Raw genomic sequence first — 72,089 nt, forward strand, 5'->3', positions numbered from 1 at the left:
TATACAAAACACTTTTTAGCCCAGCACAAGGGACGATGAGAACGTGTCCAATGTTTTAAAGAGGTCGGCACTCTCAGTCTCTCTGTTAAAAACAATTGGGCCAGTTGAAATCCCTCTTGAGTAGAAATATCCACTTTTTTTTGCCGCAGGTCCCAGGACAGTGTGTTTACCCTCGTTCAGCTGGAGTCCTCAGACCTACCTCACTCTAAACCTGCGCTGCAGGACAAATAAACAGGAAGACCACAGGCACTTGGAGACGAGCCACACATACAGCACTCCAAACCAGAATTCACAATGCCCAGTCTGTGTGGTTTTGGGGAAGGTTCGAAAAAAGGCATAAACTACTAATCCATATAAAGACATATTGGTTATATGATACACAACTTTGGTTACCATTTGAAAAGGCCTTAACATTTTATAATCTCTCCTTTTTGGTCGATCTGGCCTTTAGTTTAATAGAAGTTTAAGGACAGAGTATTTAACAGTAGGTTTCACATGATAAAAGACCAAAGAGATATTGCATAAGAGACATCCGTCTTTCATCCTACTGTAGTTTCTAAAGACATATGAACATTTAGGTGGTTTCTATGTCATTCTCAAATACACAAAATCTGTTAGTAAATAGTAGGTACAAAATGACCAAACAGACACCAAGCTCTCCTAGAAAAATGAAAAACAAAAGGCTAAAAGATGAGGCTCAGTATGCAGAATACTCTGTTGTGCGTGTAATAACAACGAGCAATACTTGACTGAGAAACCTTTGTAAAACTATGCAAAAATAATTTCATAAATAAAAACAATTCTTCCCTTGCGTCCTAATCTTGTATGAAGTTTTTCACACACACACACACAAATGAATTGCAATCCAATAGCTGATGGTATTTCTTTGGAATAAAAGATGTGTCAAACGATTGTACTTTGTTATGAAATCATCTTCTTTAATGTGAAACAATTGTAGGAAATGCCATTTGAAATGGTCATTTGAAACTTTCTCTGTTTCCTGTGGCTAGAGAACATCTCTTTGAAGAAAGAGCCAAATAACAGGCACTGGAAAATAAAATAGAATAAAATAACTTTTAAATGCCCCATGATTGGTCTTCTGTGTTCTCCTACAACTGTTAGAAATTCATAATATAACGAGCATGAAAGAATCAGACAGTATCCCAAATCGCACCCTATTCACTTTATGGTGCACTACTTTTGACCAAGGCCCCGGTCAAAAGTAGTATGCTATTTAGGGGAAAGGTTGCCATTTTGAATGCAGCTCCAATCTTCAAAGGTCCTCTGTCTTTATCCCTATGCGTTTTGGAGCTACTGAAGTTACAGAATGCATGTGGAAGTCATAAAGATACGTCTAGCTCTGAGGAGATTAGGGAGATTACCGTCTATGGAGATTACAGAGGAGTCCATACATTCCATAACCATGTGCATCCTCCATCCTGCTACTTTTACCAACCACAGCTGACAGATGGACTAGTGACAGATACAGGGATAATAATTGAGAATGTAGAGTTTTCAAAGGAGGCCCGTTAAGAGTTAAGACAAGAGGTACATGAGAAACCTGTCTCAGCGTGGTCACATGGTCGGAATTACACGGTTCCGCGTTTAGAATGATTCCACAACCCACCAATCAATATCAACACCAATGGACATTAATCTATGTGAAATTCCAGAAGAGCTACACAAAGTAAGCCATAAATACAGATTTGATACAATGCTTAATAAATCCACACGATGTTGCATGCTGTTGAAATGGCTGTGACCCGGCATTAGGTGATTTATACGACTGCTGTGGACAGACCAGCTTTGCTGCGAGGCAAAGGGGAAGAGAAATATTTTACATTTAAAATAAACACAGGGAAAAAGCTTGTAAAATACACTTCTTTTGCAATATAAACAGGTTTTTCATATAAACTCTGTATACATACACAACGGTCTCAGCCAGAACAGTTCAGGTCTTAGCTCTCTAATATTACAAACATAGCACTGATGTCGTTATCACTCACTCTGACCCCAGCGTAAATACTATTTGTGATTTCATAAAGGTAACAATTGAGGTTGTATATTATATGATTGAACAGCTTAATTTACACAAAAAACTCCATTAAACTTTTGCTCAAAATATTTATATTCCGTTCGGCGTAAATATAACACATGGTCTCACAGCTTTGGCATTGTTTGGAGGAGAGAGAGAACTTGGTAACTTTATAAATGAGAGTTTGTGACAGGTGGCATTGCAAAAATTGGTAGAGTCCATGTACACAATGAATAGGGAAAGGTAAATATTAAGCTAAAACAGCGTGGATATATGGATGCTTGGAAGCAGATCTCCAAAGATTGTGCAAAGTATCAACTGATTTTAGAACCCAGAAATGACTGGAGCTTTCATTTTTCAGTTAAACAACAGAGACATGTTGTATACCTCAACATTACTGCACGGACAGCAACCATGGAGGTCAGTCAGTGTAAAAAATTAGGGATTTCGCAAAGGCTGAGAAATCATGGGTATGTTCTCATGCTCTTGTCTTGCAAACACACACACGCACGTGCACATGCACACGCACACACACACACTTCTCCACTACTGCCATATGTGGGGTAACTGTACTTGAGCGTGGGCCGAGGAATAGGACTTGAGCCTGACACTGGCTTCATGGTGCCTGGTCCCTGTAATGAACAGGGCTGAAAGTGACTTAAAACGTGTGTGTGTAAGGCTGGTGGCTGTTGAACCTCTCACTAAGGGGAGATCAATACGGGGAGGCTTTGATAATTGCCCTGAGGTTCATTAAAAGTGCAGAGACGATCTCATCATTGACGAGGTGTGTGTGTGGGCGTGCGAACATGCGTTTATGTGCGTGTGTGTGTGTGTGTGTGTGTGTGTGTGTGTGTGTGTGTGTGTGTGTGTGTGTGTGTGTGTGTGTGTGTGTGTGTGTGTGTGTGTGTGTGTGTGTGTGTGTGTGTGTGTGTGTGTGTGTGTGTGTCGCTGTCACGAAAGGACCACATCAGAGGGCTGGCTCCACTGTGGATTAAAGTTATACTCTTAAACTTCTCTACCCGACGACCACACTGGTAGACATTCTTATTGGCTTTTGAAGGGATGAGCTTCTCGGAAACTCGAAATCAAAGCATGTTAATTTACTAGTTTGGAATCTGACAGCAGTAGAAAGGAGAGGAACCTGACAGAGGACACTATGGCGGTGTCAACTTAAACACTATGTGATGTGACACTATGTTGGATTTGGATGTGGTTAATTATATCACACATTCAGGAAAATATTGTTTCTACCACTGTCTACGTCCCAAATAAGTGTATTGCTAGTTAACGCGCTTGGAATTAATCACTTAGATCAATCAGAAGCAGTTTTGTAATATTCTATTTCAAATCTTGCATTTAAATGGCATATTAATAACAAATCTAATATACAGTGGGCCAAAAAAGTATTTAGTCAGCCACCAATTGTGCAAGTTCTCCCACTTAAAAAGATGAGAGTGGCCTGTAATTTTCATCATAGGTATACTTCAACTATGACAGACAAAATGAGAGAAAGAAAATCCAGAAAATCACATTGTAGGATTTTTAATGAATTTATTTGCAAATTATGGTGGAAAATAAGTATTTGGTCAATAACAAAAGTTTATCTCAATACTTTGTTATATACCCTTTGTTGGCAATGACAGAGGTCAAGCGTTTTCTGTAAGTCTTCACAAGGTTTTCACACACTGTTGCTGGTGTTTTGGCCCATTCCTCCATGCATATCTCCTCTAGAGCAGTGATGTTTTGGGGCTGTTGCTGGGAAACACAGACTTTCAACTCCCTCCAAAGATTTTCTATGGGGTTGAGATCTGGAGACTGGCGAGGCCACTCCAGGACTTTGAAATGCTTCTTACGAAGCCACTCCTTCGTTGCCCGGGCGGTGTGCTTGGGATCATTGTCATGCTGAAAGACCCAGCCACGTTTCATCTTCAATGACCTTGCTGATGGAAGGAGGTTTTCACTCAAAATCTCATGATACATGGCCCCATTCATTCTTTCCTTTACACGGATCAGTTGTCCTGGTCCCTTTGCAGAAAAACAGCCCCAAAGCATGATGTTTCCATCCCCATGCTTCACAGTAGGTATGGTGTTCTTTGGATGCAACTCAGCATTCTTTGTCCTCCAAACACGACGAGTTGAGTTTTTACCAAAAAGTTCTATTTTGGTTTCATCTGACCATATGACATTCTCCCAATCTTCTTCTGGATCATCAAAATGCTCTCTAGCAGACGGGCCTGTACATGTACTGGCTTAAGCAGGGGGACACGTCTGGCACTGCAGGATTTGAGTCCCTGGCGGCGTAGTGTGTTACTAATGGTAGGCTTTGTTACTTTGGTCCCAGCTCTCTGCAGGTCATTCACTTGGTCCCCCCGTGTGGTTCTGGGATTTTTGCTCACCATTCTTGTGATCATTTTGACCCCACGGGGTGAGATCTTGCGTGGAGCCCCAGATCGAGGGAGATTATCAGTGGTCTTGTATATCTTCCATTTCCTAATAATTGCTCCCACAGTTGATTTCTTCAAACCAGCTGCTTACCTATTGCAGATTCAGTCTTCCCAGCCTGGTGCAGGTCTACAATTTTGTTTCTGATGTCCTTTGACAGATCTTTGGTCTTGGCCATAGTGGAGTTTGGAGTGTGACTGTTTGAGGTTGTGGACAGGTGTCTTTTATACTGATAACAAGTTCAAACAGGTGCCATTAATACAGGTAACGAGTGGAGGACAGAGGAGCCTCTTAAAGAAGAAGTTACAGGTCTGTGAAAGCCAGAAATCTTGCTTGTTTGTAGGTGACCAAATACTTATTTTCCACCATATTTTGCAAATAAATTCATTAAAAATCCTACAATGTGATTTTCTGTTTTTTTTTTCTCATTTTGTCTGTCATAGTTGAAGTGATGAAAATTACAGGCCTCTCTCGTCTTTTTAAGTGGGAGAACTTGCACAATTGGTGGCTGACTAAATACTTTTTTGCCCCACTGTATATTCCATGACTGAGATGAAAAAATAAAAGAAATGCAAGTCTGAACCGTTTTTGAATGACTAATGCTTGGGTGTTGCTAGTGTTACTCCTGAGAACTTCATTAGCATTTTACTTCAGTAAATATGTAGGGTACCAATGTCATCATAAGAATTTGTTCTTTACTGACTTGCCTTGTTAAAGGAAGGTGAATTAAAAAGAAAACCAGGGAGGTGTCAACTATACTGTAAAGTAAGATGTTCTATAATAGACTGAAGCAGACCGTTTTCAGAGAGCGCAGTGTAATGTCATGTATCGATCAGAGGTCTGGAGTTTTCTGTGTCAGCCATCATTTACATTCTCTCATTTTACAGAGGTTACTTCTTCTATCTATTTACTGTGGCAGTGTGTGTGTGTGTGTGTGTGTGTGTGTGTGTGTGTGTGTGTGTGTGTGTGTGTGTGTGTGTGTGTGTGTGTGTGTGTGTGTGTGTGTGTGTGTGTGTGTGGCCGGATGTGCCAAGAATACAAGTCTCACAGGCACCCAGGTGGATTTCCTATCTTTCTGGAAATGAATGTAACATATGTAGATGTTAGATAGCGTGGTGGACTGATTGGCTGTTGACTGTAAGCACTCATATAATGCATCCTTCATTCTTCCCCTCGATCGCCCTCCCGACCCCCTCTCCCACTCTCCCTCTCTCAAACTGACCTAACAAAACCGGTGTGTACTTCTGTCTGTCTGTTTGACATAGACCGAGTGAGCAAACGGGCAAATAAGATACAGTTTAGCATATGCCTTCCCACCTCTCCCTCTCACCGGCACCTATTTGTCAGTATACGGCCTCATCTCGTAGTGTGTACTCCTGCATGTTAGTCTAAACCACTATTTATTCATACACTATTTTTCCAATGAATTCCTGAATCTCAGTATTAGCAAACATGACACACACACACACACACACACACACACACACACACACACACACACACACACACACACACACACACACACACACACACACACACACACACACACACACACACACACACACACATTCAAACAGAGAGTGCATGGTGACTCTATGTTATGCACCAGGGGTATGTTCCTGCGCCCATCGTCCACGGCAGGGGTTATTGATAGTGACGTGCGCTTGCAGTGCACCTTCCTAGTCGCCTGTCAGCCAGATGCGTGCTGGCAGGTCCAGCCCAGCTCTCCCCCCACACACACACGCACACCCCCTGACAGCTCCCACACAGCAAGGAGGTTGAGGGGGACGCATTGTCAGACACCCAGGCCCCCCACTTCCTTCCCCCAGCCCTGCAACGCTGCAATGTCACGGCAGACAGCTCGCGGCTCCCCTCACCCCAGCCTGACTAGCAGAGGTGAGCCAGTGTGTTTTTTGTGTTTTTTTTCCTGACTGCTGTTGCTACAAGGTGAGTTGGCATGCCTCCCCGGGTTAGCTTCTATTTGAGGATACCCAGTTCTGTCACAGTGGGTCTTTTTTTCTCCTCCTCCTCCTCTCTTCTCTCTTTCCTCTAGCCCCCAGGACCAGGATGAACCATTTCACTGGGAGCTTTACATCACTGTCTGTTTCCACTGTGGCGTTTAGGAGACATATCTCCCCCTAAATAGCTTGTTTAACGCTAGCGTTTCCAGGAGGTGTTTCGGCGTTTCATCCCCCACCACCACTCGTGTCCCCGGTCCTCTCAACGGCTGTCCCAGACAGGTAATGAATTAACTCATGGCTGGGGGGCTGGGGTGGGGGGCTGCAGGGGAACATGACTGCACACCATGGGTTTGTGGCTGTGAAATTACTTGACACAGCTGCATGGCTTTTACAGAGATAGGTGCTTCCCTGTCTGTCTGTGGCAGCTCAACTATGGGGTTTTGTAGGGAGTTTTGTCATAGAAAGGGTCTGCTTTCACAGTGGCTACAGACCATCACACAGTTTGTAGCTTATGCCTGATGTACCTACAACAGAGTTGACAGAACCACTGGGTTACAAAATATATATTATATATTGTATGAGTAACTCAGTGTTTGTGTGTGTCTGTGAGGCCAAAATGCTTCATCAGAAAAGTGCGCCGGCATGGGAGTGGTCAGAGAGAGCAATTGCTAACATGTATCAGAAAGGCCCTGATGGTAAATGGATCATAAGTAATAATCAGAGAGGTCTTCAAAGGGTTACATACAATAAGGTCTGTATCTAGACCCATTCATCACACAGAGGAAATTACAGTGGGATAACATCTAGTCCTGTCCGTATCTTACTGCTGTGGGATCATTTCCACTGATAAAGGTCTGTAGTTTCCTGCTCTGTTCCATCCCTCGTCGGGAGGCTGGCTGGAGGTTCCACTGGTCTGGTCTGGTCTAGTCTGTTTTGGTCTGGTCTGGTCACACTGTCTGTCAGGTAGTCCAGGAACTGACTGCAGCAGCCCAGTCCACAATACCACACGTGGGTTCAAGTAGTATTTTTTTTTGTGTTTGTTTTCCAAACACGTTCGCAGCGCTTGATTGGGCTTCCCTGGCACAATGGAACCAATTAAACAGTCCCAAAAATGCAAACCTCTAATATGTAGCTCTTCAGGCAGACCCAATCAAACGCTAAAAGTATTTCAATGATAACAAATACTATTTGAACCCAGGGTTGCACCATTATCCATGCTCTGTGGCCTGATGGTTGAGCATTATCGTATCCTTGTTGGTAAATCAGTGCTCCAGTCAACCAGTCATCCAGTTACTGTATATCAAACACATTTAAAAACACATAATAGACTTTTATTATTAGGCTTGAATGTGCATTGCAAATAAGGAAAGATTAAATTACTATTAAGCTCTTATTAAAATGTTAAGATTTTCTCTACAACTAACTGGCTGATGGTAAAGTGTCCTGGGGGCTATCAGGATGTTTTCTGTTTCTTGGGGGTATTATTATGACCCCAGAGTAACCTACTGTTAAAATGGGGACCAACATAGTTAGCTGTTCCTAATGCGAGAAGAGCTAAGGGAACTCGGTTCTATACTGGGATAGAACCAAGGACTGCAGGCGTGATGACGTTGCAATATACCATAATAATATACGCCATTTAGCAGATCATTTTATCCAAAGCGACTTACAATCATGTATGCATACATTTTACGCATGGGTGGTCCCGGGAATCGAATCCACTATCCTGGCGTTGCAAGTGCGATGCTCTACCAACTGAACTACAGAGGACCACAATATTTGTAATATAAGCAGTTCAAGAGAGTATTGATAACATAATGCTAGAGATAGTATAGAATTACTACAATGGGCATCCCCATTCATTGTAACATGTATCCTCTGCAACGTTCTAGCCATCGTACGTCAGTGAACCAACTCAAGAGGCCTCAAGAGGTCTCTCTCTCTCTCTCTCTCTCTCTCTCTCTCTCTCTCTCTCTCTCTCTCTCTCTCTCTCTCTCTCTCTCTCTCTCTCTCTCTCTCTCTCTCTCAGTAAACGTGAATAATGCGTGCGTCTCAATTCGATGCACATCCCTGGCCCAGCATTTCAAAAGACACTTAATTTCATACTTGTTTACGCCACTCTCCAGAGATCTAAAGTTCAAAACTGCATGCATTTTTTACTCTGAATTAAGCCAGGAAAAATGTCATGTTCACTTCAGCTGGGTTTGACAAATGTGACCACATGACCTACTTGCCGGGTGCTGGGTTCTGGGATTATGCTGAACAACAGTTAACGTACTGGAGATATGGAGCTTAAATCTATTGGGGACCAGATTATAACATTTTACTCCTCTAAAGGATAAAAGACACTCACACACACAATCAGGAAGGGGCATAAGCATCATAACTATTTAACGATATATTTCCTCACTGAAGAAACAAAAAATATGTTGAAATGGAGTAGAAACATGAATTCAAATCAACTTTATAACTTATCATTTGTGTGGGAGTCTGAGGTTAAATGGTCAATTATATGACACTTCACATGGCTATTTAAATGTTCACACTAAATAAAGCATTCATCTCTAACATAAATAAATAATTTATTGCATAACACATAAATGGTATATCAATATATATATATATATATATGGGTATCTCAACTTGCTTAAAAATCTGTAAATCCAAAGCATTACTTTTACAAGTCTATATTCTCAGAAAAATAGACAATCTAATCATGATCAAATATAAAATCTCAGAAGTTGTTAAATAATTACACAAACTGTCAGATATGTCCTGATATGACGCTTGTAGTAAATAGCACCCCAGCTAGCACATTCGGTTCCTTAGATGTTGTGGGAACATACGTTTTTGGATTCCCATTGGTTCTGTTGACGACATTTCCTGACCGGTAAAACAGAACGTTTTTTAAATGTTCTGAGAACAGAAGAGAACATATCACCTGTTCTGGGAACGTACAGTTTAAGGTTCCAGGTAGGTTCTGAGAAGGTTTTACTATGGTTCCCTGAAACTTTTCCTGGGATGTTTGTTAACGTTCTGAGAACAGAAATTATAAGTTATTTGGAGGTTGATGCATAACTTGAAACTTGCACTCAATGTTTCAACAAGACTTTTAATAACACTGCTAGCTTAGGTTAACTGTTTTTGAACTCCAAGCACATACAGAACACATGGAAATGAATTTACTTAGCCATTAATTTTACAAACACATATATTTTTTCTTGTGGCATGGCATCAGTGATATTCAAAACTATGATCTTCTGTTCTCTATCCAGGGAATTAGTCCACTGCGGATGGAGCTACTGTAGCATGCCATGTTTTTTTCTTACTCATACAAAGCTGTTCATTTTAGTCTATTCAAACAAGCACTCATTAAGATCACTGTGCACAGCCAACACACCTGATCACATAGAGGAGAGAGAGAGTTCTGTTGATGCTGGGAGCGGAATGCATATGTTTTTAAATAACTTTCTTAGAATGATATTTGATCGTTACTAAGGTATTCTTGTGGTTTTATGGAAAGTTTTCTGAACATGACTTTAAATAGAACCAAGAGGAAACTTGTAGGAAACATTACGCTGAAGCACTGAAATTCACACAGAAAAACGTTGTTTCTTAACATTCTCAGAACAATTTGAGAACATTAGTTTAGATAGAACCATGAGGAAATCTGTAGGAAATTCCCAATGTCAAGCCAGTTGGAGAACATTCCTAGAACATTACCAAAAATGTAATTAAATGTAACCAGGTTTGGACTTTGACGAAACATTCTGTTAAAGCAATAATATACCATGAAAATAAAGTCATTTTGTCAAGTTCCTTAATTGTGCTGAGAATGTTCCAAAGCCAAGCAACTACGCTGTACCATTCCCAGAACATTGTGGGAAAGTTGTGTGAAAAATAACCATATGACAACCACGCTCTCACCAAGCTCTGAGAAACATATGGTTCTCAGAACATTATGTGCTAGCTGGGACATTACCAAACACAAGTAGAAATGACCAATCGGTGTATCTAACCTCATCCAGTCTCAATTAGGCCACATGACACTGGGTTAATAGAACATTTGATTGGGGGAAGTTCCTGGATCCTGGAGCCATTACATTACTTTGCCCTTACAGATAGCCCAACAGGCCTTACAGATGGAATAACAGAGGTCAACCCCTTACATCTTAAAGAGAAGAGTAGCAACTGAATAGACCATTTGCTCTCTATTTCCTTTTCTGAACCTGGCCTGCTGTTCTTTGGCTGGGATACCTCTGAGTCTGTTCTCCAGCTGTACTACTTCATAATTCAGTGTAAACATCAACATACTGTATTCTAATGTCATGTGGGTTGAAATGTTTTCTATAGTGGTACTGTGTGATTAACTAGTACAGTATACAGTATATCTTGAAATGTTATTTTTGTGAATTATTTATTAACACATTTTTTTTACCCCCAGTTTTGTGGTATCCAATTGGTGGTTACAGTCTTGTCCCATCACTGCAACTCCCGTACGGACTCGGGAAAGGCGGAGGTCGAGAGCCACGTGTCCTCCTAAACACGACCACGCCAAGCCACACTACCCGCTAAACCCAGAAGCACCAATATGTCGAAGGAAACACACCTGGCGACCGCGTCAGCATGCATATGCCCAGCCCACCACAGGAGTCGCTAGAGCACGAAGGACATCCTGGCCGGCCAAACCCTCCCCTAACTCGGACAACGCTGGGCAAATTGTGCACCTGGACACGGCCGGCTGTGACACAGCCTGGAATCGAACCAGGATCTGTAGTGGCACAGCTAGCACTGCAATGCAGTGCATTAGACAGCTGCGCCACTCAGGAGGCCACGGTAATTAATTTACCTGACTATGTATTACAATGTTAATACTAGTGTAGCCCTTATCAAATCTACCAAACCACAAAAGAACTTTGAGAAATCTTGGCATTTAACATTACATTTGACATTTGTTTTACTTTATGAATGCTGGAAAGCTTTGGCAAGAAAATAATATTTTGTTGTATTTGTTTATTCCTGAGAGGAGGATAGGATAAGGGCCAGAGTGGACATCTGATTCTGCTTCCAGCACACACAGGCAGCTTCACAACATGGTCACTGCCCAGTAGCTGCTAAACATCCCCTGGCCTCGTCTGTGAGTCTCTGAGCATGGCACCAAATAGCCCCAGGACATAGTCTCCTCGTAAGGAAATTCTTCACTTCAGTGGTCTTCGGTTTATAGTGTTTCCAGGGACGTTTGAGGCAAGGTGACAGACTAATATACAAGAAACATTTCGTAATTTCCAACAGAGCTTTAGGTGGAATTATTTTGGCAACTATTCCTGACTCTCTTACCTAACTCACTGAGGGGAGAAGCCCTCCATGACTCTCCTGAGGAATAGCTTCCGAGAATCGAAAAATGCACTCTGACAATTTCACATTCCCTCGAGGGGTGCATGCCAAAAACTCACAATATTTCTTCTGAAAGCTCTTTTTCCGAAGATGCTAAGGATTAAGCAAGAAAAACACTGCAGGACACTGCTGTGTCACCTACCATTAAACAGCCTTAATCTTTCTGTTAAGAGATACATCCACAAAATAGGTCAGGGTATAGAAAGGGAGCTGGGAGCTGCTGGGGCGGAAATGGGGTTTTATTTCCCCATAGCCGTCAAACACACACAAGCACACACTCTACTATAGAGCCGTCTCCTGTTTGCTGTGTACGACAACAGTTAAGGTGGTGGATTGTGGGGTCATTTATCCACTGCCAGGCTTGGCTGAGTTCCCCACAGTGTATCAGATTCAGGGGTGCTGGGTGAGGACACAGAGGAGAAGAGGGGAGAGGGATGAGGGGAGACAGAGGGGAGACAGAGGGGAGAGAGACAGAGGGGAGACAGAGGGGAGAGGGATGAGGGGAGATAGACAGAGGGGAGACATAGGGGCGAGGGATGAGGGGAGAGAGGGTGGCGAGAGAGGGTAGGGGGGAGCCTCTGAACCAGAGGACTGGCCACCTGTCCAAGGGCGGAGAGATCAGACTGTCAGGGTGTATTTACCCGGGCCGAGGAGCCACTGAGAGATAGGTTGCACCTGGAGCTGCCGGCAGGCTCTATTCACCCCCATGCTATAACCCTAACTCTCTGACTCACCCTCTCCCCCAAGAGATCCACGGAACACAATATCACACTTTTACATAGACATTCATGATTATTTCAGGGGGCAAATCATTTCTCCAAATAATCATATCAAATCAGTAAAACTACTTTCATGAAGATTTAGGTTGGTGGGGTAAAAGTAAATATTGTCAATATTATTTATTTATGTTAGAGCGAAAATATTTTGTAGTAGGGTGACTGCAGTTGATACAAATAGGATATGCCATAATGCTCATGTTAAATTATTCAGTACATAGCATTGTTTAATTCAACAAGCTTTCACGGTGAAACAGTATAAATGTGACCACACTGTATCAAAACAGATTAGGAAAATGTGGGTATCTCTGGTACATAAAATGATAGCTGGAGACAGCTTGTAGCCCTTAGTGGGCAGTGGCTTGCAGTTTGCCCACTAATGATTGTCTGTCCTGTCAGGGAGGGACTGTTAGAATTTTAGATCATGTTCTCTGTTGTACAAAGTGACTGTCTAACATTCTAAGATTATATCTGTAGTTCTGTGGAACAGCCCCGCAAACAATAGCCGGATTTTAGCTGCTGCAAATTGCACATGAATTTCCAGACGCTCTTTCAGTAAATTATTTAGTTCCTAACCAAAATCGGCAGCGAGCTTAAGCAACGGGAAATATTAGAGACAGATTATTGTGCAGGAGAGAAAAGAAAAATAGACAACTACAAACCATAGAGCTAAATTAAATGAGACACAGTCAACTCTGAGTGTTCAAAGCTGTGGAAATAAAGAATATACTCATCTTGTGAAAAAACATTCCCCAAAATATTTAGAAAATGTTCAGAAAAATATTCTGAAAATATTGGGAATACCCTCCCTTACCAAAATGTGTTACAGTGAAACATATATATCACCCTATGCAGTAGGCCAATGTATGAACCATGCCCCGATTAAAACACCATTATAGTAGGTCAATGATATAGATGTGTGTGTGTGTAACTGCCAAACAGTGGCATAAAGATAGTCTCTCACTCAGTCTCACTCCACCACAGTGCAAGCAAAGGCCTGGCAATGGGCCTCATTCACAGGAGGCATCCTCTACAGGGAACTATAATGAACCGAATATCTCAGAGAGAGAGAGAGAGAGAGAGAGAGAGAGAGAGAGAGAGAGAGAGAGAGAGAGAGAGAGAGAGAGAGAGAGAGAGAGAGAGAGAGAGAGAGAGAGAGAAAATCGTCTCTCACAGCTGGGTCTCTCCCATCCTCGCTCTCATCCCCCTCCTGTTCTCTCTCTCTCTCTATCTCTCTCAGGTTCTGGTGTAGTCGGGATTCCAACGTTACATTTTCTGTAAGGCTCTTGTCTTATTAGGAGCAGATTTGACGGTCTGTTTTTACAGTTTGCTTTAAATCATATACACTGAGATTACAGAACATTAAGAGCACTCCTAATATTGAGTTGCACTGCCCCCTTTTACCCACAGAACAGTCTCAATTCATAGGGGCATGGACTATACAAGGTGTCGAAAGCGTTCCACAGGGATGCTGGCCCATGTTGTCTCCAATGCTTCCCGCAGTTGTGTAAAGTTGGCTGGATGTACATTGGGTGGTGGACCATTCTTGATACACAAGGGAAACTGTTGAGCATGAAAACCCCAGCAGCGTTGCACTTCTTGTCACAAACCGGTGCGCCTGACACCTACTAGCCAGTGGAGGCTCCTCAGAGGAGGAAGGGGAGGACCATCCTCCTCAGTGAATACTTTAAAAAAATATATATATATTTTTATAAAACTATACTAAATATATTCACATCACCAAATAATTGATTAAAACACACGGTTTTGCCATGAAGATCTACAGTAGCCTCAACAAAACTCTGTAGGGTAGCACCATGGTGTAGCTGGAGGACAGCGAGCTTCTCTGGTTACATTGAATTCAATACAAAACCTAAGAGACTCATGGTTCTCACCCCCTTCCATAGAGTTACACTAATTATGACAACTTCCGGAGGACGTCCTCCAACCTATCAGAACTCTTGCAGCATGAAATTAACTGATATGTTATCCACCCAATCAAAGGTTCAGAGAATTAATATAGTACTGAAAGCATAAGCTACATCTAGCTAGCACTGCAGTGCATAAAATGTGGTTTTTAGCTGACTCAAAGAGAAAGACAATATTAAGGAGAAATTAAGGAGAAGCTAGAGAGAGAGAGAGAGTGAGAGAGAGAGTGTGTGTGTGAGAGAGAGAAATAGCTATATTTCATAGTATATATTTGGTTTTACTTTCACTGACTTAGCTAGCAAATGCATCTAGCTAGTTTATACTACTCAAACACCCGGTTCAAACAGAGAGGGATGCTATGTTAGCTAGCTGGCTATGGCTAACCAACACTGGATCTCCTCCTAATCAATGTAAGCTTCGGGTTTCATTCATTTATTGCCACTGGGGACTGCTAGTGTAACTGCTAAACTGCTTGCTGTATAGTGTACTGCATGATTATGGCATGTTTACTAGCACATTAGTTCTAGTAGTTATGTTGACAATGACATTAATATGGTGAAAACAATGTAGGCTGTGTGTAGCGGCTATGGTATGAAAGTTTGGCTTGGAAAGGTTCTCGCCTGGTCACAGGCAGCTGTTGTATTGTGCACTGAAGTCTAAAAGTAAAGGGCAAAGGTGAGTGGAGGAGGGAGCGTAGATGAGAGAAGGAATTATAAATGCAATGAGCAAAGTATTCATGCCGTTTATATGAGACTGCTAGTTCTGTGTTTGGGTGTATTCATTCTGCCGAATCGGATGAAAAACGTATTTTAACACGGAAACAAATGGAACAAAAGCGGGAAAACATACCTGAATTTGTCCAATAGAAACTTTAGTTTGCAACTGTTGGACTAACAACCGCGATCAGCTAGATACAGGCAAGAGGGTGCAAGGCGGTATTGAATGTGTCCATGTATGTCACCTTGACTACTCAAATGTCTCGTGACCTGTGCACAAACGTTGTAAACTTTAATTCGTAGGCTAAGTTGTAGCAACCTCATGATGGGTATAGGGAAAATGCTAGTATCATGTAGTAGCCTAAACCTGTCAGTGTTACATTGTGCTGGGTGAATGGAGCATGAATGGCAGTCATCCATGCTGTAATAGAAATGAAAATGGCATGCTCATAAGAAAATGAGTGAGTATCTGTGGTCCTTCTGTAGCTCAGTTGGTAGAGCATGGCGCTTGTAAAGCCAGGGTAGTGGGTTCGATTCCCGGGACCACCCATACGTAGAATGTATGCACACATGACTGTAAGTCGCTTTGGATAAAAGCGTCTGCTAAATGGCATATTATTATTATTATTATTATAAAATAAAATGGTCCTCCCTCATCTTAAACAGCACCGACCACCACAACTACTAACATACCTCATTCAAAGGAATTACAATATTTTGTCTTGCCCATTCACCCTCTGACTGGCACACACACAATCCATGTCTCAATTATCTTAAGGCTTAAAAATCCTTCTTTAACCTGTCTCCTCTCCTTCATCTACACTGGTTGAAGTGGATTTTAACTAGTGACGTCAATAAGGAATCATAGCTTTCACCTGGATTCGCCTGGTCAGTAGTTGATATCATTGAAAGAGCAGGTATTCATAATGTTTTGTTGTCATAATGTTTAGTACACCCAGTGTACTTCACTATATGTATCAATCATGATATAATTTCTACATTTAACAATTATATCTGTATACAGCCAGGTCAGTTGAGACTTGTTAATGTTAAGAATGTTAAACCCAACACTATGTTTCAGAGAAACCCAATGTGTTTGTGGTCAGCCAAAAACCAGCACTTTTTTCCTATTTTTAACAGTGTTGGTCTGCCCTCTACTGTCCCAATGGCAAAATAATCCGTAATCCTATTTTGCTCTGTGTGTGTGGTGTGTGTCATGTGTGCTGTGTCTGTGTGTCACTCCTCACTTTCTCTGACGCTCCTCCTTTCTGGTCTGAGTTCAAGGTCACAGTCCGGCTATTTCCAGCTCGTTCTTTCTTTGATCTGTTTCGCAGAATGACAAGGTAACGCAATGTGGGGGTCAGCTGTATTACAGGAACACTTGTTTAAATTGGGAATGTGGAAATCAATTCTGCCTGACAGTGTCTTCAGGATACATACTCAGACCTGACTGGGCACTGACTGTCATCTGTTTCAAACACATGTATTATATGCAGAGACACTCACATAATGGATGTGCGCACACACACACACACACCCACCCACCCACCAATCCACACACACACACACACACACACACACACACACACACACACACACACACACACACACACACACACACACACACACACCCACCAATCCACACACACCACCACACACACACACACACACACACACACACACACACACACACACACACACACACACACACACACACACACACACACACACACACACACACACATGCATCCACTTATAGAACACACACAAGCTCTCTCTCTCCCTCGGTCTCCTTTGTACATGATCTCTGTCATTCCATATCAGCAGAAGTATCCGCAATCATTCCATGTTATATTAACTGTAATTATACACCTCTCTGTGTGTGCTGTCCACATAAACAATCACATAATACTATGAAATGAAGATTAAATGCAGTAAATGGCTTGACAGACAGTCATCAATAACTCATCAATATCAATAACTGACAATAACTGACTAACATCAATAACGGTGTGTGTGTGTGTGTGTGTGTGTGTGTGTGTGTGTGTGTGTGTGTGTGTGTGTGTGTGTGTGTGTGTGTGTGTGTGTGTGTGTGTGTGTGTGTGTGTGTGTGTGTCATCAATAACTCAGTCCTCTCCTATGCTGACCGAGCTATTACAAAATCAGAACTATAAATAAGACCCCTTTTTAACTATGAGCTCATTCAAGATTTTAATTATCCCAATACATCTGTGGCTAAACAATGGCTGAATTGGCAGACGTTTGACTCTGGTGCAGGTCATTGAGCATTCCCCTACTAGTTAATTACTAGCTCAGATCTGTGTATGTGTGTGTGTGTGTGTGTGTGTGTGTGTGTGAGTATGCACTGTGTGCTCTCCAGTCTGAAAACGCTGAACCAAATGCTGACAGATCGGAGGGACAGGGAGGGACAGGAAGGGACAGGGGGTCTAGCTAGCCGACAAATGTATCATCTGCATAATTAGCTAGGAGGAAGCAGCCAGCCACGTATAAAACATTAAACATGCTATGCTCCGACCGGCGACAATCAAAACATTTCATTTGTTGTCAATTATTCAAGACTTTGAGGGTTCTGAAGAGGTTGTTAATATGGAAATCAGCTCAGATGCTAACAAGGTTATAGGATGTGATTTGGGAAGGAAATCATTTGAACATGAAAAAAAGAAAAGCCAGCCAGCTTTCTTTTCTTAGGCACTCCTTTCTATTTAGCCTCGTATTTTTTATTTCTCCTTTTTGTCTTATTCATGAAGCTGTTTTTTTCTCCCCCCCAACAAGCTGCTTTTTGTGGCTGAAAACCTTTTTATCCACTTCTTGATAAGTGCAAAGCCCTTTGATGGATCTCTTCGAAAACTTGAAGCTGAAACTTATTGTCCATTTCTCACAGAGTTAGTAAGGCTGCCGCCGGACTGAAAGGGGCCCTAAATGAGTGGGATAAAAGTGCAATGCTTCAAACTGAATCGGGAACATGTAAAACCAGGTTAAATCGGCTTGATTTGACATATTCTATATAGTAAAAACCCTGGTTTGATTTCAAAACCACTGTGATGCTCAGAATACGGTCACTAGCTTGAGACAGAATACCTAAGCTAGAGTTGAATACCGGTATCTCACCATTACTGTATGTCATTCAGAAATACGTCTAAGGAATCAGTCCTTAGTGAAGCTAGCGACTGTACAATAGTGTGAGCAGACCTGTCTGGAGAAATGGTCACTAAAGTTCCCTATCACGGTTTAGTTCCCGTACAATTAATTAATAGGTTGAACAGTCCCATACCTCGCTCTCTGGCTACCTTTTAAAGCTGTCAAATCAGAGACACACAGAGTGCAGAAAGAAGCCGGAGGGGCTGCTATTTAAGGTAATTAGGGTTGACGCATACAGCTCTCAATCCCTATTACTATACCTGCAGTTTGCTGGCAGGACCGCAGCTATGCTACTCACTGCCCTGAGCACTGAATTGGGAGCAAAGTTTAACATGTCCTTGTAAGAGAAAGGGAGGAAATGAGAGAGGGAGAGAGAGGGAGCGAGAGAGAGAGAGAGAGAGAGGGGGAGAGAGAGCAAGAGATAATGTGACAAAATGGAATGATTTCAAATCCACCACATCTATGCACACTGAAGCAGCAGTGGTCCAAATGTCACAAGATGTACTTGCTCGAGTGCGTTGTATAGTACAGGAACGCAAACAGTCGGAGACGAAGTCTGCCATTTCTTCGTGCCAAGTGTCAGAGTGAATTAGTCAAGCTTTACATCTGTCACTTGACGTGAATTTCAAGCTCAGATCACAGGCCGTCTATGTAATGAGCCCTGCAACGATACCCCAGGCCTAATCTAAAGAGACGGAAGGGTCATAACCTGGAAGATGTTAGGTGCAAAAGGAAGGAGGTGTTTCTGAATTTTCTGACATAAACAATCTGAGCTAAACAGTCAAGGCTGATTTGATCAAAAATGTACAGTATTAGTATATCATGTTTATTCCATATGGTTAATAACCATTGTCTTATTATATGGCTTCGTATTTTGTCTAAAATATTTCACCCACTTCAGCAAGTGATAAATTATACCATGATTTCAACAAGGCAATCATGCTGTTTCCAATGCTGCAACACTGCAATGATACAGTATCTCTTCTTCTGATAGTTCCAGAATGAATCATGCAAGTATAGTGAGTAGAAGCTGCGAGTAGATGCTGCTACTTGAGCAGGTTCTCAGATGTGTTCCAGAGTTTGGCACGGGAGACGGATCGCTCTGCTAAAGCTGCCGGTATCTGAGTCTCCCTGGTGTCAGAGGCCAGATGTTTAACAAGACTCGCTGCTGATAGTGATTCAGCTGACACACACACACACACACACACGCACACGCACACGCACACACACACACACACACACACACACACACACACACACACACACACACACACACACACACACACACACACACACACACACACACACACACACACACACACACACACACACACACACACACACACACACCTCCCCTCAATACGGGAATCTGGCAGAGAATGTGAATCAATGCGTCCTCCTGGATTTTCAGGGTATGTACAGGAACACCCACAAATCATCGTCCCTGCCAGCAACCAAACCCTGCACCACCAAGGCTGCTGTCGGTGATTAGATTACAAAGAGTTCTGGAAATAAATGCACGGAAATCAGGGTTAGAAGGTACTGAACACAGTCAAGTCGGTGGGTCAATATTCTCTGTAACTAGCTAACTCAGCTAGCTGGAGCTTCTCACTGGAGCGGTGCCCAAACGAGCAACGAGACTAGAAGGAATCAGGGAATCAGATATATTCCAATTGCATAAGCATGTACAGTATACTGGTAGTATAGCGTTGTTAGTAGTATTGTTAGTAGTATTGTAGTGTTGTTGTGCAAACCTTTTCATGTTGCCTGTTTTAACATGTTACTGCATTAACCAAATATTATCAACAATCACTGTTACTTAGTAGAGTATCTTTACATTTAACACATATTGTACATGCATACAATCTTGGGGTTAAGTTACCAAAGACAAAGAAAATACCTCCTAACCCCTTGTTAAATTATTTCTTTCTATATCATCATCAAACCCCCCAAAAATGACAAATGCTAATTCTGGTCCATTCCCCAGCTGGTCATGGGAGTGCTCATTAGTTTTAGAGAAGGTTAATCCATTTAGCTTCTGCATATTGATATGCCAATTATGTCTAATTGTGGGATAGACATCCATCAAGGTAATAGTGCATAAACACAGGAGCTACATTAGGAACAACCCAACATGTAATGAAGTAAGCGTTAATTGCTAGGAAGTGGACTGCAGGCTACTGAGGTGTGTAATGCAGGAAGGAGAAGGATGGATCATCAGAGTTTCTTAAATCAGGAAATCATACCATTTGCACACCCCATGCTGGGGCGGGCTGGGATGCATATCTGCAAGGCAGGCCTCAACAAAATATGGGGCGGTGGTGCATGGGAGGGGGTTGGCAGGACTTACCAAAATATGGGTTGGGGGTGCATGGGAGGGCAGACGCAAGCCTAAAAAGAAAATGGGGAGGGTACATGGGAGGGTGGAGGCAGGCCTCATCATAACATAGGGGGGAGGGGCATGGGAGGGCAGGGGAGCCTAACCAAAATATGGGGGGAGTGCTATTTCATCTCTCTGGCAGACAAACACGCTCCCATTAAATGCCTTAGAGTAAAAAATACAAGAAATCCTTGGTTCTCTACAGAACTTTCAGATCTTGTAATGATGATAAATCAGGCTTGGGCCAAGGCTAGAAAAAACTGTTTTTCAGGAAATTGAGAAATAGATGCAGTTCCTCAATCAAGAAAGCTAAATCTAAATACTTTCTAAGTTCTATCTCAGACTCCGCTGGTGATCCGTCTAAATGTTGGAAAACAGTTAATGCAATGAAGCGTGGAAATTACTCTCCTTCCTCACCGAAGCAAGTTGTGTCAGACTGGCATCACTACTGAGAAAAAATGTATAAGTGATGTTTTTATCAGCATTTTATCTGGGCAAGGTCTGGAAGGCGGGTCTTGAAGGTGGCCCATATATTCCCCCTTCACAGAGGTGGTGACCAGTGTGACCTAAATAATTCTACCCATTTTCAAAAGCCTACACTAGCAACAGTGGAGGCTCCTCAGAGGAGGAAGGGGGCGACCATTCTCATTTACATTTACATTTAAGTCATTTAGCAGACGCTCTTATCCAGAGCGACTTACAAATTGGTGCATTCACCTTATGACATCCAGTGGAACAGCCACTTTACAATAGTGCATCTAAATCTTTTAAGGGGGGTGAGAAGGATTACTTTATCCTATCCTAGGTATTCCTTAAAGAGGTGGGGTTTCAGGTGTCTCCGGAAGGTGGTGATTGACTCCGCTGTCCTGGCGTCGTGAGGGAGTTTGTTCCACCATTGGGGAGCCAGAGCAGCGAACAGTTTTGACTGGGCTGAGCGGGAACTGTACTTCCTCAGTGGTAGGGAGGCGAGCAGGCCAGAGGTGGATGAACGCAGTGCCCTTGTTTGGGTGTAGGGCCTGATCAGAGCCTGGAGGTACTGAGGTGCCGTTCCCCTCACAGCTCCGTAGGCAAGCACCATGGTCTTGTAGCGGATGCGAGCTTCAACTGGAAGCCAGTGGAGAGAGCGGAGGAGCGGGGTGACGTGAGAGAACTTGGGAAGGTTTCTTCTCCTCAGTAAATTTCATTTTAAAAAAAGTTAAATATAAAAACAGTTGCCAATTTTAGATAAAACTACACTAAATATATTCGCAAGACACACTGTTTTGTAATGAAGGTCTAACGTAGCCTTAAACTCACTCTGTGGGGTAGCATCATGGTGTAGCCAAAGCGGAGGAAGTTTCCGTCCTCCTCTAGGTACATTTACTTCCATATAAAACCTAGGAGGCTCGTAGTTCTCACCCCCTTCCATAGACTTACACAGTAATTATAACAACTTCCGGAGGACGTCCTCCAACATATCAGAGCTCTTGCAGCATGAAATGAACTGACATGTTATCCACCCAATCAAAGGATCAGAGAATGAATCTAGTACTGAAAGCATAGGCTACAGCTAGCTAGCACTGCAGTGCATAAAATGTGGTAGTATTTTACTCAAAGAGAAAGACAATGGTTAAACCATTTAAACAAATACTGTACATTTCTTCAAAAACGAAGGAGAAGCGAGAAAGAGAGAGAGAGAGAGAGAGAGAGAGAGAGAGAGAGAGAGAGAGAGAGAGAGAGAGAGAGAGAGATTGTTTTCACTTTTGTATTTTCATTTTTATTTTCATTTTTCTTTTCGGCTTCAGCAGGACTCAGTATGGCAGACTATGCGGTGGATTTCCGCACGATTGCAGCGGAGGATGCCTGGAACCCGGAAGCACTGTTCGACACGTTCCTGCACGGAATATCGGAGGAAGTAAAGGAACTATCGACAGGATCTTGACTCACTCATCTCTTTAACTATCCGAATTGATGGTCGGCTACGGGAACGTAGGAGGGAGAAGAGGTCTGATTGCGGTCCCAATTGCTCACTCAAGGATCCCACCTTGCATCTGATGAACTCCGGAAGTCCCCGGTGTCTACGTCCCCGAGAGGATCCGAGTTTACCCGAGTTCCTCCAAGAGCCTTAGACTGCCGATTCACCTCTTCCCGAGCCGATGCAGCTCGGCAGGTCTAGGTTGTCTCCAGCCGAACGCGTACGCTGACTTAACACCCAGAGTTGTCTGTACTGTGGTACTGCTGGTCATTATGTGTCTACCCGTCCCTTCAAGAGACCTAGCTCATTCGTTGGAGTGAGTACTCCAGTGGGTCTTAACTTCTTGGTTTACGGAGGTGCTATCCTCAGATAATAGCATCGTTTGCTTTTGCCAAAAAGCCTTTTTGAAATCTGACATGTTGGCTGGATTCACACACTGGATTCTTACATGTGTGATTTCATGAAAGTTTAATTTTTATAGTAATTTATTTGAATTTGGCGCTCTGCATTTTCACTGGCTTTTTTTTTTTTTTTTTTTTTTTTTTTTTTATCCCAGAGAGGTTGAAGATAATTTTTCTTCACCCCTTACTTGCCCCCCTCTCCATGCCATCCATCGAATTTGGAGCCGATGTGAGTCTTATGGACTGGGAATCCTGGGAATCCCCACTCAACCCCTTTCCATTTCCATGGATGTTAGAGCGCTGTACGGGCGCTCTATAGGCTGGGTCACCCACCATACCTCCCACATCAACCTACGAGTGTCAGGGAACCACAGTGAGACGATCTAATTCCTGCTAGTTGAGTCTCCACAGGTTCCCGTGGTATTGGGATTCTCTTGGCTCCAGCAACACAATCCCTCTTTTGACTGGGCTACTGGTGTCATTGTCACACCCTGAACTGTTTCACCTGTCTTTGTGTTTATCTACCCTCCCTGCAGGTGTTCCCCATTATCCCTTGTGTATTTATTCCTTTGTTCTCTGTTACTCTGTTGCCACTTCGGTTTGTTCATAGAACCTACCAGCGTTTTGTTTCCCTGCTCCCGCCTGTTCCTTGCTCCTTTGTTTCTAGTTTCCCAGTTCTGACCGTTCTGCCTGCCCTGACCCTGAGCATGCCTGTCGTCCTGTACCTTTGCCTCACTACTCTGGATTACCGACCTCTGCCTGACCTGACCCCGAGCCCGCCTGCTGTCCTGTACCTTACACCCTCTCTGGATTATTTACACCTGCCTGCCTTGACCTGTCATTTGTCTGCCTGTTTGAGGAATAACATTTTGTTTCTTCAACAATGTCTGCACCTGGCTCATACCTTAAAGTGTGATACATGTAGTAAGTAGCATAAATCTATCCATGTTACATTGAGCTGGGTGAATGAATTACAGTCATCCAATATGCTGTAATAGAAATAAGACCATACTCAAAAACTATAAATAGATGCCACCGACTACCATTGACTAGCAAAAATTCTAGAAGCCTTGGTAAATACTCAACTTGGATCATTTTTAACTATAAAATGTATTCTAAATGTACACCAGTCAGGTTTCAGACCAGGTAAAAATAAACATTTTGTGTTACTTTTTTTCCAGCATGTCTAAAGCCTTCGACACGGTGGCTCATTCATTACTTATTCAGTGGCTGGTTTGAAATGTAAGGACAGAAAACAGTGTGTTTTTACTAACGGTGTTAAACCCGGGTTTCTTGACAGAATAAAGGGTGTCCCACAGGGATCGATTCTTGGTCCGGTTATTTTCACTATTTAAATTAACAATATTGATTTATCTGTAGATTTTTTTTTACTTTCAACTGTATGCAGATGAATGCTATTGCCTTCCAGCTGACCAGGCTCTTTCAGAACTTCAATCTGTCTTTATTGCCTTGCAGAAAGCCTTTGTTGAACTGAAATTGGTACATTATGCAAGTAAAACCAAGTATATACAGTGTATATATATTTTTTAATTTTACCCCTTTTTCTCCCCAATTTCATGGTATCCAATTGATTAGTAGCTACTATCTTGTCTTATCGCTACTCCTCCCGTACGGGCTCGGGAGAGACGAAAATTGAAAGTCATGCGTCCTCCGATACACAACCCACTGCTTCTTAACACAGCGCCATCCAACCCGGAAGCCAGCCGCACCAATGTGTTGGAGGAAACACCATGCACCTGGCAACTGGTTAGCGTGCACCACAGGAGTCGCTGGTGCTCAATGAGACAAGGATTTCCCTACCGGCCAAACCCTCCCTAACCCGGACTACGCTAGGCCAATTGTGCGTCGCCCCACGGACCTCCCGGTCAATGCCGGTCAATGCCGGTTACGACAGAGCCTGGGCGCGAAGCCAGAGTCTCTAGTGGTGCAGCTGGCGCTGCAGTACAGTGTCCTTAACCACTGCGCCACCCGGGAGGCTCAAGTATATTTTATTTGGACGAAAAGCTATATTGACGAAAAGCTATTTTTCAAAAAGCATGTTGATGAGTTTGTAATTTAAAAAAAATTAAATTAGCCTTCTTCTAGGAAACTCCTTCCTCCACTTTTCATTCACTCAGCCTATTGAGCCACTGGACCCACTCAAATAGAACTAACCTACGCCTTGATTTCTTTCATCCCTCTCTCTCCAGATTAAATGCTGCAACTAGTGAAGTCAGGCCGCCCACCAACCTGCCCGCTCGACCCCATCCCCTCCTCCCTGGTAGGGAGACTATCTCTGGAGACCTTCTCCCATTCCTCGCTCCACTCATTAACTCATCCCTGACCACTGGCTGCGGCCCCTCAGACTTCAAAATGTCCCGAGTCGCTCCCCTCCTCAAGAAACCAACAGTCAATCAACTAATCACTGATCATCATCTTTATGTGATTGGCCTGACTGAAACATGGCTCAAGCCTGATGAATTTACTGTGTAAAACCTCTTAAATGAGGCCTCTCATTTATTTACACGCATCCCGCAAAGGCAGAGGTGTTGCTAACATTTATTACAGCAAATTTCAATTGAAAATAAAAAATGACTGCGTTTTCGTCTTTTTAGCTTCTAGTCATGAAATCTATGCAGCCTACTCAATCACTTTTTATATATACTGTTTACAGACCTCCTGGTCCGTACACAGCATTCCTCACTGAAATCCCTGAATTTCTGTCAGATCTTGTAGACATGACAGATAATGGAAAAGTCTACAGACCCACTCCAAAAGGCTTTCGGAGCCATCATCGACTCAGTGGGTTTTGTCCAACATGTCTCCAGACATACTCATTGCCACAGAAATACCCTGGATCTAGTTTTGTCCTGTGGAATAAATATTGTGGATCTAAATGTTTTTCCTCATAATCCTAGACTATAGGACTACCATTTTATTACGGTTGCAATCTCATCAAATAATCTGCTCAGACCCCAACAATGGATCATCAAGAGACGTGCTATAATTTCCCGGACAACCCAAAGATTTCTAGAAGACTCCCTCCACCTACCCAAGGACGTTGGAGTACAAAAATCGGTTAACCACCTAACTAAGGATCTAAATGTAACCTTGCGTAATACCCTAGATGCAGTTGCACCCCTAAAAACAAACATTTGTCACAAGAAGTTTGCTCGCTGGTATACAGAAAATACCCGAGCACTGAAGCAAGCTTCCAGAAAATTGGAACGGAAATGGCGCTCCACCAAACTGGATGTCTTCCGTCTAGTTTGGAAAGACAGTACTGTGCAATATCGAAGAGCCCTCACTGCTGTTCGATCGTCCTATTTTTCCAACCTAATTGAGGAGAATAAGAACATTCCAACATTTATTTTTGATACTGTCACAAAGCTAACTGAATAGCAGCATTCATCAAGAGAGGATAGCTTTCACTTCAGCAGTGATACATTTATGAACTTCTTCGATGAAAAGATCATGATCATTAAAAAGCAAACTACGGACTCCTCTTTGAATCTGCATATTTCTCCGAAGCTCAGTTATCCTGAGTCTGCACAGAACTGCCAAGACCTAGGATCAACGGAGACACTCAAGTTTTTAAATCTTGTATCTAGACACATAGTCATGGTCCCTAAACCGTCATGCTGCATACTGGACCCTATTCATACTGGACTAAACTACTGAAAGAGATACTTCCTGTGCTTGGCTTTCCTATGTTGAACAGAACATAATAAATGGCTTCCTATTCACCGGATGTGTACCAAACTCACTTAAAGTGGCAGTACCAAAGCCTCTCTTGAAAAAGCCAAACCTTGACCTGGAAATGTCAAAACTATCGGCCGATATCAAATCTCCCATTCCTCTCAAATGCTTTTGAAAAAGCTATTTCGCAGCTACTCACTGCCTTCCTGAAGACAAATAATGTATATGAAATGCTTCAGTCTGGTTTTAGACCCCATCTTAGCACTGAGACTGCACTGGTGAAGGTGGTAATTTACATTTTATTGGCGTCAGATCAAGGCTCTGCATCTGTCCTCGTGTTGCTAGACCTTAGTGCTGCTTTTGACACCATCGATCACCACATTCTTTTGGACAGATAAGAAACCCTAATTGGTCTATAGCAGGGTTGGGCAATTCCAGTCCTCGAGGGCCTGATTGGTGTCACAGTTTTGCCCCAGCCCCAGCTGACTCCAATAATCACCTAATCATGATCTTCAGTTTAGAATACAATTTAATCAGCTGTGTTTTCTAGGGATGGAGGAAAACTGTGACACCAATCAAGAGGACTGGAGTTGCCCACCCCGGTCTACACAGACAAGTTCTTTCCTGGTTTAGATCTTATCTGTTGGAAATATATCAGTTCGTCTCTGTGGATGGTTTGTCCTCTGACAAATCAATTGTAAGTTTTGGCGTTCCTCAAGGTTCCATTTTAGGACCACTATTGTTTTCACTATATATTCTATCTCTTGGTGATGTAATTCGAAAACACAATGTCAACTTTCACTGCTATGTGGATGAAACACAGCTGTACAGTTTGATGAAACATGGTGAAGGTCCCAAATTGCCTACCTTGGAATTATGGGTTTCAGGCATAAGAAAGTGGATGGCGGAAATTGTTTTACTTTTAAACTCATACAAAACAGAGATGCTAGTTCTAAGTCCCAAGAAACAAAGATACCTACTGTTGGATCTGACAATCTTGATGGTTGCACAGTAGTCTCAAATAAAACTGTGAAGGACCTCTGCGTTACTTTGTACCATGATCTCTCTTTTGACGAACATATCAAGAATATTTCAAGGACAACTTTCTTCCATCTTCGTAACATTGCAAAAATCTGAAACTTCTTGTCCAAACATTATGCAGAAAGGCTAATCCATGCTTTTGTGACTTCTAGATTAGGCTACTGCAATGCTGTACTCTCCGGCTACCAGGATAAAACAGTAAATAAACTTCAGTTAGTGCTAAACAGGGCTGCTAGAATCCTGACTAGAACCAATCATATTACTCCAGTGCTAGCTTCTCCACATCAGCTTCCTGTTAAGGCAAGTGCTGATTTCAAGGTTTTACTTCTAACCTACAAAGCATTACATGAGCTTGCTCCTACCTATCTCTCTGTTTTGGTCCTGCTGTACATCCCTACACGTACACTACGGTCACAAGACGCAGGCCTCCTCTAAGCAAACAGCTGGAGGCAGGGATTTCTCATATAAAGCTCCATTCATATGGAATGGTCTGCCTATCCATGTGCGAGACTTGGTATCGACCTTCAAGTCATTACTGAGGACTCATCTCTCATTCCCTCTCTCCCTCCCCTCCCGGAGAAACTGAGCCCTAGTATTATGCCTCAGGACTACCCGGCCCGATGACTCCTGGCTGTCCCCAGTCAACCTGGCCGTGCTGCTGCTCCTGTTTCAACTGTTCTGCCTGCGTTTAGGGAACCCTGACCTGTTCACTGGACGTTACCTTGTTGACCTGCTGTTCTCGACTCTCTATCTACCGCGCCTGCTGTCTCGACCTCTGAATACTTGTCTATGAAAAGCCAACTGACATTTACTCCTGAGATACTGACCTGTTGCATCCTCTACAACCAGTGATTATTATTTGACCGTGCTAGTCATCTATGAACATTTGAACAATTTGAAGAACAATCTGGCCTTAAATGGCTATGCACTCTTAAATGGCCATCTACACCCAGCATTGGAAGACAGGGTGGTGCGGCAGGTGCCGCTTCTCATTCGGATGCTGTTATTTTATCTAAACCATCAGGTGTACGCCGACCCCAGCTAAGTAACTCATGCAAAGAGTTAAGGCTCAATTATGTTTTTTATCTCCAGTACTTTGCCATGATTGTCAGTTATGTAGCTCCTCTACTGATAATCTCAGTGCGTCCTTACTGGGATGACACAAATCTACTGCCGGAGAATATCAACACCAAACACATTGGTTCACCGTTCCACGGGAGCGGACAGTACACAGCATACCATAATGTTCTGAATAATAACCCCGCTCCCTATTCCACTGAACCGCTTAGGCGTAACAAACACAAGTCCAACATTTTAAACTACCTGAAACTTTTAAACTACCTGTTCACTACCCTCCTACTCTGCGGGGATGTGCAACTCGATCCTGGGCCTAACATCACCAAGCCAGCGATACTCACCGGAGTGGAAAGCAGTGGATGGCCTCGTCCACTGATCGTCGCTGCTGTGGAAGTGGGTGAGTGCGATAGTCCCATGGTTTCTCTCGACTCACGGCCTAAACCCAGCCGTCAGAAAACACGGAAGTTTAACTTTTTTCAATCACTCTGGAGAAATCTGGGACCCACGAGCTAAGCCCAAGGGACTACTAGGGGGGCACTTGAACATTCGTAGTGTCATTCCAAAAAGTGATCAAATTCAACTTCTGCTCACAGACTCCAACCTTGACTTCCTCTGCCTCTCAGAGACATGGCTCCATAAAAACTCTCTATATGCTGCTTTGGTTGTGATTGGCTACAATGTTTTCAGGAGAGACAGGATTGAAGGAAGAGGAGGGGGTCTGATGATTTCCATAAAAGAACATATCCGATGTAAACAAATTGAGTGGTCATGTGATAATGAACTAGAATGTATTGGCCTGAATGTTACACTGTCTCCCCAAATGTCTTTTACCCTCATTGGAATGTATAGGCCACCTTCCACCAAAAGTGTGTTTTTTGATCAGTTTATGCTTAGGGAATGTGATTTTGGGAAAGAGGTCATCTTAATGGGAGATTTTAATATTAATTATGAAGACAAGTCTTGTAGGAAAACCCTCAAACGGATCACTAAAACCTTTGACTTTACACAGCTTGTTAAAGGGCCAACCAGGGTGACTTGTTGCTCTAAAATACAGATTGATTTGGTGATCAGTAATAAACCAGAAAGAGTGACTAAATCATTCAATATGGTTACTGGGCTATCTGATCATAATCTAACACTTATAGCCAGAAAGCTGTCTAAGAGTAGGCTTAACCTCTCTACTGTTAGAAAGCCGGATCAACTAAGAATCTTTAAGAGTGAATTGAACTATTTTGAAAACGCAATTTAAGGGAATTAACTGGAAGGATCTCTTGTCCTATACAGACGTGGAAGCTGATGGTCAGGTTTTTCTATCCACAATCCAGACTACAATAAATGGTTTCCTATGAAAATCAAATCCAAACCTGGCCAAAAGAGCACTCTTCCTTGGCTAAATGGAGAAATCTGGAAAAGAACGAGATTATGCTCTAAAAATAGCCCTAAGATCCAAATTAGAGCATGACAGACGTAGGTTTACCATGTTGAGAAATAAGGTGATGAAAGAAATCCGACAGGCCAAGGCAAACTTTTTTATTAACATAATTGGTGAAGCAAAGGCAAATTCTAAATTGATCCGGGAGAATCTAAAAAGGTTAACAGGGAAAGACCATAGTAACAGTGCAAAATGACTAGAAATCATGGTGAATAACAATCTAACACAGGATGCAGTCGAAACAGCAATAGCCTTCAATTCCTACTTTATTGACTCTGTCAGGTTACTGACACAGAACCCTTCCACTGGTTTCTTGGGCTCAGTGCTAGTAAATGACACTCAAACTGTCTTCATCATAAAGGAGGTTTCTGAGTCAAAGGTGAACAAGGTGATTAGCTCACTAAAGAACTCTAAAGCCAAATATGTGTTTGGGCTGGACTCTACCTTTCTTACAAACTACAAAGAGTCACTCATTGGCCCCATTACTAAGGTCCCCAACATATCTATTGGTCTCGTGGTGTTTCCAAGGGTATGGAAGTCAGCCATAATAACGGCCATCTTTAAATCGGGCGACCCTGCTGACGTGAGTAACCACAGGCCCATTAGTATACTTACTACCTGTTGTGTCAAAGGTTGTTGAAAAGTGTGTAGCAGAACAAATGATTGCCCACCTCAACAACAGCCCCTTCACATTACACTCCATGCAGTTTGGCTTCAGAGCGAAACACTCCACAGACACGGCCAACCGCTTTCTTCTGGAAAATGTGAAGTCCAAGATGAACAAAGGGGGCGTTGTTGGAGCTGTGTTTCTGGACCTAAGGAAGGCTTTTGATACTGTTAACCATGAGATTCTTATCACAAAATTGTCCAAGTTCAACTTTTCCCCCGATGCTTTGAGATGGATGAAATCATACCTTGAAGGCAGAACTCAGTGTGTCAAAGAGAGCAATGAGCTGCCGCCCACTCTTAGCTATGGTGTGGGCGTGCCCCAATGGTCAAAACTGGGGCCCTTCCTGTTCAGCCTGTATATTAATGATCTGCCTTCTGTCTGTACTGGGTCTGAAGTTCAAATGTATGCAGATGATACAGTTATATATGTGCATGCAAAGAGCAAACAACAAGCTGAACAAGAACTCACTACTGTAATGGTCCAGGTTACAAAGTGGCTCGGTGACTCGTGTTTGCATCTCAATGTGAAAAAAACTGTTAGCATGTTCTTTACAAAGAGGGCAACAGATGCTACTGAGCCAGATGTCTATGTGTCAGTGGAGAAGCTCCAGGTGGTATCTGGTTTTAACTACCTTGGCATCATACTTGATTCCAACCTCTCTTTTAAAAAGCATGTCAAAAAGGTTATTCAGATAACCAAATTCAACCAAGCTAATTTCCGATGTATACGAAATTGTTTGACTACAGAGGTAGCAAAACTACAAAAATACTTCAAATCTATGATACTCCCCCACTTAACATACTGCTTGACTAGTTGGGGCCAAGATTGCTGTACAACATTAAAACCTATTCAGTCTGTCTACAAACAGTAGTAGAAAGTGCTTGACAGGATGCACAATATCCATCATCACTGTTACATCCTCAGAAAGCATGAGCTCCTGAGTTGGAAAAATCTTGTGCAATACACCGACGCATGTCTTGTATTCAAGATCCTAAATGGCCTGGCTCCCCCTCCACTCAGCATGTTTGTTAAACAGAAAACCCAAACATATGGCAGCAGATCCACAAGGTCTGCCATGAGAGGTGACTGTATAGTTCCCTTAAGGAAAAGCACCTTTAGTAAATCCGCTTTCTCTGTGAGAGCTTCCCATGTCTGGAATACCCTGCCATCAGACACACATAACTGCACCACACTTTCACAAAATGCATGGAGACATGGTTAAAGGTCAATCAGATTTGTGAACATGGTCCCTAGCTGTGTATTACCGCTTTCCATGTTGTCTGTTGTATGTCGCTTGTGAGGTGTGGAAAGACTTTGTTACTTTTATGATTTTTGCCTTGCTGCTTTTTGTCCTATGTTGCTGTCTGTATGCTACGTCTTGCTTGTCCTATGTTGCTGTCTGTATGCTACGTCTTGCTTGTCCTATGTTGCTGTCTGTATGCTACGTCTTGCTTGTCCTATGTTGCTGTCTGTATGCTACGTCTTGCTTGTCCTATGTTGCTGTCTGTATGCTACGTCTTGCTTGTCCTATGTTGCTGTCTTCTGTATGTTGCTGTCTGTACGTCTTGCTTGTCCTATGTTGCTGTCTGTATGCTACGTCTTGCTTGTCCTATGTTGCTGTCTGTATGCTACGTCTTGCTTGTCCTATGTTGCTGTCTGTATGCTACGTCTTGCTTGTCCTATGTTGCTGTCTGTATGCTACGTCTTGCTTGTCCTATGTTGCTGTCTGTATGCTACGTCTTGCTTGTCCTATGTTGCTGTCTGTATGCTACGTCTTGCTTGTCATATGTTGCTGTCTGTATGCTACGTCTTGCTTGTCCTATGTTGCTGTCTGTATGCTACGTCTTGCTTGTCCTATGTTGCTGTCTGTATGCTACGTCTTGCTTGTCCTATGTTGCTGTCTGTATGCTACGTCTTGCTTGTCCTATGTTGCTGTCTGTATGCTACGTCTTGCTTGTCCTATGTTGCTGTCTGTATGCTACGTCTTGCTTGTCCTATGTTGCTCTGCATGTGCTCACTGCTCAATGATTGTCTATATTGTAATTGTTTTTAATAACCTGTCCAGGGACTGCGGTTGAAAATTAGCCGGCTGGCTAAAACCGGCACTTTTACTGAAACGTTGATTAATGTGCACTGTCCCCGTAAAAATAAAATAAACTCAAACTCAGCACAGCAAGAAGAGAACTGGCCGCCCCCCAGCGCCTGGTTGCTCTCTGGTTTTCTTCCTAGGTTCCTGCCTTTCAAGGGAGTTTTTCCTAGCCACCGTGCTTCTGTATAGCCCTGTGAGACATTTGCTGATGTAAAAAGGGCTTTATAAATACATTCGATTGATTTGACCCCTCTGACTGGTATCACTTATTTTCTTTCCAAAACACTTGAATGGGCTGTCTCTTACCAACTCTCTTGCTCTCTCCCTCAGAACAATCTTCTTGACCCTATCCAGTCACACTTCAAGACGGGTCACTCAACCGATACTGCTCTTCTCGGTGTCACGGAGGCTCTCCGCCCTGCCAAAGCTGACTCTCTCTCTGTTCTCATTCTCCTAGATCTATCCACTCCCTTCAACACCATGAGCCATCAGCTCTTCCTCTCCACCCTCTTAGGGCTGGGCATCTCAGGCTATGCACACTCTTGGAGGCTGCTCCTATCAGGTGACGTGGAGAGGTTCTGTGTCTGCACCACGTACTCTCACTACTAGTGTCCCCCAGGGCTCGGTTATAGGCCCTCTCCTCTTCTCTCTATACACCAAGTCACTCGGCTCCGTCATATCCTCACATGGTCTCTCCTATCATTGCTATGTGGATGACACTCAACTACCTTTCGCCTCCCCCCCTTCTGACACCCAGGTCAAGTCAAGCATCTCTGCGGGCCTGGCAGATATCTCAGCTTGGATGTCGGCCCACCACCCCAAGCTCAACAAGAAAGAGCTGGCCTGCCCGCTCCAAGACCTCTCCATCATGGTTAACAACTCCAGTGTCCCCCTCCCAGAGTGCAAAGAACTTTGGCGTGGCCCTGGACAACACCCTGTCGTTCTCTGCAAACATCAAAGCAGTGGCTCACTCCTGCAGGTTCATGCTCTGCAACATCCGTAGTGTACAACCCTACACACAGGTCCGATTCCAGGCTCCCAGTTTGTGCCATCAAACCCCTGCAACTTACCCAGAACGCTACAGCCCGCCTGATTTTCACCCTCTTCCAGTCAAAGCTCGCATCCACTTCAAGACCATGGTAAATGCCTACGGAGCAGCAAGAGGAACTGCTCTGGTCTATTGGCCCTCCCACCCCCACTGAACGGCAGCTCTGATCTATTGGCCCTCCCACCCCCACAGAACGGCAGCTCTGGTCTATTGGCCCTCCCACCCCCATGGAAGGGCAGCTCTGGTCTATTGGCCATCCCACCCCCACGGAAGGGCAGCTCTGGTCTATTGGCCCTCCCACCCCCACGGAAGGGCAGCTCTGGACTATTGGCCCTCCCACCCCCACAGAACGGCAGCTCTGGTCTATTGGCCCTCCCACCCCCACGGAAGGGCAGCTCTGGACTATTGGCCCTCCCACCCCCATGGAAGGGCAGCTCTGGTCTATTGGCCCTCCCACCCCCACGGAAGGGCAGCTCTGGCTCAGCCCAGTCCAAGCTTTTCTCTGTCCCGGCATTTTAATTTGCATGTGAGTTGTAGTTTCACGTGTTAATTGTATTTTGATGTGTACTGTTGATCTACACAGAGCTCATCTGGAAAAGAGACCGTGGTCTCAGCATCGACTCCCTTTCAAAATAAAGGTTCAAAATAAAAATGCAGAAGCTCATCTTGAATTGAGATTCACAGTAATTGACTATTTTATTTTAACATTGTATAGCAACAAACTTGTCTCAATAAATTTTGAGTAGGAATACAATTCCAACCAATTTTGTTTTACTGAGTAGCCTAGGCAAAACATATTGCAATTCTTTGGGACAGTAGTTCAGAAGACCTGTCAGTGACTCCAGCACATAGTCGATAAAAACATCACTGTCAAAATTACTCTGAAAGGTGGGGTAACAGTAAAAGACTCTTTCAATCATTGTTGTATTTCTTTGCTGGCAGCCAAAGCTGATCCTAGAACAGTGATGAAGCGGTGCACGTCGCTAAAGGAGTTGTAGAGCGGCACCGGAGCGATGCGCAGAACGTTGGGTTCCCTCATGTCACACTTGAGATCGCATGGAGAGAACAGATCAAAACAGCAATAGTCAATTACAAAACATAGATTCAAATCAATGTCTGTATAATCATGCATAAAACATTTATACTGACTAAAAATATACACACAACATGCAACAATTTCAAAGATTTTCCTGAGTTACAGTTCATAGAAGGAAATCAGTCAATTGAAATAAATTCAATTATACCCTAATCTATGGATTTCACATGACTGGGCAGGGGCCCAGCCATGGGTGGACCTGGGAGGGCATAGGCCCACCCACTGGGGAGCCAGGCCTACACACTGAGGAGCCAGGCCCAGCCAATCAGAATTAATTTTCCCCCCACAAATGGGCTTTATTACAGACAGACGATCCTGCAGGGTAAAGAAGCTGCATATGGTGGATCCTGGGCTGGGGTGGTTACACGTGGTCTGCAGTTGTTTAATCAGTTTCTTGATATGCCACACCTGTCAGATGGATGGATTATCGTGGCAAAGGAGAAATGCTCACTAACAAGGATGTAAAAACAATTAGTGCACATAATTTGTGCATATGGAACATTTCTGGGATCTATTATTTCAGCTAGTGAAACACGGGACCAAGACTTGACATGTTGCATTTATATTTTTTGTTCAGCATACATATTAAGAACGTGTGTTCTGTACCCAAATTACATGTAAACCCACGTCTGGACTAAAAAGCATGGTCAATGGATAAAAATAAAAAACTGAATTTGTATTTTATTTAAGAGAGCAAGTTTCAGTCCAGACTAGGCTTAATATGGGTCTGGGAAACTCGTCAATAATGTACTACTTTTGTAAACTCAGCAAAAAAAGAAAGATCCCTTGTTCAGGACCCAGGTCTTTCAAAGATAATTCCAAAAAACTTCACAGATCTTCATTGTAAAGGGTTTAAACACTGTTTCCCATACTTCCACAAACAATGAATGAACAGGCACTTGTGGAATGGTCGTGAATACACTGCAAGGAGGCATGAGGACTGCAGATGTGGCCAGGGCAATAAATTGCAATGTCTGTACTGTGAGAATGGTCGTTAAGACAGCGCTACAGGGAGACAGGACGGACAGCTGATAGTCCTCGCAGTGGCAGACCACGTGTAACACCTGCACAGGATCGGTATATCCGAACATCACACCTGCGGGACAGGTACAGGATGGCAACAACAACTGCCTGAGTTACACCAGGAAAACACAATCCCTCCATCAGTGCTCAGACTGTCCGCAACAGGCTGAGAGAGGCTGGACTAAGGTCTGGGGAGGTCATGGTCTGGGGCGGTGTGTCACAGCATCATCGGACTGAGCTTGTTGTCATTGCAGGCAATCTCAATGCTGTGCGTTACAGGGAACACATCCTCCTCCCTCATGTGGTACCCTTCCTGCAGGCTCATCCTGACATGACCCTCCAGCATGACAATGCCACCAGCCATACTGCTCGTTCTGTGCGTGATTTCCTGCAAGACAGGAATGCCAGTGTTCTGCTATGGCCAGTGAAGAGCCCGGATCTCAATCCCATTGAGCACGTCTGGGACCTGTTAGATCGGAGGGTGAGGGCTAGGGCTATTCCCCCAGAAATGTCTGGGAACTTGCAGGTGTCTTGGTGGAAGAGTGGGGTAACATCTTACAGCAAGAACTGGAAAATCTGGTGCACTCCATGAGGAGGAGATGCACTGTAGTACTTAATGCAGCTGGTGGCCACACCAGATACTGACTGTTACTTTTGACCCCCCCCCTTTGTTTAGGGACACATTATTCAATTTCTGTTAGTCACATGTCTGTGGAACTTGTTCAGTTTATGTCTCAGTTGTTGAGTCGTGTTCTGTTCATACAAATATTTACACATGTTAAGTTTGCTGAAAATAAACGCAGTTGACAGTGAGAGGACGTTTTTTTTTTTGCTGAGTTTATTATATATGAAGCCACTCACAGCGACACCCCTCTTCTCCAGCTCCTGGAATATGGCTGCGATGGGGACAGAGAAAGAGAGGGAGAGTTGGCAGCCTCGTTCCTCAGGGTGGGAGGGAGTGATGATATGGACGTAGGGCTTGTGAGGCTGGGCCTCGTCCTTGTTGTAGTAGTGCTGAATCAGACACTCCAAATAACCTGTCAGAAGTCTGGACTTCTTCCTCAGAGCTGCCATACTGGTCATAGCAAAGACCTGGATGTATTCACAAAGATTGACAACTAATCAGTTATTGCCAGAGCTGGGCTCAATTCCATTTCAATTCAGAAAGTAAACCAAATTCCAATTCCATTGAAAAACACTGAAGAGAATTTGAATTTCACATTACTTCCTGGATTGACCCCAACCCTGCTTATTATAACAGTTACAACCTTTTACAGGTCACTTTTAAACTCCATGGTAAGAGAGATGAGTATGAAAAAGTTATAATATCTGCTGTATGAAATAGATATGAAAAACCAAAATGATTCCAATCACCTCTAAACTAGCTTGCAGTGGACACACCAGCAGGATGGGTTGGTTTGATAGCCGAAAGCCACTTATACCAGGTAGTAGATCCATTTCTATGGTCAGAAAAAAATGTAGAATGTTCAGAAAAAATGTAGGATGTTCGTGATAAACTCATTTGGGTTCTGGCTTGACTGAAACGGCGAAATGAACACAGTAGAACCTATTGTCTGTAATACCCTAAAATGACCACAAGATGTCAGTGTAAATCAAGCTTCGTGGGTGTCTCTGCTTAGAGACCGACAGGGCCAACTCGAAGCAACATTCTGCAATGTGTCCCCAGTACTGGGACTAGAATGAGAACATGATCACAAACATGTTGATACCATTATCCATGCGGAACCTTGTTTTCAAGTTATGTCCCCACCATCCTGTGAGCCTGAGAGAGAAAGTAACGAGCAGTTAAAACATACACCATGGTCAAACACGCAATAGGAACACAAATCTGAGCTGGCCTGCACCGTCATACTCACGCAGGCTTGACTGTAAGTGCATTCTTCTCATGGATAAAGGCTCCAGCCAGACCACCAGCTCCAGAATTCACATACTACACGTGAATCCAAAAATAATTCTTACCAACACATTGCATAGTTTGTCTGCCTACTTTCTACAATGTTGAAGACCAATGATAATCTACAATATTTGAAATGGGCATCGATAACAACGGCAAGAAAATAATTGTCGGCAATATTAAGCTCGAACGAGTACATTTCGACCCCACATATTGTTGTCTTCCTGTGTCAGCAGGTGTTGGACAGGAAACAGAGTGAAGCCACTGTCAGCAGCTCATTTGCCTTGATTTCGCCCACACAAACCCCAATGCTGACCTTGTAGGAGCACCAGCAGGCAAAGTCCACTCCCCAGTCATGCAGCTTCAGCTCTGCATTGCCCACTGCGTGTGCACAGTCAAAACCAACGTAGCAGCCCTGTGGGAAGAACAAAAACGCACCGTCATGCCAGATGCTAAGGGCAGCAGGCCGAAGCTGTGCAGTCAGGACACATCAGAGGCAGTTCATCAGCGTGAGTGTGTGTGTGTTTGTTTGCCTGCCTGTGTGTGTGTGTGTGTTCGTTTGTGTGCGTACATGTCTTTTTAAGACAAGCTTGATAAATTATGAATGTATTCCTAGTAGGGGTATTATTCTGAGGATCATTAGGACTGACTAAATCTGGTTGTTTTGATTTCCCTGCTAAATGTGACAGAGAGGGAAGGCTTGTGTGTGTGTGTGTGTGTGTGTGTGTGTGTGTGTGTGTGTGTGTGTGTGTGTGTGTGTGTGTGTGTGTGTGTGTGTGTGTGTGTGTGTGTGTGTGTGTGTGTGTGTGTGTGTGTGTGTGTGTGTGTGTGTGTGTGTGTGTGTGTGTGCGTGTGTGTGTGTGTGTGTGTGTGTGTGTGTTTGGTTTGACATCTCCCGAGTGTCAACATTTAGTTCCTTGTCAACACACTGCTATTTATTTGACAAGTGTCATTGTCCGCATGTAGTGAATTGGAATGGGCATCATACACTTCCATGAGGCGAACGCAGACAAATCCGGCGAACCAATCATGTCAAATTGTTACACATCCCTGACAACAGAGGACGCTGTTGGAGCAGCTGTTGTGTCTGACAAAATGCTTTTTTGTTTTAAATAACATGCTTCATTAACTCAAAAGCCAATGTTAACAATAACATTATACAATAGATAGAAGCATGATCAAATACGTTGACTATACACAATGGCTGTTATGCATTATAAACAGGGGTTGAATTAGGAATACAGTGGAGTCCCTCTAACACTAATCCTAGGTTCATGTTCACTTCCTGGTTCTACTCTAACCCTCGGCCACAATTCCAACTTCATATCCACATCCCAGGTCAACCACAACCACAGACTTAACCACAACCCTAACCCTAGCTTCATATCCACATCCCTGTTCAACCCTAGCTTCAACTTCAACCACAACCCTAACCCTAGCTTCATATCCACATCCCAGGTCAACCACAACCATAACACCCAACTTGGCATAAATCTAACCTCAACTATAGCCATATGTTCAATCCTAACCCTAACCTTGGTTAATCCTATTCTTCTGTTCAAAACCTTAACATTGCTGGAGCTTTGCTCCGTCCGTTTCTCCTTTTGACCCAAGGTGCAGGAGCCCGGTTCTAGACCCCAAGTTTTATTTATTTGGCATTTATGATTATATAGATAACAGACAGAACAGGTCTGAGGGCAGAACGCACACGGATCCCCCACCAAATCAGAGCCACCCTCCATGCGCAAACAGAGCCCCACCCCAAAACCAGACTTAAAGCAGACATGATATACAATTAATAATTCTAATGTGGGTTGGTTTATGGAGATAGCTGGGTGAAATTAGGTGGGTCTTCTACAAAGGATAGGGAAGGTTGCCAGATATTATAAAATGTAATCGCAGATCCCCGGACGGAGTAGAGTTTTTTTTCTCTAGCTTGAGATGTTGCGTAACTTCCTTTATCCAGTGGTTAAAAGCAGGAGGAAACCGATCCTTCCACTTAAATAGTATAAGACGCCTAGCTAGAAAAGAAGTAAATGCCAGCATGTTGCCCATAGAACTGTTTAGAGGGGCCTCCCGTGGTGCCACGCCGAATAATGCAAAAAAAGGCAGAAGGTTCTATAAGTCTAGAAAACGTCTAAAAAAATGGATATCCAGAAATCTGTCAATTCCGGGCATGTCCAAAACGTGTAATAAAGTAGCAGGAGCCTGCTTACATCGGTCAAAAAGTGGTATCTATTTCTGGTCTAATCTTGGATAATTGTGCCTTTGACCAATGCAGCCTATTAAGTATTTTAAATTGAATTACAGCATGTCTTCGACGTATAGATTAAACATGTATTCTCTGAAGCATACTCTGCCAAGTTTCATCGGAAAGTTGTTCACCTAAAATCCTCTTCCCATTGGTTCTAAAGAGAGCTCAGGGAATCCAGATTGTGCGAGTATAATAACGCATAGATCAAGCTTATGCCCCCTTTGATACAAGGGTTCACTATAAGAATAGAAACTAGAAGGAAAGTAGGCGGGTGCGACTCCACCCCAATTTAACCACCGATTATAAACAAAGACTCATCCATTTCACTGCTTTGTCGCAATGTAGTGACAGTATCACAGTTTGGAGACCAGAGGGCAGTGTTGTCCCTTGACTGTTTAAATTGAACCTTTATAAAACTCCATCAAGATAATGTTGGAGTACCCTCTAAGGAGTGGGATCATGAAATAGATTCAGCCGCGGGCTGATTTTTTCTTGAGCGGCGGCTCAGAGGCCGGAACATAATAACAAATAATTTGTAGACTACAATTTGACCGCAAGAAGTAATAGAGATACAATTTGATTAAAACATTAAAGCAGACGGGCAGGTAGTGTTCTCCTGGCATCCACCAAACCCAGATTCATCCGTCGGACTGCCAGATAGTCAAGAGTGATTCATCACTCCAGAGAGCACGTTTTCACTGCTGCAGAGTCCAATGGCAGCGAGCTTTATACCACTCCAGCCGATTGTTGTTTCCACTTCACAATAAAAGCACTTACAGTTAAACGGGCAGCTCTAGCATGGCAGAAATTTGACGAACTAGGCCTCCCGAGTGGAGCAGCGGGTTAAGGCACTGCATCACTACAGATTCGGGTTCGATAACGGGCTGTGTCGAGCGCCGGGAGACTCATGAGGCGGCGCACAATTGGCCCAGCTTCACCCGGGTAAGGGGAGTGTTTGGCCGGCCGGGATGTCTTTGTCCCATTGCGCTCTAGCGACTCCTGTGTCGGGCCGGGCGCATGCACGCTGACACGGTCGCCAGGTATGTGGTGTTTTCTCCAACACATTGGTGTGGCCGGCTTCCGGGTTAAGCGAGCAGTGTGTCAAGAAGCAGTGCGGCTTGGCGGGGTTGTGTTTCGGAGGACGCACGGCTCTCGACCTTCGCCTCTCCCGAGTCCATACGGGAGGTGCAGCGATGGGACAAGACTAACTACCAATTGGATCTCACAAAATTGGCGAGAAAAATATGTTTAAAAAAAAATATGAAGGTGCCACGATGATAGTCATTGAGCACTTCATTAAGGCCATTCTACTGCCAGTATGTGTCTATGGAGATTGCATGGCTCTGTGATCGATTTTATACACATCAGCAACAGGTGTGGCTGAAACAGCCAAATCCACTAATGTGAAGGGGTGTACTGTCCACATACGTTTGTATATATAGTGGGGGTGGGCATTGTGGAACCCTGCTCTAAGGGGATTTGTAAAGGGTTTAGAAGTAGTTTATAGACAAAGAATTCGTTCAAAAGTTGAACACCCCCAAAAAAAAAATGTTTGGGTCTCACTGCAGGCGAGAAAAAGACAGAGGATTGGTTCTAAAAAGTCATCCTTTAACCTTCTTCTGCCCTGCTTTAGTGATGGCGGCCATATCAAAGAGCTGCCCGGTGTAGTACTGCACTCCACTGAACAGGACCACCGCAATGGAATCTCCCTCCTTTTCTATCGTGTCCAGAATGTCCTCAGTTCTCAGCACCTCCTCGCCCTGCCGGTTTTAAAAAACACAGCAGTTGATCAGGGTATATAAAATGTCACTTTTAATAACTGTTAATAAACAGGTGCAAATAAAAGTTATTATTTATGTCCTATTCCCCTAAAGGTGATTATAGAAAAAAAGGAAGACTCGTTTACCGGTCTGGGCTTCATGAGCAGCATGCTCTGCTTAGGGTCGTAACCTTTCAACTGGATCTGAGATTCCACAGCATACTGAAGAAATTACACATGATGAACATGGTAGAAAAAAGTGGGTCAATTTACCCCCACTCTTCTCCACCAACACAGAAACAACAGATAACATCTAGTGGGAATAACAACAGCGGACATTTCTATTACGAGTGTAAATGACGAAGAGTAGTCTCTGCACACTTTAACAAGTAGATTACAACTGTCAAAACTGGTTATTTTTAGGGCAAAAACATGAATTATGGTTGAAATGCAGTTGAAGAATGCAAATGCCTTTTGAACACAAAATGACCTGCAGTCATTACACCAACATCCTGTCGGTTGAAAACAAGTGCTGTGTCGTTGGAATTACTCACATGGTCTGAGGGGAAAGCCTTGTCCTCAAGAAGGATTTTGTGACGTTTTGCTGTAGGTTTGTAAAAAGACAGCTGTAAAGCAAATATATAACATGTTGTTAATGTAAAGTCTCGGTATATAATGTGATAGCGTATGTTTACGTTGGCAATTTGTATAAAAGTTTGACGTTATCTTACCAACAGAATATGCAGATTAACTGTTAACCCGTTCATCAAGGCAACCTCCTCAACTTTAGCCCCTGTTGGCACGCAAACACAAACACACACACACACACACACACACACACACACACACACACACACACACACACACACACACACACACACACACACACACACACGCAAACACACACACGCAAACACACACACGCACACGCGCGCACACACACACACACACACACACACACACACACACACACACACACACACACACACACACACACACACACACACACACACACACACACACACACACACACGCACACACAAAGGTGATTTAATTCCCATTGCTCTGATATAACATTCGAACACATTTTTTACTTAATAGCATTTAAGCTATCACAACCTACATTTTCCAAAGTACATTTTCCACACATAAAAGGCATCTGAGGTGATTGCACAATGGCCTTCAGTTGTTTGGTTTGCTTGTACTTTGCACTCTGCAAAAGATGTCAGGGTGCAATTACCTTTTAAAACCAATCACAGATAGGTCTCTCTGTCATACATTTCCAACAGCCGGACAGAACGATAATAACCTATCAGAATTACCTGACAATTTAACCATGGATGTTATGAGAGCTGGAAATTACAGGCTTTTAACGGTGCTGTGTGAAAAATGGAACAATGCCGATATAGGGAACCGTGATGACTGTGTATTGAAACCCTTTGTTCGCACATCAGTGTAAAAAGCCTGTAAATGTGCCGACATGCATCGTTAAACAGCCCCATCTCAGCCCGAGCTCATGTTCACTAATATGATCATACAACTAACATAGAACGTTATGTTAGATAATGCATTGAACATGTGTTATTGTATGAACATACCAACTACATTAGCCATGAGTCCCTCTATATTGTTCTCCGCCCAGGCCCAAGGTCGAGAGCCTTGTACATGGCCATGAACCCCCCTGTAAAACAGAACGCAATAAAACTATGCTCACAGCTACAAGGATAGGATACACATTTCACAGATAGGACAATAGCTTTTTAAAGAGAAAGGTTCAGGGGGGGACATGTCATCCTCAAATGACCATTACTGTACTTGAAATAGTTGACTAAAACTTTAGCTGATTCAGTGTCATAAAGCGGACATTGGGGGAAACGTTGAGGGAACAACTTACGTTTTAGCCCATTTATCCAGCTCCTCGTCGATGTACTTCTTGGCCATTTTGGGCTGGAGGCCAAGTGAGTTCCCCACAAAGTAAATGCATTCCTTGGTGCCATCCACAAGCGTAAGGTCAGCTAAGGGAACAATAACAGTGCATTAGCGCAATCGATCCACACATTTTTACTAAGAAGTTTCCCTGCATTGTTCAAATCACGGCCTACTTCTTGACCCCAGAAAGATGCTTTTGTTTTGCGGTTGAAGAATGTCATTAAAATGATTCAACTTTCAAACACTTAGTTAGCTAAATGAAAGTGCTTAGTCATCTCCTTTTTTTCAGGCCAACCCATATGTTGTGAGCATCTCGCTTCCAGCTATAATACATATCCCAGCAGCAAATCTTTTCTGACCTCATTGTACCCGACCAGGGAGGCCGTTTCCTCTCTGTATGTAGGATCTTGTAGACCTACATGTACAGTTGAAGTCGGAGGTTTACATACACTCAGGTTGGAGTCATTAAAACTCGTTTTTCAACCACTCCACCAATCTCTTGTTAACAAACTATAGTTTTGGCAAGTCGGTTAGGACATCTACTTTGTGCATGACAAATAATTTTTCCAACAATTGTTTACAGAAAGATTATTTCACTTATAATTCAATGTATCAGAATTCCAGTGGGTCAGAAGTTTACATACACTAAGTTGACTGTTCATCGTTGGGAGCAATTTTCAAACGCCTAAAGGTGCCACGTTCGTCTGTACAAACAATCGTACGCAAGTATAAACACCATGGGACCACGCAGCCGTTATACTGCTTAGGAAGGAGACGCGTTATGTCTCATAGAGATGAACATGCTTTGGTGCAAAAAGTTTGAATCAATCCCAGAACAACAGCAAAGGACCTTGCTGGAGGAAACAGGCACAAAAGTATTTATATCCATAGTAGAACGGGTCCTATATCGACAAAACCTGAAAGGCCGCTCAGCAAGGAAGAAGCCACTGCTCCAAAACCGCCATAACAAAGCCAGACTATGGTTTGCAACTGCACATGGGGAAAAATATCACACTTTTTGGAGAATTGTCCTCTGGTCTGATGAAACAAAAATAGTTCTGTTTGGCCATAATGACCATCATTATGTTTGGAGGAAGAAAGTGGTGGCTTGCAAGCCAAAGAACACCATCTCAACCGTGAAGCACGGGGGTGGCAGCATCATGTTGTGGGGGTGCTTTGCTGCAGGAGGGACTGGTGCACTTCACAAAATAGATGGCATCACGAGGAAAGAAAATTAGGTGGATATATTGAAGCAACATCTCAAGACATCAGTCAGGAAGTTAAAGCTTGGTCGCAAATGGGTCTTCCAAATGGACAATGACCCCAAGCATACTTCCAAAGTTGTTGCAAAATGGCTTAAGTACAACAAAGTCAGGGTATTGGAGTGGCCATCACAAAGCCCTGACCTCAACCCTATAGAAAATTTGTGGGCAGAACTGAAAAAGCGTGTGCGAGCAAGGGAGGCCTACAAACCTGACTCAGTTACACCAGCTCTGTCAGGAGGAATGGGCCAAAATTCACCCAACTTATTTTGGTAAGCTTGTGGGAAGGCTACCCGAAACATTTGACCCAAGTTAAACAATTTAAAGGCAATGATACCAAATACTAATTGAGTGTATGTAAACTTCTGACCCACTGGGAATGTGATGAAATAAATCATTCTCTCTACTATTATCCTGACATTTGAGATTCTTCAAATAAAGAAGTGATCCTAAATTTTTACTGGGATTAAATGTCAGGAATTGTGAAAAACTGAGTTTAAATGTATTGTATGTAAACGTCCGACTTCAACTGTATACAGTAGGCAGGGCAAAACCATTTTGGTTATTTCTGGTAGACGGTATCAACAAAATAAATCAATCCCAGCACACTTTCGGACTCATTCAGCAGTTTTTACCTGATTAAGTACAATAGCATTGGAAAATTTATGTTGAAAGTTACATTTACATTCCTAAAACTTAAGTTGGAAATGATGCTATCGCTTCTTGATGACAAGTCATTAATAAATAGCCCAATGTCAAGACAGTTTTAAAGTGTCCAAATCAATAACCAATATGCAGAAACGGTGTGATATATTGAAAATCTATGCATATAATGTACTATCTATACATATAATGTACTATCTATACATATAATGTACTATCTATACATATAATGTACTATCTATACATATAATGTACTATCTATACTTATAATGTACTATCTATACATATAATGTACTATCTATACATATAATGTACTATCTATACATATAATGTACTATCTATACATATAATGTACTATCTATACATATAATGTACTATCTATACATATAATGTCTATACATAGTGCCATGATAAAGTATTTGCCACTTTTGATTTTCTCTATTGTTGAATATTTTTGATACTGAATGTTATCAGATCTTCAACTAAAAGCTAATATAAGATGAACATGAGTTTACAAATACATTAAAATATACTTTTTTTATTTTTATTAACAAAGTTGCGCAACACCCAATGCCCTTGTGTGAAAAAGTAATTGCCCCCTTACACTCAGTAACTACTCGTACTGACAAGTCGAAAACATGGCAGTTGATCAGGGAACATAAATGTCCATTTGAATAACTGTTAATAAAATATTTCTCAACACTCAATTTCACTCTGTCAGTGTCCATGGGTATCATCTCATCCAAAAAGTTTACTCAAGTTTTCCAAAAAAGCACCTGGATGATCATCAAGACTCTTGGAAGAATGTTCTATGGACAGATGAGTCAAAAGTATAACTTTCTGGACGACATGGGTCCCATTATGCCTGATAAAAACCAAACACTGCACTCCACAGTAATAACCTTATACCAAAGGTCAAGCATGGTGGTGGTAGAGTGTGGTGAATTGGGGATGCTTTGCTGTCTCAGGACCTCACTGGAAAAAATATGAAAATGTTTGTAAATAAAACAAAAAAAAGATTTACAAGCAAAACCAGTCAAGATGACAATTTGTTCTTCACCTGTGGACTGTGCCTTAATCAAAGAACCATGAATTCTGCTCTGTATCAGAGAATTCTACAGGAGCATGTCAGGCCATCCGTCTGTGAGCTGAAACTGAAGCGAAGGTGGGTCATGCAGCAAGACAATGATCCAAAACACACAATCAAGTACGCATCAAAATGGCTAAAAAGCAACACATTTGAAGTTTTGGAACGGCCTAGTCAAAGTCCAGACCTTATCCCAATTGAGATGTTGTGGCAGGACTTGAAACAAGCAGTTCATGCTTGAAAACCCACAAATGTCGCTGAGTCAAAGCAGTTCTGCATGTAAGAGTGGGCCACTGTTGAAACTACAACAGCTCAAAAAACATCACTGCTTAGAGGACAACCTACAGTACCATCGGCTACATTTTGGAATGTTGAATTTTGATACAGGGTTCACCAAAACAAAAATAGAAACAGCAAGAGTGTTTTGGGGCTCCCGAGTGGCACAGCGGTCTAAGGCACTGCATCTCAGTGCTAAGGGCCGTCACTACAGTCCCTGGTTCAAATCCAGGCTGTATAACATCCGGCCATGATTAGGAGTCCCATACGGCGGTGCACAATTGGCCCAGCATCGTCTAGGTTTGGTTGGGGTAGGCCATAATTGTAAATAACAATGTGTTCTTAACCGACTTGCCTAGATAAATAAAGCTTAAATAAAATAAATCACTCCTATCGATTATAACATTTAAATTATTTGCACAAGAGGGTGAGATGAGGTTGCACATCCTGTTAAAACTAACACAGCTCAAAAACCACGCAGAACATGGGAATAATGTGTGCATCACTGGTTAGAGGACAATTTGTAGAAAACAGCTGGCTTCATTTTGAAGTGTTGCATTTTGTTTCAAGTGGGTCTCCAACCTGGTAAGTGTAATGCAACACTTTTTGTTCATCACTTCCATCGATACACTGAAATCAATAGAACAGGGGGCAAACGTTCAGGTTTAGCACTGTTTAAACTAACACGACTCAAAAGGCCCCACGGAAAGTTGAATGACCTACACACGGTGGGTTAGACAAGAACTTGTAGAGGTCTATGTTTTGCAATGACCGCCCGAATTGTCCGTGCAACGCCCAGCCTGTATGACAAAATCAACAGTACATAACTAAAGATATTGATAGGTTATAAGCAATTGATTTTGTGTCATGTTGACTATAAAACGTTTATATACGAGCATCACCAATCTGAGGTAAAAAAAAAAAAAAAAACATGTGGAATTCCAGGAACATAAATGTCAATTTGAATAACTGTTAATAAAATATTTCTCAACACTCAATTTCACTCTGTCAGTGTCCATGGGTATCATCTCATCCAAAAAGTTTACTCAAGTTTTCCAAAAAAGCACCTGGATGATCATCAAGACTCTTGGAAGAATGTTCTATGGACAGATGAGTCAAAAGTATAACTTTCTGGACGACATGGGTCCCATTATGCCTGATAAAAACCAAACACTGCACTCCACAGTAATAACCTTATACCAAAGGTCAAGCATGGTGGTGGTAGAGTGTGGTGAATTGGGGATGCTTTGCTGTCTCAGGACCTCACTAGAAAAAATATGAAAATGTTTGTAAATAAAACAAAAAAAAAGATTTACAAGCAAAACCAGTCAAGATGACAATTTGTTCTTCACCTGTGGACTGTGCCTTAATCAAAGAACCATGAATTCTGCTCTGTATCAGAGAATTCTACAGGAGAATGTCAGGCCATCCGTCTGTGAGCTGAAACTGAAGCGAAGGTGGGTCATGCAGCAAGACAATGATCCAAAACACACAATCAAGTCTACATGAAAATGGCTAAAAAGCAACACATTTGAAGTTTTGGAACGGCCTAATCAAAGTCCAGACCTTATCCCAATTGAGATGTTGTGGCAGGACTTGAAACAAGCAGTTCATGCTTGAAAACCCACAAATGTCGCTGAGTCAAAGCAGTTCTGCATGTAAGAGTGGGCCACTGTTGAAACTACCACAGCTCAAAAACATCACTGCTTAGAGGACAACCTACAGTACCATCGGCTACATTTTGGAATGTTGAATTTTGATACAGGGTTCACCAAAACAAAAATAGAAACAGCAAGAGTGTTTTGGGGCTCCCGAGTGGCACAGCGGTCTAAGGCACTGCATCTCAGTGCTAAGGGCCGTCACTACAGTCCCTGGTTCAAATCCAGGCTGTATAACATCCGGCCATGATTAGGAGTCCCATACGGCGGTGCACAATTGGCCCAGCATCGTCTAGGTTTGGTTGGGGTAGGCCATAATTGTAAATAACAATGTGTTCTTAACCGACTTGCCTAGATAAATAAAGCTTAAATAAAATAAATCACTCCTATCGATTATAACATTTAAATTATTTGCACAAGAGGGTGAGATGAGGTTGCACATCCTGTTAAAACTAACACAGCTCAAAAACCACGCAGAACATGGGAATAATGTGTGCATCACTGGTTAGAGGACAATTTGTAGAAAACTGCTGGCTTCATTTTGAAGTGTTGCATTTTGTTTCAAGTGGGTCTCCAACCTGGTAAGTGTAATGCAACACTTTTTTGTTCATCACTTCCATCGATACACTGAAATCAATAGAACAGCGGGCAAACGTTCAGGTTTAGCACTGTTTAAACTAACACGACTCAAAAGGCCCCACGGAAAGTTGAATGACCTACACACGGTGGGTTAGACAAGAACTTGTAGAGGTCTATGTTTTGCAATGACCGCCCCGAATTGTCCGTGCAACGCCCAGCCTGTATGACAAAATCAACAGTACATAACTAAAGATATTGATAGGTTATAAGCAATTGATTTTGTGTCATGTTGACTATAAAACGTTTATATACGAGCATCACCAATCTGAGGTAAAAAAAAAAAAAACATGTGGAATTCCAGGGAACATAAATGTCAATTTGAATAACTGTTAATAAAATATTTCTCAACACTCAATTTCACTCTGTCAGTGTCCATGGGTATCATCTCATCCAAAAAGTTTACTCAAGTTTTCCAAAAAAGCACCTGGATGATCATCAAGACTCTTGGAAGAATGTTCTATGGACAGATGAGTCAAAAGTATAACTTTCTGGACGACATGGGTCCCATTATGCCTGATAAAAACCAAACACTGCACTCCACAGTAATAACCTTATACCAAAGGTCAAGCATGGTGGTGGTAGAGTGTGGTGAATTGGGGATGCTTTGCTGTCTCAGGACCTCACTAGAAAAAATATGAAAATGTTTGTAAATAAAACAAAAAAAAGATTTACAAGCAAAACCAGTCAAGATGACAAGTTGTTCTTCACCTGTGGACTGTGCCTTAATCAAAGAACCATGAATTCTGCTCTGTATCAGAGAATTCTACAGGAGAATGTCAGGCCATCCGTCTGTGAGCTGAAACTGAAGCGAAGGTGGGTCATGCAGCAAGACAATGATCCAAAACACACAATCAAGTACGCATCAAAATGGCTAAAAAGCAACACATTTGAAGTTTTGGAACGGCCTAGTCAAAGTCCAGACCTTATCCCAATTGAGATGTTGTGGCAGGACTTGAAACAAGCAGTTCATGCTTGAAAACCCACAAATGTCGCTGAGTCAAAGCAGTTCTGCATGTAAGAGTGGGCCACTGTTGAAACTACAACAGCTCAAAAAACATCACTGCTTAGAGGACAACCTACAGTACCATCGGCTACATTTTGGAATGTTGAATTTTGATACAGGGTTCACCAAAACAAAAATAGAAACAGCAAGAGTGTTTTGGGGCTCCCGAGTGGCACAGCGGTCTAAGCCACTGCATCTCAGTGCTAAGGGCCGTCACTACAGTCCCTGGTTCAAATCCAGGCTGTATAACATCCGGCCATGATTAGGAGTCCCATACGGCGGTGCACAATTGGCCCAGCATCGTCTAGGTTTGGTTGGGGTAGGCCATAATTGTAAATAACAATGTGTTCTTAACCGACTTGCCTAGATAAATAAAGCTTAAATAAAATAAATCACTCCTATCGATTATAACATTTAAATTATTTGCACAAGAGGGTGAGATGAGGTTGCACATCCTGTTAAAACTAACACAGCTCAAAAACCACGCAGAACATGGGAATAATGTGTGCATCACTGGTTAGAGGACAATTTGTAGAAAACAGCTGGCTTCATTTTGAAGTGTTGCATTTTGTTTCAAGTGGGTCTCCAACCTGGTAAGTGTAATGCAACACTTTTTTGTTCATCACTTCCATCGATACACTGAAATCAATAGAACAGCGGGCAAACGTTCAGGTTTAGCACTGTTTAAACTAACACGACTCAAAAGGCCCCACGGAAAGTTGAATGACCTACACACGGTGGGTTAGACAAGAACTTGTAGAGGTCTATGTTTTGCAATGACCGCCCCGAATTGTCCGTGCAACGCCCAGCCTGTATGACAAAATCAACAGTACATAACTAAAGATATTGATAGGTTATAAGCAATTGATTTTGTGTCATGTTGACTATAAAACGTTTATATACGAGCATCACCAATCTGAGGTAAAAAAAAAAAAAACATGTGGAATTCCAACCAATTCGATGAGGTCAAAACGCCAGCCCGTTGTAAAGTAGTGTAGTATACATGAATTATATATGGCAAAATAATGAAATAACTTAATTTCGGATGACAGTAAATCAAGCAAACTCACAGATGCTTTCAATAATCACATACAGTATATATCTCAGTAGTTTAAACATTTAAATATGTTTTTAAAATGCTCTAATTCACAATTTAACCGGTTGCTCTAGAAAGTCCTCCCCATAGTGACTATACAGCAGACGATTCTTTCGACTAAATTGGGGCAAGCAAGGCTCATTGTAGCCAGAAAATCTCTGGCCACAAGTTAGGAAAGGTCAGAGGTTTTCCTACACATAAGATAATAATAATATCATGACACTCCACAGACTGCTATGGGGAGACGGAGAAGCAACTAGCCAGTGCATAAAAAGGCTTGCTTGCCATTTTACTTACAAGGAGGGAGTTCTGCAACTTTGGGTAATAGAAACTGTTCACGTAGATGCTTTAGTTCGTCGTGATTGTCCAGATATGTGGCTACTTCATTCGATGTCTGGCTGCATCCCAGCAGAGTAGAGACGCGCTCCAGAACCTTGCGCGGAGACATGGCGTCAAATGGGTCCATTACTGAAGTTGAAAAAAGGAAAATGATTTAGAGTAATGTCCAATTTACAAATAGTGATCAAACAAAACTAGTCCTTCAGTATGTATACTATCTACACAGGCTATATAACCACCTCAAATGTTTTGACAGGTTGGCTAAAATTACATTTATGCACTGCCTGCATTCCAAAGCTCAATATATTATATTATGACGTGGAGAAACAATTAAATAATTAGGTAATTACCAGATAATGCAAGTATTTCCAATTTCAGTTGAATATATCACAGTCTCTTTCACCAGTTTGAGAGTTATTCGGACACATTCAGGAGTGCTCTTTCACCCCTCTGTTAATTCCCGCAGTTAGCTAATAATTGACCTCAGAGATAAACTCACTGGCGAGGTTTTATGATACTGTAAACAACACCTATATCCAAAATGGGCGAAGAAGAGGCACTATGTAGACCTACTTCCTTCATAGACTGCCATGTGTTGCTTTTCAGGACAGCCTATTATTTCTTCCATTCCTTCGATTGGGCGGATGTACGCAATGAGCATAGGGCATTGAGGCAGGAAGAACACCGTTGCATGTATCTAATTGGTTGACAGACCTCTAATCGGCATGTCGCGCGAAAAGTTCTCAAACTTTTCTCCTAGACAGGGCTCAGAATAACTCGCAGTAGAGGACACAGGGGTAGACTGCCCATCTGGCATTTCTGGCAAAAGCCAGAAGGGCCGGTCCTTTTTTGCCTAGTGGGAAAAATGCAAAATTAGCATTATCTGACTGATAACGGGGGCCTCAAGGAAGAAAAACATGGTTGTTGTGGGGTCCTCAAGGGGGAAAAGAATGGGCCAGTGTGTTAGAAATCCCAGAGCCGATTTCTATTCCCAGTCCGCCCCTTGTGAGGACATCAAAAACGTTCAAATTGTAGTTTGAGGTGAAGCTCACATAAACAATATTTTGTACAGTAGCCAAGTGAGAAGACAGGGAGGTTTTGTGGGAAGGAAAGAGTACATTTTTTTGTGATGGATAAAGCAGTCAGGGAAAGATGATTTCTGTCCCTGTGAAAGCTAGGGGGGAGCAAGTCAGGTATTAATAGGCTGTTATTTTCTGAGTGGTTCTAGGAGGCTGTACTGCCTTCCCCTGGTGCTGCTGGGGAAATGTAAATGCCTTTATGCTCCTCAGTCTTCCCACCTGCATACAGATAGAGAATGAAGTCAATAGTGTGATCCACCTTTCGTACAAGTTTACAATAGACAACACAATGCGTATTATGTCTACTTATTTGTGTACTGTGGTATTCCATGTCAAGCTGATGGAAATCTCCTGATGGTGCCTATTTAACCTGTCAGTCTATAGGTGTAACCGATTTCTCCTCTTCATTCATAGTGGACAATTCCTCTGCCAGTCCTAATAGTTAACGAATAGAAGGAATCAGGAAGCTCTACAGCACATATGTCAGAGTCAAGGCCCGCGGGCCACATCCGGCCCGCGAGAAGGTTTTTACGGCCCCTGGGATGATCTTGATTTATTATTAGAACCGGCCCGCAGACCGCAGCAAGCCGGCAGCCCGCAGATCTTTTACACGCACCAATACTACATTTCCCACAATGCAACGGTGACGCACCGAGCAGTAGGCTGCTTCATTTCAATATTTATTGGCACAGCAGTTGTCAGCATCACAGTAAAATTAACTTTCAGATACCCATCAAAAATGGCAAAACGGAAGGTGGACACTGAGAACCGGGGTTTCAAACAAGGTGGGAGTCGGAGTATTTGTTCACGGAGGTAGCTGGAAAACCTGTGTGTCTTCTGTGTGGAGAAAGTGTGGCGGTACTGAAAGAGTATAATCTGAGACGACATTATGAAACGAAACACGCGGACAAAAACAAGAATATGGACATGGAACAAAGGCTACAAAAGGCAGAGGAATTAAAACGAGGCCTCAAATCTCGACAGGCTCTGTTCAAAAAGCCAAATCACAAGGCCAGGCTGCTGTCAAGGCCAGTTTTATTTTGGCAGAAGAGATCGCTAAATCAGCCCGGCCATTTACGGAGGGGATTTCATCAAAAACTGCATGATTAAAGTTTGTGAAGTTTGCCCAGAAAAAAGGCAACTCTTTTTAAATGTGAGTCTGAGCAGAAACACCATTGCCGAGAGAGTAGACCAGTTGTCCATCAATCTAAAAGAGCAGCTTGTGAAAAAGGGAAAAGATTTCATTGCATATTCCTTGGCTGTGGATGAGAGCACCGACATTTCTGACATTGCCCAGTTGTCAATTTTCATCCGCGGAGTGGACTCCAGCCTAAGCGTGACAGAGGAGTTTTTGGCTTTACGTCCTATGCATGGCACAACTACGGGGCATGATTTGTATGAAGAGGTGTCAAGATGTGTAAATGAGATGGAGCTGCCTTGGGAAAAACTCGTGGGTTTGACAACCGACGGAGCACCTGCGATGTGTGGACACAGGAGCGGACTGGTGGCGAAGATACGGGAAAAGATGCAAGAGGAAAACGCGACAGGTGAGCTGACAGCTTATCATTGTATCATACACCAGGAAGCGTTGTGCGGTAAAGCCTTGAAAATGGAGCATGTAATGAGCATCATCACGCGCACAGTTAACTTTATCAGAGCCAAAGGTTTGAATCACCGCCAGTTCAAGGCATTTCTGACGGAGTTAGAAACGGAGCATGGTGATTTGCCTTATCACACAGAGGTGCGATGGCTAAGCCAGGGAAAGGTGCTTCAAAGATGTTTCGAGCTTCGTGAGGAGATTTGTCTGTTCTTGGACAGCAAAGGGAAAGACACAACACAACTCCGAGACGAAATGTTTCTGTGTGAAATGGCTTTTCTGTGTGACATTACGAGTCATCTGAATGCAATGAACTTGCAGCTGCAGGGTCGGGATCGTGTCATCTCTGATATGTACAGTACAGTGAAGGCATTTAAAACCAAACTGACTCTGTGGGAGACGCAGATGCGGAAAGAAAATTTGAGCCACTTTCCCAGCTGCCAGACCATGAAAGAGAAGCTCTCTACCAGTGCGTTCCCGAGCGCACAGTTGGCTGATAAAATAGGTATGCTTGCCGCTGACTTTCGACGCCGATTTGCTGACTTTGAAGCACAAAAAAGCAGGTTGGAACTGCTCGGTAACCCATTTGCTGTTGACGTGGAAAGCTCACCACCAAACCTCCAAATGGAGTTGATTGACCTCCAATGCAATGATGCACTGAGGGCAAAATATGCGGCAGTGGGTGCTGCGGAGTTCGCCCGTTTCCTCCCCGACACAATGCCCCAGCTGCGCATCCAGGCTGCTCAAACGTTGTCTATGTTTGGCAGCACATACCTGTGTGAACAACTGTTTTCTTTGATGAACTTGAACAAAACATCACACAGAAGTCGACTTACTGCTGAACACCTCCACTCAATTCTGAGGATTTCCTCAGCTCAGAGCCTTACCCCGAACATTGATGAACTTGTGGAAAAGATGGGACACCACCAAGTATCACCCTCAACCTCAAACAAGTGAACATTACTGTGCAATCACATATTTAGAGTTTTTACTCAGTTCAAGTTTAAAAGTTAAAGTTTAATATTTGTTTTCACTGCATGTTACTTCTCCTTAAACAAAGTGTTGTTTTTGATTAATAGATTTTTGCACTTTATTTTATTGTATTTCAATCCAATTATATTTTAAACATATTTCAGTTGAGTGGATGATAGAAAATTGCTATTATTGTTTTTTTCTTTGAAGTAAATTTAGCCCACTTTTGCTAAAATAGAAAATATAGGCTACTGATGGTGCCTTGAATACCGGTTTCTTTCATTTAATGTTCATGTTATGGGGATTTTTATATAAAGGAAATTTGTCTTTTGTGTCTGTTGAAAATTAAAGATTACTGACAGAGCCATAAGAAAATATTGCTTTATTTATCTGATCATATTGGAATATATTTGTTAGGTTTTCAGTAGGTTCAATTAGGTTCACTAGACTATATGCGTCATTTAAAAATTTTTCAATGAACATTCGAACAGTCCGGCCCTCGGCTTGTAGCTAAATTTTTTATTTGGCCCTCCGTCCATTTGACTTTGACACCCCTGCTCTACAGGAAGCTCCATTATCAATTTAGAGAGAGGAGTTTCAGCACCATGAAGAGCAAGACAAAGTTACTATATTGAATAATATCTCAACTCCAATCCTCCTTCACCACATTTCCCTAGCCCTTATCCAACTTTAAGATTACCACTGACATACAGTACCACAGGAGAAAACTTGTATCATACAGTAACTATGTTGAAAGAGCTGATTTTCAAATTCATGGGCAAAAAACATATAGATATAACCCAGACTTAATCTATACTGATTTAGCTATTCAAAAGCAAAATACTAATAAAAAAATGTTTTAACAAAAAACGAATACAAAATATGAAATAAAAACTAAATGAACAGGAGTGCTTTGCCTCGGCGACCTCACAGCGCCATGTCAACATGTGTAGAACGGCATGAGATTAGCTATGGAACTGCAAAGGTTTCTCTCTGCCCACGGCCTTGCGCTACTTCACTGCATGCATCCCGATGGTAGGCTGCCTCGACCAAATCATCCCCTTCAATGCTGCAGACAGCAGGAGGTGATCCTTAGCTTAACAGTGTCATAGCAAATAACCAGTCTTCCGTTAAGGCACCGGTCACAAAGGGAGGTCAAACACAAACCCTTCAAAGCGTCATAATAAGTCTTTGCATATTTGTTTCACTTCTACATACTATAAATGGCTCATTTTGGATGTTTGGTGGCTTCAGGAGGGATATCTGTCTGACAATTACATCGACATGTCTCGTGTAGGAAGTAGTCAATTCTGAAGAAGGAGAGGTTGAGCAAGAGGTTGGTTCCAACGCACCTTATTCCCTGTAAATAGTGCTCTACTTTTGACAAGAGCCATATGGGCCCGGGTCAAAAGTAGTGCACTTACATAGGGAATGGTTGTTTGTTGTGGTACTGTATACAATGGAGCTGTCCCAGAGGTAAACCTTGCTGCTTTTGCTTTTTGACCACGGACAGAACTGCTCTTCTTCAAACAAGCCCAAGCATCTCACATTGTAACAATATCTGAAAGCAGCATACGCATGTGTAGATCTCTTCACAATATGATTGAAAGTAAATTGTGTACTTCGAAGAGTGTATCCACTATCCTCTATCTCCCCCACTCCATTGCAGTCTACTCACACAGATAACTTTATTTTGTTTCAATGTCAGCTATATATTGAAGGTCTTGGATAGCTTGTACTGTATGTTGGGATATGACAAGTGCTGACCTCCATGGTTTTAATGGACTCTTCTGTGGCTCATTTGTAAGAAGAGAGGAGCTCTTTGCTGCCTCTGCTTTGTGCTGGGACAGGTCTCCAGGGCCCTCTTCTTCAGAAACATGGAGGATAACGCATCTTTATGGGCTACATGGCCTCCTTACTGAGCACTATTGACTGGTTGTCAGCTAGCCTTCTAGACAGTGATGCTGGAATTGGTCTCTATTATTGGATTTTCTCCTATCTTTTTCATCTTCTCTCTCTCTCTCTCTCTGTCTCTCTCTCTGTCTCTCTCTCTGTCTCTCTCTCTCTCTGTCTCTCTCGCTCTCTCGCTCTCTCTCTCTCAATTAAATTCTATTCAATTCAAGGGCTTTATTGGCATGGGAAACATATGTTAACATTGCCAAAGCAAGTGAAGTAGATAAGAAACAAAAGTGAAATAAACAATAAAATTAACAGTAAACATTACACTCACAGAAATGACAAAATAATAAAGACATTTCAAATATCATATTATGTCTATACACAGTGTAGAGATGTGCAGAAAGTTAAAGTACAAAATAAATAAACATAAATATGGGTTGTATTCACAATGGTGTTTGTTCTTCCCTGTTTGCCCTTTTCTTGTGGCAACAGGTCACAAATATTGCTGCTGTGATGGCACACTGTGGTATTTCACCCAGTCTCTCTCTCTCTCTCTCTCTCTCTCTCTCTCTCTCTCTCTCTCGCTCTGTCTGTCTGTGTGTACATGAAAAGAAAGCCCTGTAGGGGGCAGCGAAGTACCACACACTATTCATTTGGATGAACATGATAATAAGGAACCTAAAATATCACAAAAGCCAAGCCAGGACAAGGGAGTGGAAATAAATCTTAGGGTGAGGATAAGCTGCAGGTCTTTCGAAGCTGGGTACATTAGCCTTCCACAAGAGATTCTAGATGTGTATGTTGGATGCCATTTCTAATTTCAGTACTTCATCTCTATGATTGCCCAGGAGGGGGTGGAGAAGGCCCTTGCACTCTGGACCTGTCTGTCTTCAGACTGAGACTGTACTGTAAGCTTCACTGGTGTGGCTCTGGCTCCACCAGTGTAGTATAAGACAGTTAGCAAGGCAGACAGCAGCTGCTTCTGTTCATCCACTACGCCGGGGGACTGGAACACTCAGCGAGCTAACTCCCTCCTAGGACACTGACCTCCTTTGTGATGCTCGATTGAAATTCAGGAGCCTGCCCCTTTACCAGTACCCCAGGTCCAGCACAAGTCTGTAAACAATCAGAGGCATATGGGTGAGGAATGCCAATCTCTGAAAACTGAAAGATGGGATGAGACTGGATCTACATTTCCTGACACTCGTACAGGTTATCCACGTGTACATGCAGTGAAACAGGACAAATATAAGCACCCCCTATTTGACCTTGACCTTTGACACACACACACACACACACACACACACACACACACACACACACACACACACACACACACACACACACACACACACACACACACACACACACACACACACACACACACACACACACACACTGCATGGACATACAGTGAATGGTTTTGCAATTACACTACATTATTACATCCACATCAGTTGGGATATCTGTGTCGTTAGGCTGCCCCTGGCCTGCATATTCCATATTTGAAAACGGGCATGGAGAGTGGGGCTGCCACAGGCTAATAGAGAGCATGGAGGGACCATCCTGCTGCATCACCTCAGGGGAAACCAAACCAGAAAGATCAGACAGTGGCTGAATCATTACAGTTTAAGATCTGGCAGGCTCATTGGTGGGACTTGAATGAGAGGAGAGGAAAGGAGAGGAGACTAATAATTTTAACAGACTAAAATGGGGTTCATATACACAATGGGCCCTGCAGAGAAGAAGCCCTTAGTTACTCAGATTGCTGGACTATATCAGGATTTCCCAAACTCGGTCCTAGGTCGTCGCCATCGTCCCCGGTGCACATTCTTTTGGGGGAGGGGCAAAGCCGAGTTTGGGCAGTGGTGGGAAAAGTACTCAAAAGTCAAATTTGAGTAAAAGTAAATATACTTTATTAGAAAATGACTAAAGTAAAAGTGAAAGTCACCCAGCAAAATACTACTTGAGTAAAAGTCTAAAAGTAGTTGGTTTAAAATATACTTAAATATCAAAAGTAAATGGAATTGCTAAAATGTACTTAAGAATCTAAAATAAAGTATTAGTAATTTCAAATCCCTTATATTACGCAAACCAGACATCACAATTGTCTTGTTTTTTATTTATTTATGGATAGTCAGGGGTACACTACAACACTCTGACATTCATTTACAAACTAAGCATGTGTTTAGTGAGTCCGCCAGATCAGAGGCAGTAGGGATGACCAGGGATGTTTTCTTGATAAGTGTGTGAATTGGACAATTTTCCTGTCAAAATATAACAAGTACTTCTTGGGTGTCAGGGAAAATGTATGGAGTAAAAAGTACATTATTTTAGGAATGTAGTGAAGTAAAAGTAAAAGTTGTCGAAACTATAAATAGTCAAGTAAAGTTACCCCCAAAAAACTACTTAAGTAGTACTTTAAATTATTTTTACCTAAGTATTTTACACCACTTAGTTTAGGAAACCCTGGACTAAGTAATCCAATACTTCTTCTGGAAAACATTATCCCTTTAAAAGTGCTGAGATTTGTGTACCTCAATATCACTGACAATTCTCAGAATACACCACTGCAGATGAAGGCGAAGAGATACACATATATGTACTTCCCTACTGTCAATTAAATTATAGTCTCTCTCTCTCTCTCTCTCTCTCTCTCTCTCTCTCTCTCTCTCTCTCTCTCTCTCTCACACGAACACACACACACACACACGAGAAACATCGTCACGTTTTCAAATGAGAGGCCAGGCTATGTAATATAGACCCTCAGTGTTGAAAAGTGATAGAAACATTATCTCCCCGCGCCGGTAACCCTACCTCCTCCCTCCCGCCTTCCTCCCCTCCTACCTTTTCTATCTCTCGCATGCTTTCACAGTGTCCTCCACTCGCTCATATACAGCTGGGAAGGGGTATAGGTAAAAAGGAAAGGTTTGCGTGACAAGCGAAGTGGCTATCTTCATTTGACATTTCTGAACATTACAACCGGACGTGAGTGAATGAAGTGCTGCGGCCAGTTTTAGATCCGCAACGATGTCCGACTTTATTTTAGCTTTTTTGACCATATCGGGATTATTTCAAATTGCTAAAATGCTGACAACTGCGGGGGCAGATCAAGGTAAAACAAGTTCATGTTGTGCTATTACTGTCGAAAAGCCATCTATTAGTATATTTTCATTATCATCATCATCATCACCTCACAATCATAGATTTCCAAAATCATTTTATGACCTTGTCCTTGGCTTTTTGTCATGTCGGCCTATGTGTTGTGTTCTTTAGCAAGCCTTGTAACAAATCCCCGAATGACAAATCTCTGAATTACTGTGTGTGATGTGCACTGTCACTAATAATGCGAATTCTGATGGAAGTTTTTGTATGCTATTATTATAGAGAACATGAATGATGCAGGAGATGAACGGAAGTCTGCTCTATTCATCCAGTGATTTAACCCAAATAAGATGATTCTTTGATATTGTATAACTGACTATTAGGTAGGCTACCACTTTCCATGTGTTGTTTTAACTTTATAACCCACCCACGTGAACCATTTTGTTGCAAAGCCTTAACAATACGGGCTTGTTGAAATATATTTATAACAGATGGGAATTAATTCACCATTGATTGCTAATGTTTAGGGCTATATGCAGTTGAAAATGTGTCAATGAAAAAAATAATCACGCAAAGAAACTCCATACAATGGTACCAAATACTCAAATACGGTAGTAGGATGTATACTTGCTCAACATCAGTATATCCACTAAGATACTGGCTACTGGTTAATGAAACCCATCCGGTCAGCTTGTTCATTACATGCTCACCTGTGTAGCCTGCCGGACCAATATCAACCTCTGAAATATGTGCTAGGCTACTGCTGGAGGAAGACCTAAGCCCAACACTAGATCGACCATAAAAGACCAATATCATTACAGTTTATCCACAGTCGACTTTTTTTTTATAGAGGTAATCCAATATTGACAACTCCATTGCTGCCTTAGCAAATACGAATAGTGTCTTAATGATAGAGGATATGGAGTAAACATACTCGGACAGAAATAGATCTGTTCCTTCCATACGTGTTTTCAGTGGCTGGCAGAGGTGACACCACAAGTTAAAGAAAATGGTATGGCAAAATGAAATGTTTATTTTTTGGGGGGGCCATGGAGTTTTTCCTGGTCTCATGACTTGGTCAGGTAAAACTCTGTGTACTATTCGTAGGCTATGACAAAATATTATTACCATAGATCGCTTCCCTTATCATCTGTGCTATGACTATAGGGTGGGTTTTTTCTTGTCAGGTCATGTGATTTGGAAACACTCCTGTCCCTAGGTGGATCAAAACCTTTCAAACGACCACAAGCCTTGTTATTTTTCATTCTGCATCTGATTTCAAAAGAGCCAGAGACAACAATTGCATTGGACAACAAAGACCAGTGACAACAAATCTCACAAAAAAAATGTGGAAAAAGTCAAGGGGTGTGAATACTTTCTGAAGGCACTACATTCTGTAGTTTACTATAGCAGGGCTGTGTTATGCTAAACATGTCTTTAAATATTAATGTCACTCTATACACACACACACACACACACACACACACACAAAATGTTAATCAGTAGACGTTGAAAAATAAATATTTGAAATAAAAAATATTGTCATTTTATGTCATAAAACCTTTTATTTGTTCATCTGATTACAAAGCTCTTCGAGAATTATTAATTATGTAAGCTTTATACAAGGCATGGTTACATGTAACACTACACCGTCGTGGCCAAAAGGTTTGAGAATGACACAAAAATGACACAAATTTCCACAAAGTTTGCTGCTTCAGTGTCGATATTTTTGTCAGATGTTACTATGGAATGCTGAAGTATAATTACAAGCATTTCATAAGTGTCAAAGGCTTTTATTGACAATTACATGAAGTTGATGCAAAATAGTCAATATTTGCAGTGTTGACCCTTCTTTTTCAAGATCTCTGCAATCTGCCCTGGCATGCTGTCAATTAACTTCTGGGCCACATCCTAACTGATGGCATCCCATTCTTGCATAATCAATGCTTGGAGTATGTCAGAATTTGTGGGTTTTGTTTGCCCACCCGACTCTTGAGGATTGACCACACGTTCTCAATGGGATTAAATCTGGGGAGTTTCCTGGCCATGGTTCCAAAATATCGATGTTTTGTTCCCCGAGCCACTTAGTTATCACTTTTGCCTTATGGCAAGGTGCTCCATCATGCTGGAAAAGGCATTGTTCGTCACCAAACTGTTCCTGGATGGTTGGGAGAAGTTGCTCTCGGAGGATGTGTTGTTACCATTCTTTATTCATGGCTGTGTTCTTTGGCAAAATTGTGAGTGAGCACACTCCCTTGGCTGAGAAGCAACCACGCACATGAATGATCTCAGGATGCTTTACTGTTGGCATGACACAGGACCGATGGTAGCCCTCACCTTGTCTTCTCTGGAAAAGCTTTTTTTCCGGATGCCCCAAACAACCGGAAAGTGGATTAATCAGAGAAAATGACTTTACCCCAGTCCACGGCAGTCCAATCCCTGTACGTTTTGCAGAATATCAGTCTGTCCCTGATGTTTTTCCTGGAGAGAAGTGGCTTCTTGACACCAGGCCATCCTCCAAAATTCTTCACCTCACTGTGCGTGCAGATGCACTCACACCTGCCTGCTGCCATTCCTGAGCAAGCTCTGTACTGGTGGTGCCCCGATCCCGCCGCTGAATCAACTTTAGGAGACCGTCCTGGCGCTTGATGGACTTTCTTGGGCGCCCTGATGCCTTCTTCACAACATTTGAACCGCTCTCCTTGAAATTCTTGATGATCCGATAAATGGTTGATTTAGGTGCAATCTTACTGGCAGCAATATCCTTGCCTGTGAAGCCCTTTTTGTGCAAAGCAATGATGACGGCATGCGTTTCTTTGCAGGTAACCATGGTTGACAGAGGAAGAACAAAGATTCCAAATACCACCCTCCTTTTGAAGCTTGCAGTCTGTTATTTGAACTCAATCAGCATGACAGAGTGATCTCCAGCCTTGTCTTCGTCAACACTCACACCTGTGTTAACGAGAAAATCACTGACATAATGTCAGCTGGTACTTTTGTGGCAGGGCTGAAATGCAGTGGAAATCTTTTTGGGGGATTCAGTTCATTTGCATGGCAAATATGGTCTTTGCAATGAATTGCAATTCATCTGAACACTCTTCATATCATTCTGGAGTATTTGCAAATTGCCATCATACAAACTGAGGCAGCAGACTTTGTGAAAATGTATATTTGTGTCATTCTCAAAACTTTTGGCCACGACTATACACTTTTTAACAAGGCAGGGAGGGTTACACTGAACACAATTCTTTATGTGTAAGTCATAAAACAAATATGCTTGTGTTGTTGTCTTGGTCTCCTGGCCCACCAGAGATTGGTTCCCTGGTGCTCACTGTAGGAACTTGATTGCCTTTAGAATTCAGATATTCAATCATTAAATCAGCTACTTTCAACATTTTCATTGAAAATAATACCCCCCATTTCTATAGCACTCTATTCTAACCAAACCTGCATTACCAGTTCATAACAATAGTTGTCACTATGCACTAGCTAGTTGAAAAGACCGATGTCATGATGGCTGCTTGTCTCTGTATTTGTGAAAGTTATGGTGGTGCTAGAAACCATCAATTCTATATTTCTGCATTTGCCATCCATCTGTTAAGGTTGGACAAATGTGTTCATATGGTCTGTGTAGACTGCTCTGTGGCAGAATTGGTAGGTTTTGTACTTTGAACAAAAACATTTGTTTGTATTTACCAGCAGTGGAAATAAAATAATATGCCAAAGAACAATACTGGTTAGCTGCTGGCTGCATGATTGCATAAAACTAGCTAACTAATGTTAGCTACCTAGCTATTTAGCTAGCCTACTCTAAAAACATTAGTAGTTTTGTTAGCTAGCTATAGATTGGATCATTCTAGATCGTTTAGAGGACAACTCAACTGCTTTTTTAAACTGCTTTTATTAACACATACCTTGTTTTTCATGTAAATGTGTGTTCACTCTATCATGCGGCAGGAAACCTGGCAGACAGGAGAGGAGAGTTTCCACTAGATAACACATTCACAAAGTCAGATTCCACAGATCAGAGTGTGAGCAAAGAAAGAAACCAAGTCAAAAGAAATCAAATTTTATTGGTCGCATCCACATATTTAGCAGATGTTATTGCGGGTGTAGAGAAACACTTGTGTTCCTAGCTCCAGTAGTGCAGTAATATTTAATAATGCACAACAATACACACAGATCTAAAAGTGGAATTAAGAAATATATAAATAATAGGATGAGCAATGTCGGAGTCCTGAGTATAAATATATACGTATACACTACCAATCAAAATATTGGACACACCTACTTCATTCAAGGGTTTTTCTTTATTTGTACTATTTTCTACATTGTAGAATAATTGGGAAGACATCACAACTATGAAATAACACATATGGAATCATGTAGTAACCAAAAAAAGTGTTAAACAAATCAAAATATATTTTAGATTTTAGATTCTTCAAAGTAGCCACCCTTGCCTTGATGACAGCTTTAAACACTCTTGGCATTCTCTCAACCAGCTTCACAAGGAATGCTTTTCCAACAGTCTTGAAGGAGTTCCCACATATGCTGAGGACTTGTGGCTGCTTTTCCTTCACTCTGTGGTCCAACTCATCCTAAACCATCTCAATTGGGTTGAGGTCAGGTGATTGTGGAGGCCAGGCCATCTGATGCAGCACTCCATCACTCCCCTTCTTGGTCAAATAGCCCTTACACAGCCTGGAGGTGTGTTTTGGGTCATTGTCCTGTTAAAAAACATATGATAGTCACACTAAGCGCAAACCAGATGGGATGGCATATTGCTGCAGAATGCTGTGGTAGCCATGCTGGTTAAGTGTGCTTTGAATTCTAAAAATAAATCACTGACAGTGTCACCAGCAAAGCACCCCGACACCATCATACCTCCGGAGATCATCCGTTCACCTACTCTGTGTCTTACAAAGACACTGCGGTTGGAACCAAAAATCTCAAATTTGGATTCATCAGACCAAAGAACAGATTTCCACCGGCCTAATGTCCATTGCTCGTGTTTCTTGGCCCAAGCAAGTCTCTTCTTCTTATTGGTGTCCTTTAGCAGCAATTCGACCCATTAAGGCCTGATTCCCACAGTCTCCTCTGAACAGTTGATGTTGACATGTGTCTGTTACTTGAACTCCGTGAAGCATTTCTTTGGGCTGCAATCTGATGTGCAGTTAACTTATGAATGTATCTTCTGCAGCAGATGTAACTCTGGGTCTTCCTTTCCTGTGGCGGTCCTCATGAGAACCAGTTGCATCATAGTGCTTGATGGTTTTTGCCATTGCATTTGAAGAAACTTTAAAAGTTCTTGACATTTTCCATATTGACTGACCTTCATGTCTTAAAGTAATGCTGGACTGTCGTTTCCCTTTGCGTATTTGAGCTGTTCTTGCCATAATATGGACTTAGTCTTTTACCAAATAGGGCTATCTTCTGTATACCACCCCTACCTTGTCACAACACAACTGATTGGCTCAAACGCATTAAGAAGGAAAGACATTCCACAAATGACCTTTTAACAAGACACACCTGTTAACTGAAATGCATTCCAGGTGACTACCTCATGAAGCTGCTTGAGAGAATGCCAAAAGTGTGCAAAGCTGTCGGTTGGCTCTTTGAAGAATCAAAAATAAATGAAATATATTTTGATTTGTTTAACTTTTTTGGTTCCTACATGATGCCATATGTGTTATTTCATAGTTCTGATGTCATCACTATTATTCTACAATGTAAAAAATAGTAATAATAAAGAAAAACCCTAGAATGAGTAGGTGTGTCCACACTTTTTACTGGTACTGTATGTGATGGGATGTACAGACAATATAGACAGCATGGACAGTATGTGGATAGATTATATATTGTATATCTATAGAATACGCAGGATATAATTACAGTGCCTTGCGAAAGTATTCGGCCCCCTTGAACTTTGCGACCTTTTGCCACATTTCAGGCTTCAAACATAAAGATATAAAACTGTATTTTTTTGTGAAGAATCAACAACAAGTGGGACACAATCATGAAGTGGAACGACATTTATTGGATATTTCAAACTTTTTTAACAAATCAAAAACTTAAAAATTAAGTCTCTGTGGGCTGTAGCTAGGAAACCACTGTGACTGATAAGTGAATCCACCTGTCGCAGTGAGCGTGGGGGTTACCGTGTGAATTCCCAGTAACAGGGTTGTATTCACTAGAAAAAACAGAGGCAAACAGGCTAAAGTTGGGGGAGGTACTATGTCAACTTGGCCAATAAGAAACGCCTGCCTTCTTTTCCATTGCATTTTTTCCCCCCATGACATAAACTAATGAATATGTCTGGTAAACGTGTTTGGTGATTGAAAAGAACTGGGGCAAATGCTGTCTCGCCACAAGTTTTCTGGCAGCCCTGGTGGCTGTGGTACATTACCTAATTCACTGAGCAGTTACGGTGCATTTTGAGCCTCCACATTTTCAAGTGTGTAATAGCAAGTACCTCGTGCCACACATTGGCAGCACTATCTATGCATCTCCTTCATGGTTAAGTGGAAGGAAGCTTTTTGTGCTCATCATCCCGACAGACTAGTTGGCCCAATCCAATGTAGCTGAACCAATGGAATGTCACAGCTCAGAATCTTGCAAATGGCACCCTATTCCCTACATTGTGCACTACTTTTGACCAGGGCCCATGTATGGAATATAGGGTGCCATTTGGGACAAAAGCACAGTAATAACTTTTCTTCCAAGGACTCAGATATGAATTTAGGCACCGTATCCTCCAGAGAAATAGCAGTGGAGACTCTAGCCTATTAAATATTACTGTACCTCCTCTCTCCCCGATGAGGGTCGAAGCAAAGCCTGGCTATAGGCCCGTGTGTGTCTAAACTAGGAGGAATTCAAGGATCTCTCCTCTACAAAGGTTAAATGGTTAAATTACAATTATTTTTCTGATATGCTGAGATGTGACACTTTAAAATGAATCGCAGAATGAATGTTTGTCTTGGAGGTCAGTTCCTGAATATTTGAATGTAAGGTGGTATAGGACAATTGAACATTTGGCAAAGTGTTTAAAGTAACTAAGATAACTATATATAGTATATTATATATTAGTATATTAGTATATTAATGTATACTAGTATATATTAGTGTATTAGTATACTAATTAGTACATTAGTAATATTCTCTTTCTTCTAAAAAACAAGTTATTTATATAATACCATTTACTGCTACACGTTTAACCCTCTGGAGTCATTTTGACCCCAATAACAAACTTTTGGAAAAAGCAACAATCATCACAAAGTATCAACTTATTTCTTATCAAAACGTCGTTACACATGTAATTAATGTTATCTGAAATAAAAAATGACCAAAACATACTGTTATTTTAGCAAAATTACATTTGATTAGCATATTCTTCAGAACATGTGCAGCTGTTTTCCAATGTACAAATATACAATAGTGTTTACCATCATTTGATTAAATAATCATTTCGTTTTCAGAATGTTGAAGTAAATATTTATTTTGTTGTATTTATGTGGTATCAACGACTGCCATTTAAAGTGGCAGTTGACCAACATTTAAAATAAACATAATTTTACTGACAAAGAGTGATTGAATTCAGTTAAAAAAGTGGTCCTGGGAGACAGTGACCAAAAAAGTGTAACTTACCCCACAGTCAGCATTAGCATTGCTGTTATTGAAAAAATGGTGGTACAGACTATGACAGGATGTTTCAAAAAGCATACCCAAACCCTCAAATTCACTTCAAACCAAATGGTATAGCTTATCATATCATAGTAAGTTACACATATAGAATATTGGAGGATATTACAGGAATTCTGGTATTTATTTATAGAACGTTTCCAGTATAATCTTTTTGTTTTCTGATAATACACACCAACACAGCATTAATGCTGCTTTTCAACTGTAACACCAGTGTGACACTAGTGTATACACCATTATGTTAAACTAGGGAAATGTTTGTTTCCATAGCTAGGGCTGACAGTAAGGACTTGTGAAGGGCAGAATCAACAACCTCTGCATAATCAAAACAATTGCTTTGTGAGAAAGTGTTAAAGGGTACAGCTGGCCATTGTTATGTAAATGCAGGCTAAAAAGTACCAGTGGCCTTGCTTTGGTCCCAGGTAAGAGCAGGTCTGCCGGAGCCATGGCCCACACTCCTAGAGAAAAAGGTTCTGGATAGAACCAAAAATGGTTCTATGTTTGCTTCATATATGGCTCCCCTTATGGTTCTATATAAAACAGAAATTGGTTCCATACAGAACCCTATACAAAGAACCCTATATGGAACACAAAGGTTCTATATGGAACCAGTTTTGGTTCAGTGAAGAAGAACCCCTGGAGTTCTGATCAAAAAAAAAATCAAAAAGGTTAAGGGTGACATCTATGAAGAAAGCAATAGAACCCTTTTCTTATTATTTATTTAAGAGTGCAGTGAGACACGGGTGCTGGCTAGCATAAATGGAAACAGAAACCTTTTTGCCTTTTGGGTAAAAACCTGGCGTAAAACCTGTGTGAAAATGCACCCCCTATGTGTATATTCATGGGTAGCTGGTTTCTGCATTACAGTTTTACCAAATATGCATGCTACTGACATAGCTTTATGAGCTGCATTGACTGCAACTGAGCATATATCTAAGGTCATTTAGATTTTTGCACATGGTCAGTCAATCAATCAATAAATAAAATGTATTTATGAAGCCCTTTTTACATCAGCAGATGTCACAAAGTGCTATACAGAAACCAAGCCTGTAACCCCAAACAGCAAGCAATGCACATGTGGAAGGAAGCATGGTGGCTAGGAAAAACTCCTTAGAAAGGCAGGAACTTAGGAAGAAACCTAGAGAGGAACCAGACTCTGAGGGGTGGCCAGTCCTCTTCTGGCTGTGCCGGGTGGAGATGGTTCTTCAAGATGTTCCAACGTTCATAGATGCTTCACTCAGTCTGGAGATCTGGTTATAGAGTTATATTCATAGGTGAGTACATTAAGGTTCTCCATCTCTGAAGGTGATCTGTCTTATCTGGTCAAAATCATTGATTACAGGTCCCTCTCCATCCTCTGATGACATAATCCGTCTTTTAGATGGGACGTTATGACGTTACTCTTTCCATGACTCTCATGGAAAGAGTAGGCTTGTTAACGGCAGGTAGCCTAGTGGTTAGAGCATTGGACTAATAACCGAAAGGTTGCAAAATCAAATCCCGAGCTGACAAGGTAAAAATCTGACGTTCTGCCCCTGAACAAGACAGTTAACCCACTAGGCCGTCATTGAAAATAAGAATGTGTTCTTAACTGACCTGCCTAGTTAAATAAAGATTTTTAAAAATTCAAAAACAAAAACCCCGGTATCCTGGCTAAATTCCCTCACACCATCATGGCCACCTAATAATCATCCCCAGCTTCCAATTGGCTCATTCAAATAAAGGTTCTACTTATACAATTACTATTGGCAGAATTGGGTGTTTTTGGCTGGGGTCTAAATTACCCTAAAGGACTTGAATAAAATAAAAAATTGATACGGGAACACTAAGCAATGATTGAGATTTGTTTAGAACAAGTTGATTGACCAAATCACGATTATGTGGAACAATTGAATAAACCACCTTTGGGCTATCACAAATATGCCTCTGGGGTCAAAAAGACCCTAGACTGGGTTAAAAACTGGTTTGATGCAATTGTAGGACAGTACAATTATTGTGTGACCTTATGACCTTATGATGCTATGACTTTGTGGTGCGATAACCTTATGGTGCGATGACCTTGTGGTGCGATGACCTTGTGGTGCTATTACCTTATCGTGTTATGACCTTATGGTGCTATGTTTATGACTTTATGACCTTATGACCTATTCTCAAACAGTACTTCAGACTTTACACTGTCTAAACTCCCCTAGCAGGTGTCGTCGATCTGGCTTTGGTTAATATTTACCACGAAAAAAAAAACATGTTTTAAAAAAGTAATTACAGTTATAGAAGGGTAAAAGAGGGTAAACATTGATGATGTCGTGTTTCAGCCCATTTCTAATTATTCTCCAAGTGGGTCGCTTTGTTCCCCTGTCAGACTGTAATAAATCATCACTGTATCACAATAACATTCTCGTGCTTAATAGCGACATCCTGTGTGTGTGTGTGTGTGTGTGTGTGTGTGTGTGTGTGTGTGTGTGTGTGTGTGTGTGTGTGTGTGTGTGTGTGTGTGTGTGTGTGTGTGTGTGTGTGTGTGTGTGTGTGTGTGTGTGTGTGTGTGTGTGTGTGCGTGCATGTGGGTGTGTGTTGTTCTGGATTTCATGTATGTTTGTGGGCCATCTACACTGAAGAAACACAAAATATAATTCCTTGGAATTGTACCTCTATATGAAAAGTCATTCCTGACAGACCCCTTAAAAGTCTGTACTCTGCTTCTGCATGGGCACACATCCTCCTGAGTGCCCGGGGTGAAATAGAAGGAAAAAGAAGAGAGGGAGAGTGAGAGAGAGGGATATAGACACAGAGAGAGAGAGAGAGAGAGAGAATGCAAGAGAGAGAGAGAGAGAGAGAGGGAGAGAGAGCGAGCAGTAAGCTTGGGTTGCATCAGGTTGCAATGAATTAAGCCCACTTCTGTCTCAAAGAGGCTGTTAGCCTTTTGTAACACTATAATGCACATTTGCTCTGCAATGCACCATCCCTGAATCCACAGTTAGAAAAGGGGATATAGAGCATTTTCCATTTGTCCTTTGTTTGAAAATGGATAACAACCATCTCACTAGGAGAAGTTGATCCTGTATCCTCCTTGTCCTTGCAATGGTAATTAGCCTACTTAAACGTGTATGAGATAATGGACTCTGAAATCTTAGTTATTCACAACAGCACTCAGATCAGTATTCCTATTAATGTCATCAATCACCAGGATTTTTCTTAATTTGCTGCTAAGTGGTCTTTATCATTAGTGCCTCTCGGTTTCTCCTTCGCTGCATTAATAAAATACAATTCATTTTCCACGACTTGACCTTTTGACACCAGCTTCAAGGTGTAGAGTGCCGAGCACCGCCACCCAAATAAGCAGGGAGAACTTACTGCTCAAATGATGTCCATGCAGATTATGTCAAATGATTGAAACTGGAATTGAATATTGATCAGATCGAAAGCAAAGAGAAAAGTTGCGCTTTAATGCCTTTGTGATTTTCTAGATTGCTAGTTCAATTTCAGGTTTCATTGAGACATTTAAATGTGTTTCGAACATATTCATAGACACCTTTTGCTTAC

The 72,089-nt window shown here is 42.2% G+C and overlaps 1 protein-coding gene across 1 annotated transcript; it reads right to left on the reverse strand.

Annotated features, from left to right (window-relative positions):
- Positions 1-34,869: 34,869 nt before the first annotated feature.
- On the reverse strand, positions 34,870-52,840 carry kynu (kynureninase). Its single transcript, XM_052488522.1, has 14 exons — positions 52,553-52,840; positions 52,161-52,331; positions 44,145-44,265; positions 43,849-43,931; positions 42,982-43,043; positions 42,805-42,876; positions 42,398-42,472; positions 42,105-42,251; positions 38,554-38,652; positions 38,200-38,273; positions 38,053-38,105; positions 37,697-37,782; positions 37,184-37,414; positions 34,870-35,248 (listed from the first exon to the last, which is right to left on the reverse strand). The coding sequence occupies exons 2-14, from the start codon at positions 52,327-52,329 to the stop codon at positions 35,120-35,122; spliced, it is 1,401 nt and encodes a 466-aa protein (XP_052344482.1). The 5' UTR covers positions 52,330-52,331; positions 52,553-52,840; the 3' UTR covers positions 34,870-35,119.
- Positions 52,841-72,089: the final 19,249 nt, after the last annotated feature.

The sequence above is a fragment of the Oncorhynchus keta genome, chromosome 30 (assembly GCF_023373465.1).
Source record: "Oncorhynchus keta strain PuntledgeMale-10-30-2019 chromosome 30, Oket_V2, whole genome shotgun sequence".
Lineage (NCBI taxonomy): Eukaryota > Metazoa > Chordata > Actinopteri > Salmoniformes > Salmonidae > Oncorhynchus > Oncorhynchus keta.

Bases quoted from the DNA above. Each gene is read 5' to 3' on its own strand.
- kynu (XM_052488522.1), bottom strand. From the start codon at position 52,329: ATGGACCCATTTGACGCCATGTCTCCGCGCAAGGTTCTGGAGCGCGTC. The intron at 38,653-42,104 runs GTTAAAGGATGA...TTCTTCCCACAG, and splicing joins CTAAAGCAGGGCAGAAGAAG to GGCTGCTACGTTGGTTTTGA. The intron at 35,249-37,183 runs GTGAGTGGCTTC...TGCGATCTCAAG, and splicing joins TGGAGAAGAGGGGTGTCGCT to TGTGACATGAGGGAACCCAA.